We start from the raw sequence: 72,089 nt of genomic DNA, 5'->3' as shown, positions 1-72,089 counted from the left end.
TAGGGGAGAGATCACCGACGGTTGTTAAAAGCTCTCCCCATGTAACGGTTGTGATTGGAGGCTGGTAGTGCATGGGGCCCATCCATGCTTGGGGATGCATAGCTGATGCCTTGGACTACCCGAAAGCGTATTTTCTGAGTCTGGTGAGGCCCATCTCGCGATCGGGTCCAGATGGTTTGTTGGGGAAGATGATCCGAGCATCAATGGCAGAATGCTGCCCCACGTGTTTTGCCATGATCTGGTCCATTTGAGCGGACCAGATGGGTCCCTAGATCAATGTAAGGCCCACTTTTTGGGCTGCCAATGTCCACCTTGGGTTCATCTCATGAGAGATCCCATTTCTCTTCTTTTTTTCATGAGATGAGATAGCTCACTCTCTCATTTCATACCGCCCTGCTGGAAGGGCTGGGATGACTCCACGTGGCCCCATCGAATGGTCTCAGGCGTGCTAGCCTCTTGTATCCAAAAATGGGAAATCCCATTTTCTTTCCTTAAAGTTTGCTCGGCAATTTCTGGTAATGAGGAGACTTCTTCTTAGTTGTCTCATAGGTGCCTGAAATCCCATGGATAAAGGGGTGTTGGCATGCATCCCAAGTTATCAGATAGTTCTTGATCATGGATCCTAGCCACACATGAAAAGAATGGACGGTCTAAGCCCAATTCTCTTATTCCTATGCATGGGCACAAATCCCTATACCGTTTTGGTTAGGTGGGCCCCACGAGCAAAGTGGTTAGATTGAATTGCTTGGAAAGTGGCTAGGGTGGCGCACTTTAAGATTTGAAACCTACCAGTTTTAAAATTTTCAAATGGCGGGAGGATGTTACTTCTTTTTGTGAAATGAATCAATCAAAGGTTGTTTGACCAACTAGTTACGTCCAGTGCACATCATGCACAATAGCCCAAGGTGGACACGTACCTTGTGTGGGGTCTATTGTGATGTTTGTGATAAATCTACACCGATCATTCGTTTAGGGGTCCCTATATAGGGCCCCTGGCCTAGGTTGGGACACATGTGAGGCCCAGGTGGGCCGTACTACCCATTTTTGGCCTTATCTGGCTAGTGTATACTAGACCAACGGCTGGATTGGCCTGATAGTTGGTCTCAATGGTTAAATAGGGGCCTAAAGTACATGGATCGTTCGGTTGGCCATAATTTATTCCTCCAGGGTTGTTAGTGGGTATATTGCCCCAACATAACTTGGTTAACTTATCTATAAATCGCCTAAACTTGATGTGTTTTGTTGAGTTTTACCTCTCTGATTGGTGTCGGGTTCAACTTGGCTCCTACAGCTCCTGGTGAATGGCTTTACTATTGACTGGAAGTCCTAACCTACATGTGTAAAGTTTAAGTCGCCTAGTTAATCGATCTTAGTTTCCATAAACGTGGTTCTCAGAGGTAACACCTGTGTACCAGTGGTATAGGGTGTTACACCGACACTGTATGATATTGTATGCTTTAGGTACGCACGCGCACTCGCACGGTTTTGTTCTCGGGGTTTCCCCCAAAAGGCCTCATACAAGGAAGAGCTCCACTTATAGCCAGGACTTCAAACGACTGCCCAAGCTATGTGGGACAAGTTCCATCCACAGTCACTAGGTACAGTAGCTCGCCCAGCGTGGTAGCTCGCCCAAGCACTCAGCCCCACCCACATCGCGCCCACCCACATTGTAACGGTGATGGGGCGTCACATTTACAACATCTAATGGTAGGAACATCCACTGCAAATGCAATTATTATAACTTTTCCTTCATTTATTTTGTCCCCTGGTAGTCAAACTCTAGTGTTAAAAGGTTTTACAACTTGTGGGTTTTTTTATTTATTTTTCTCTCGTGGAGATTCTTTTGAACATTATAAGACAAATTAAATGTAGGGAAAAGGTGTATTGATTACATCTTTGATCTTCCTATCATCATTTTTTTTACTTATACAGAACAGAACCTACGTTGTTTGGCATAATCTTGATGCAGCATTAGCAATGCATTTCCTCGTCTTGTTTTGTGCAGTCTCAATATCATAGACCATGAAGTTCAAAACACACTGTGGGCATAAATTTTAAAAAAGGTTGTTCATATACAAAGCTCACAATAGTTGTATGGTAAAGGATCTCTCTGCACATGATATGGTAATGTGTATAATGAGGAAAGAGAACTACTTGATTGGGATGCTTAACAAAGGTGTGCTTTCTTTGCCAATCCCTCAGTGTAACGTCTTGGATTTTTGCTATTTTGAATTTTTTTTAAATCCTTGAAATTTTTTTATATAACTAGCCTATGTTGTCACTTAGTGACCCTTGATGCTCGAGGTGAGCCTACGTGAGTGGTACCAGTAAAGAACTACCCAAATCTAATTAATCAATCGTGGGAAACCAACAAATCCGTCCAATCACTTAAACATCGAGTCTATCCTTGTGAATTCTTCATTCAAGGCCCAAATCTAGCTGACCTATCACGGACTAATCGAGACAACCATAACTAAATAAATACCTACCTAAAGCTAAGACAATAGGGGTCGGATCTTAATTAACAAAATAAATCAACATAGTTACTCCTCTAGCCTAAGAACGAATGGTTTAGAGTGATTAAGACCGAATCATTTTTTTCTCTAATTGCAAATAGGCCACACTATAAACTTGGCTAATCCACACCCTAATCACAGAGCATAGAAAATTTCATCATCCAATTTATTCCAGAAATGCCCCGATTATCCAAACAAGCTCTAGACCGCTTGTTAGTGGCCCACTAAACCTAAGACTATAGAAAGACATTCTTCATAGTGGGCTCGACATCTATCCCACAACATCAAATCAAGATCGCGTCTCGAATTACTCAACTTGGACCCGCAAGCCAAGTGCATGAGATGTGTGAATGCCTTAAGTGAAAACCTGAAATTTAAGTGAAACTAGCCCATTACTCTTTCGTGAGGTTGTAACTTTTGAACCGTCAGTTCATGGCCAAATTCAGGGTACCAACTAAAGATATTTCTCAATATATATCCGTACAGCCACGGCCCCGATTGATCATCGGTGACCAACGATCTAAGTTAGGGCCTTCCCGGTTGATCGGTATGCTCGATCATCATATAATTATGTCCAAACAGAGATCGCATTGTTGGACACCTATTCCATGGCTTAGATTAACTCATATTCCCTCCGTTGGGTCCCCTTAGTGGAAAACAACCTCCCTTAAGGTTAATATAATGAATAAAGGGTCATTAGGGCCATTTACACCGCTTCCGGAACTATATAAAGCCTTCATTTGGGCACCCCCTCCTCCCATACGAATTTCAACAAGAGAAAATGGAGAAAGAGAGAAAGAGAAAGAGAAAGAAGAAGAGAAGAAGAGTAAGAGTAGGAGTGGGGAGATTTTGGTGCTTCCCCTCATCGGTTTTCTCCAATCAAAGCGCTAGCCTCGATCGTTTTCCTTCACCGAATCCACCCTACTCGCAATTGGAGGTAAGAAACAAATCCTACTTCCCAATCTAGGTTTTTCTAGGATGAATTGCATAAATCTCACATAGTTCATTGTGTTTGTATAGGAATTTGTGATTTTTCCCAAATCTATAACCCTAGGAGCTCAAAATCAGAGATTCCTTCTTAAAGGTGCAAACCATTATCTCTAGGTTATCATTTATCAACCCTTGAGGGTCTCATTTAATGATTTTATTATTTATAGATAGGTTGGTGTATACTAACATGTTCACATTTCAATTTGATTGCAACATGTGTGATTACTTATTTATAGATGCTCACATATTTAATAAAATGCCTAAGTAATTGAATGTGTTATTCTATTAACGCTCACATGTTTGATGGAATGCCTAGGTGAATGTGTGATTTTATTAATGCTCACATGGTCAATAAAATGCCTAAGTGATGGTGACATGTTATTGATGCTCATATGTTTGATAAAATGCTTAGGTGGTTGTGTTGCTAAATTTAGATTTCATATAAAAGCTTGTTGTGATTACTTGATGAATTATTAGTCCTTAGCGATATTTAGAATTGTTTAGGATATTAGGTCAGTCAGTAAATCACCCAAACAAAGGGGCGACCCGAGTTAGGTCAGCCACCCTAGGCTTGTTCGATCGACCCGGACTGAATACGGACGACCGACAGTAGTTGGACAACACGGGATGCTTGCACCCAATGCCAGTTGCGCCGGGGTTCTCCCAAGTCAATCAAATTAGTCCACTAACTGACTGATCCTGTATATTCATAATGTATGACATGACTGAATTGAATCTAAGATACCTCGTTCTCAGTGGATGAGTCCATTCATAACTGTTAGTGTGATACGATCTTACTAAGACTCATGAGTCGGGCATCGTGGTATGGGACACTGGCCTATACTGGGGTAACGAGCCCCACCCACCCCCTGTAGTGACCAGTGAGCACTAATAGAGGTGAGATATTGTTGTTCAAATGACCCCCGTCAAATTACCCGACTAATAGTTTGTGCCAGAGTACCATTCGAATGACCCAGGCATGAATGAAATTGGGTGACGATCCCTTTCCTTTTATGGTGACTAGGTTTTATGTGACAAGCCCGGACCTCGGAACTGAGTGATTATACTCAGTGTTTGGGTGATAACTCATGCCGAGTCGATCCTCATACATTTAGGTATCATGTCGTACCTTTGGAATTATTAATTTGTGAGATAAACGGGTGACACCTAAATTTAGATCAAGGGACACTGGTGAGGAGCCGATACGTGCTGCGACGAGCCTCGTGATACAGATAAGGACTAGTGATATGACGTCAGTATCCTATCTTCACCAATATGCTGGATGAATGAAACTTAATAATTACTCGGCTAACATATCTTGTGAGGAAGTGTTGGATTGTGAGGTGCATGCATCATTTCATAATCTCATTCTTACATTTAATAAGAGTATTTAGGAAATGCTTAATGTCCTGTTTATTATTAATTACGCTGATTAAGTCAATAACATGTGTAACTTAAAATTAATGGAATCACTGAGTTAGCTATTCACTCCCATCTAGGACGGTGTTTTAAAACATCAACCAGGTAATATTATTGATGCAGGTACTAGTGAGCCCTTAAACGGGTAGGCATAAATCGGCTTGTGCCACCATCATTTTATTTTGGAGGATGGGGCAAAAATAGAAAACTTTACAATTTAATTATCTTGGGTATGTATATTGTGGCTTATACAATCTCCATTTTGGACAATCACCACTATTGAAATTATATTTGCTCTTAGCCCTATATTTATTGACTATTGTTATCTCTACCTCGCTTTGGATCCATTAATTTGAATTGTACTACTTTGATTGCTCGTATGTGAATGAATGTGAATCCAAACTAAGTCACATGTGCATTTTCATTTAGTTAACACCCAGGAACTTGATATCAGAGTTTATGTACTTGGGTGCCGATTTTCAGGGCGTTACACTCAGTGGCTCCCTAGAGCTAGTCCTATCGTCAACTTCAAGGCAAATGGAAGGAAACACCGTCTGTATTTAACAAAGACTCTTAAACGGACCTTAAATTGGTGTATACTACATAGCATGTTCAAGTACTTGAGAGTGATGAGGGGAGATGCACTCTTCTTGTAGAAATCCCTACCCTAGTCAGTGCTAATCCGACTATTAGAAACCTTAAACATGCCACCGATCTTCTATTTCCTGCAACGGTACCACGAGAAAGCCAAGAGCCCAGATGCAGTTCCTCCAACCACAACTGCAATTACTCCAATAACAACAACAATTGCCGGAGTCTTGGATGTATTTTAACAATGGGCTTTGTTGCAATGCATCTGGATATTAGCAGACTCTGGAATATCTCCCGTCGATCCAGGTTCGGGTCTGTTAGGATTTGCAACATAAGACGACTCACGGGCTCTTAAAGTAGAAAACCCAACTCCACACTATTCTGAGTTGTTTCCAAATTGAAATCCATCATTTAGTCGCTTCAAAGCAGAAGGAACATTGGCTGACAGAGTATTGTTTCTAACATCCAAAACCTCCAGTTGAGGAACATAAACAAGCTTCCTTGGAATCGAACCGAAGAAATGATTAAAGCTCAATCCACCCTCATCAACATGCTCAAATCTCCCAAGCTCACAGGGATCGCTCCCGCCAATTAATTAGATTATAGCACAAGAACGCTCAACCTTTTCAAGAACCCTAGTTGGGTAGGAATAGTCCCATTCAGTTGCTTATAGCAAAGCTGCAATACTTAGAGATTATCCATGTTGTCAATTTCTACAGGTATGCTTCCAGAGAGATTATTGACATTGAAATAGAGGTCAGAGAGCTCCGTAAGATGTAAGATTTCTCTAGGTATTTCTCTGTAGAGAGAGTTGTAATGGAGGTAGAGTCCCCTGAGGGATTTCAAGCCGAATATGGCTAGAGAAATGGAGTCATAAAGGCCCTTTCCCTGCAGAGAAATGTTAGCTACCTTGCCATGTTTGTTGCAGGAAACTCCTTCGAAGGTGTCGTTGCATGGATCCCGTCCTCGGCCCAAGATGAAAGGAACTGGTTCTCGAGGTCTAAAGCGGCTTTCACTTTCAACAGTGATTTTAGTTCAGCATTTCCACAAATAGTTTACAGATAGGCGAGTGTCATGAGGAGGAAGGAGAGGAGAGAGAGGAGACTCATTTTTCTTCCGAAAATGTCCTCCAAGCATAGCTTTGTTTCTCTCTGCTTCTTATTGCTTAGTATTGGGGCTTTTCCACCTCTTTTAGGGGCCATCGCATTTGATGCCTATGAGAGAGAAGATCAAAACCCTAGTTTTTAATTCTTTGATTTTTATTTAAGAGCGGCAGCCAAAAGGTAAGCCTGCTAACATTAAAAGTACTCTTGTGATATAAGCTTCACTATCATCCACTGGATGCAAAGTAACAAACAGAGAATATAAGGGCTATGAGTATTCTAGTTTCAAAAGCTTGCAAGCCTCCATAGAAGAACATTACTGCATGGACTTTTTAGACATTATTATATTTGACATTTCTTCTTACAAAAAAACCACAGAATATATAACAACAAGAAACCATTTTTCATAGGTTACAAACAAAAAAAGACAAAAAGAAATATATATATATATATATATATATCAACAAAAGGATTAGAATCTTATCATCCTTTCAAACAAAAAAAAAAGAAAAGAATCTTGTCAAGCAATTTTTAGCATATCGAAGAAATTAAAGTCAAACTGCAATTATTACCTTTTGCAGCCTGTATAAGGTGTCATTGCTTATGCTCTTGGATTGTACACCAATAGAATCATTTAAGCTAGGATGTACCTCAGTAATGATCATGAACTGTGATCACAAAGTCAAGAACTGTGTAGCCATTCATTCTGCTAAAACAAAACGACAAAAAGAGGGGAGAAATTACAAGTAATCAACACAAAGTAGAGGCAATAAAAATCATTAAAATTTAGAAACTAGTAAATTTAAATACTTCAAATCGAGAGATTACACAATTGGTTTACCTTTTCTTTATGAAGTTCGTAGAGTTGAGGCTGAAACTCATCTAGCTTCTTTAAGGACAGATCATCCTCATCAACAATAGGTGTCCCCTGTGGCTCATTTATTTTTAAATTCCCAGCTATTTCAACCAACTCCCTTATTCTCTCCTCCTTTGCAAGCGAGGAGGAGAGGGATAGAGAGAGGGGGTGGGGATTTACAATATTAGGGCTTGGAGTGTCGGGGTGTCATGTGAAAGTTTGATATTAGGTGGGTGAGAAATAAGGAGAGAGAGAGAGAGATCGGGATCGGGAGCCGAAGAGGGAGGGGGAGAGAGAGAGAGAGAGAGGGTTTGCGATGAAACCCAAAATAAAATAAAATCAGGGTAAGTGTGATTTTTACGACGAAGTTTTGCGATGGCATTTTTCACTATGCGACGGATTTGGTCCATCGCAAAACTAATGACAAACTAAATCCATCACAAATTCAAAATTATGCCACATTTTTCGACCGTCGCAAAATTTTTCCTAACCCCTCCCTTGTTGCAACTTTTTCCACTAAAGAATTGTCCTAACCAAGGTCTTTTCTGAATCTGTCATTGACTAAGAATTTTCTATCCTTTTTCTTCCATTTTGTAAGTGTTATGTTTTCTAGCTCCTATAATTGTCAAATTTTGTAGTGTCAAAACCTCTTGGAATCTATGTCTTGTGTAGCTCATCTACATATTCAAGATCGTGCATCTCATGTACAAGAACAAAGGTCTTTACCTCAAGAACTTCAAATGCAAGATCAAGAGATATACATGCTCAAGTACAACACCATGTGATAGTTTACTCTTTCAAGCTTCAATAGTTCAAGGTTTCAAAGCTTCATCTATATCAAGACAAAGTTCTTTACTTTAAACCTCAAAGCTCAAGGTGAAATACAAGTCAAGTACTTCATGTTCAAGCTTCATAATGTCTCAAGTTCAAGCTTCATCATATGTCAAGATATCAAGCTTCGTGAACTTCAAAGAACAACTATCAACTGAAGCAAAAGAAGATTCAATGTTCATATATCGCTTATAAGGTATGAATGACCTTAGATTGACCATAGGATAGGTCATTTTGAATACATAATTTAATTGGGTCACTTTATAAGTACATAGTTTATTTTTTGACTAGTCTTAGAGTATGTTCAACTAGTCCTAGTACTGGCTCGACAAGTCCAAGAAATTCCTCGACCAATCCTAAGTTTGTTACTAATTTTTGAGATTTTTTTGTTATTGCCTCAACCAATCCTGGAGACTGCTCGACCAGTCGAGTGAACAGTACTCGACCAATCCAGTAGGCTTGACTCAAAGTCCAGTAACTAAAATGAGTTCCACATGACCAGTCGTGGACAGGACTCGACTGATCGTGGAGGCCACTTGACCGGTCGAGCAGGCCCTTCGACCAGTCTTGGAATGGCTTGATCTTATCGCGCCCAAATTTTCAAAAGTTTGTTAGTCCTTCGACCAGTCGAGCTGTCCTCTAAGCCAAACGAAGGAACGATTTCTGCACTTATAAATAGAGCATGATTTTCAGAGTTTGTATCTAATTCAAGCAAAATCAAGACACCACTCTGATAAATAAGTTAGTGATATTCTTAAGCTTTTTAGTACTCATTTTATATTCTCTTTAATTAGCTTTTTTGCATTTGATTTTGTATTCTACATTCCAATCTTATTTGAAATAGGGATTGAGGTTTTCCCATTTCTTGGAATCAAAATCAAATCAAGTTAGCCTAAAGTGATTTAATCTAAAAACCATTTAGAACTTAGAACCTTTTCATTAGTGAGTGTGAACATTGAACATCTACGTTGAACTTCTACTCCGAATTAGTTCTACTAGGCTGTAACAAAAGAGAATATCTAGATAAGTATTTTACAGTTTTATAAATTAATTATTCTTTTGGTTTCTTTGAGATTGTGTCAGAAAAATTCCTTTCTTTTGGTTTGTCTGAGGTGATCCAGAAAACTCAGAGTGTGGGGTTTTTGAATTGTGTAAGCCCACTTGAAAGGCACAATTTTGAGGGTTTTAGGTGAACCTTGAAAAACCTATTTCATAGTGAACGCTAATATCCACTGTGTGAGGATATTAGGAGTGGAGTAGTTGTGTGGCTGTTGTTCTAAATAGTTGGTGTACACACAAGTGAACCACTATAATTTCTGGTCTTGTGGTGATTATTTGATTGTAGCATTGTGTGGACGTTGTAATTTCCATTTATGCATTTGTGGAGAATGTTGTAATCCTTTTTAAGCAAGCGTGGGAATGTTGTAATAACTTAGTTTCTTTCTTTGCTATTTTTTTCTTTATTCCTCTGTATCGGTTTGAGATTTTGATACACAGACCGTTCTATGAATCAGGTTTTCCTACCATAAACCATTAGTTTTTGGTGTGAGGTTGTCCTTAGAACAACATCTGTATCAACCTCTCAATACTTGTACATTTAAGGTTGTTATTCATTTCTGCATTGTGGCATTGTTTAAGTGCTATCTTTATTTATATTTGTTTAATTCCGCATTTAATTTTTAAATTTGGCATAGTCCTATTCAACCCCACCCCCCTAGGACTCTTAGCTCGGCCTTTTCACATTTTAGTGTAGTGGAAGGACCCCGAGACCGCTTGATTTATGAATTAAAAACAAACCTAACTATAAATTTAAATTCACTTTCTTTTGGCCATTCAAACTAAAAAACCAATTGAAAATCAACCATCCGACATTCCAAACCACCCGTTATGTGGCCCACCATAGGCATGATTTATACAGCCCTAAACCCAACTTTGGGCTAATCACACATTTGAATATGACCTGAACATGCTAATGCATGTACATATGCATGCGGCACCGTAAGCCACATAAACGAAACTGCGTTCAATGGAGGTTTTGGTCTCCATTTTCATTATGCGACAATGAACCAAAGCTCAACCGATCTTAACCATTCGTTTGGGTCAGTAGCCATCCATATTTAACATGAGCTAGGAAGTTTGTCTCGGATTTTTGGCATATGAAGCAAGTGATCAAACCATCAATCAAAACAACTATGTCATCAGATATCTCCACATCAGAATCATTCAAAATTTTAGTGAAAGGATGCTAAAATCAATCCAGACCATTCGAACACCATCCAGATGATCTATGGATCCCAATCAAAGAACAGCAACATGTCCTTTTCTTCTCTGCTTTCAACAATTGTGTGTGGTGGGCGGAAGTAATCTCAAACCAGAAATCTCAATACCCCAATTAAAGACAATCCAAACCATGCAAACATCATTCGATTGATCTTAGATCATAGTCAAATCATAAGAAAATGAATTCGATGCTACTTTCTAGCCAATTTTTCCGAAATCATGCAGCAGTGGCAAAAACCTCTCTAACGTGAAACCCACCAATCAAATCATCTCAAACCTTTGAAAGATCATGTCCACAAACTCCCTATCATGGATCTGAACCATCTAGTAGGTTCGAAATGAAGAAATAGGTGTCAGGTGAGAAATTACCATTGATGGCCACTATCTTCCTCATTCAAAAATAGTCAACTGCTAGTTCTTGAGAGGGAACTATCACAGGATCCAAACCATCCATTGGATAGGCCATGCGACTGTTATACAAATATCAAGATCCATCAAGATTCTCAATGTGACAAATCAAGAATTAGAATATGAAAATGCATGAGAATCATGCTATTTTTAGAAACCATCTCAACTTAATGTTGAGTTGCTGCAGAGAGTTTCTGGAACATTGTAAAAGGGCTTAAAGCTCTATAAACTCCCATTTTCCTATGAGTAAACTACACAATCAAAAGGAAGAAATCGTGAGAGAAAGAAAGAGAAAAATGAGAGAGAGTGGTGATTCGGTTGGCTTGCTGGGTTTCTAACTCAAGCAAGCCCTGTCGAGTCCACTAAGTGTGCTGGAGAATAAAGAGAAGAAGAGAAAGGGAAGAGAGAGAAAGGAGGAAGGAAGAGAGAAGAAAGGAGAGAAAAGAAAAGGAGTATATTCAGAAAGTCAACTCACTAAGTTGACCTTCCGAGTCAACTCGCTAGTCAGAGCTTAATCTAAGTTGGGATTGGTCGAGTAGTGTCTGGAACCCCTAGTAGGGGTTAGAGCTTTCTATGGGAGACTTTATGCACGTAGGAACACCACCGAGTTCATCTCGAGTTGCAATTTAGTCACAACTGAATCACATCAAATCAAGCCTAGTCTAGCCCAAGTTGAGCCAAATTTGGGTCAATATCGGCGAGTGAGTGATCTTTCATTAGTTTAATTTTCATCTTTGAACTTCATCCTTTTCAATTCAAGTATGTTACATCTCAATTCAAGTTCAAATTCAAGTCCCTTGTGTTATTTCTTTTTTGGTTTGCAATTCTCGATCCTAGGTAAGGGATTTTCCCTTCCCTTTACTTATAATAAAATTTTAATACTTCAAACCAAGCCCTTTTGCCTTGGGTCTAGCCCTCTTCGCTTGAATTTGACTTCTTGTTGCTTGGGAATAGCCGTTTTCTTCTTTTTAACTTGGAGGTTTTCCCCTCGACTTTGTATTCTTCAAATCTTAAGGCTTTATGTATTCTTTTTGTGTTTGTAGCTCACTGATAATGGCCCTTTTGCATATATTTTTTTTGCATCTTCATCCATGATATTGTATTTTCTTGAAATTACCCTCTGCACCTTCACCTTGTGTAATTCCTTGAATTGTATACATTTATTTCATGTGTACCTTACAATACATTGTGATTCATGTGTATGCATGCATTATGATTGTGAATGCATAAACTTGTATGTTTGAGGATGCTTGATGATTGTATTGCTTGCCTCATTATGGAACACATTGAATTTAAATTGATGATTTGGTGGGACTATCAAGAGGGGGTTCCATTGGCCTTTATGGTAAGGATGATGATTTGGTGGGATTATTTAAAGGCGATTCACTTGGTTTTTATGGCAAAGATGATGATTTGATGGGATTATCGAGAGGAGATTCCCTTGGCCTTTATGGCAATGATAATTGTTTGGTGGGATTATCGAGAGGAGGTTTTCTAGGAGATCATGCACAATATGACTTACATTGCATGCATTAAATAACTCATGCATTGTGTCATTATACTTAACATACAAATCTTGTATCGCAACATTGCATCTTTCTATGTCTTACATGTCTCTAACATGTTTATTTCAAATTCATGGCATCCTTATACCATATCTTGAATCGTATCTCTATTGTGTATTATTCATCTTTACCGTAATCATGTTATCAATTAAATTATGTTTTTCTTTCCATTCTTGAGTTTGTATCAAACTCATAGTGGATATGATCTTACTGGACTTCCAACTCACTAAATTAAAAACACATGTTTTTATGATGAGAGAGGAGCTAGAGATGAAGGATGCCTAGATGGCTATTTTCATTAGTTGTAGATTCTAGTTATCTTTCTATTTGAGAAGTTGTAATGAATTTAAAGCAAAGAGTGAAGTGAGGAATTTAGTAAAGATATATTTGGAATTTTAAGTTTCATAAAGTTAAAACTAAAGTTCAAGTCATTTTATCTTAATTTGCATTATTTAATTATGGTTTGGTATGGATAAAGGATAATTTGAAGGGTAATGTGGATGTATGAGTGTACAAAACCTATCTTACACTCTGGAACTTGGGTTTAGGGTTAACATATTCGGATTCCAAATTTCGAGGCATGACACACACAAATAATGTGTGCGTGTGTGGATGTATGTGCGTGTGTGTGTGTGTGTGTGTGTGTGTGTAGGGAAATTGTTCTATACGGTCGAGCTCATGGGAACTCCCCATGAGGTCGAGTTGTGTGGGCCCCACCATGATGTATGTTGAACATCTACCCCATCAGTTAGATGCACCATTCCATATTAGGCCTAGGGCTTAAAAATCAAGTCAATCCGTGACTTGTGTGGGCCAAACCACATACAAAAGTTGAGAGGGGTTACCCTCCCTTAAAACATTCATAATTATTGTTTGGGCCCACCAAGATGTGGTTCACAAATCCAGCCCATCCGTTATGTGTGTCCCACTTGGATGAGGGGTTAGACCAAGTTTCAAATGCATCCAAATTTCAGGTGGGCCCCACCAAGTGTTTTTATATGTTTTAGGCATGTCTTCACATGAGTTTAGATGGTATGGCCCACCTGAGTTCCATATATGGCTGATTTTTGGGATATCCCATAATTTAAAGGGAACCCATCAAATGCATGATGTTGATGTTCGACATACATCATGGTGGGGCCCACACAGCTCAACCTCATGGGGAGTTCTCATGAGCTCAACCGCATATAACCTTTTCCTGTGTATGTGTATGTGTGTGTGTGTGTGTGTATTTACATGTATAGATATTTCAATAAAGGTTGCCATTATCCCATCATTTCCTGTTGTTGGGTCCACTTGAGATATGGATCTTCTTATTTTTGGGTTCATGCCATAAAATGAGTTAGGAAAATGGATAGAGGACGCAGATATAAAACACATACATCACATTGGGCCCCATAGCACCCAACACATAAACACACCATCACTAGGGGTGGTTTTGGTGACACCACCTAATTCGTGTCCCTTGGACATGGTCATCCAGCTGGTCTCAAAGCTTTGAGGGCCCCACCATCATGTATGTACTTTATCCACATCGCCCATCCATTTTGCCAACTTATTTTAGGGGATGAGCCCAAAAATGAGGCAAATCCAACTCTCAGGTAGACCACACCACAGGAATGTTTGATTAAACGTCCACCATTCAAAACCTCCTAGGGGCCAATGCAATGTTTATTTGCCATCTAACTTGTGATAAAGTCACACAGACCTAGATGAAGGTAAAACACAAATATAATCTTAATCTAAAACTTTCTGGGGCTCCCAAAAAAGTTTTCAATGGTAAGCATTTAGTTCCCATTATATTCTATGGTGTGGTCCACCTGAGAGTTGGATGTGCCTCATTTTTATGCTCATGCCCTAAAATGAGCTGGAAAAATGGATGGATGGCATGGATAAAGAACATACATAATGGTGGGGCCCATAGAGCTTTGGCACGAGCTAGCTAGCTAGTCACCAGCCAAATCGCTTTAGTGTCCCTTGGGCAGGGTCTTGCCACCAAGGATATCGTTGGAGGTTGCGGTCAATCAGCTTCCTAAAATGGGGCGATGCACCTAATGGACGACATTGATCTCATCCATGCAAAATTGGTCATCCACATCAGACAAATATAGGGAGGTGGATTGCAGTAGTTGTCGCCCCCTGAAGCTAGGCCAAGCCCACCCTAATTTTTTTTTAGAAATTTTACCATCCATTTTTCCAGCTCACGTTAGGACATGAGCTAAAAAATAAGGCAGGTCGAAGACTCAAGTGGGCCCCACGACAAGAAAAAGTGGGGAGGGAAATTTTATTTGCCATCTAAATCGTTTGTAAGATCATTACCTCTGGGATGATCTGAAAAAACAAAAATATTAGCCTCATCTGTGTCCCCATGAATGTTTCAAGGCATGAGATTCAATCCCCACTGCTTCCTGTCATGTGACCCACTTGATTTTTGGATCAGTCTCATTTTTTGCCTAATTTCCCAACATGAACTGGTAAAATTGATAGACAGGGTGGATGTCTCACAAACATCATGGTGGGCTTCACTTCTAACACATGAATATGTGGTTGGGAGTCACAAGCAATCTGCGGGCAGTTTTTTTCTTAATTTTCCTAGCCTGGGATGTGGAATTTCTCTTTTCCTATCTTTTTTTCCTTTGTAATTTTATGGGCTTAAGTCCGCTTGGTCGATAATAAAAGTCATTACTTAAAAATTCTTGGTTACTACAACCATACAGTACTGGAAGTCCGAAAGTGAAGACTTCTTTTAACCTTTCACTAGCTAAGGTCTTAATCATCCACAAGAGTATCTAAAAATATCAAAACTAAAGGGATTGGTCACTATAGTTCTAACGATAGAGAAGCTCAAAGTTGCAGTTTTTCGGGTTGGTTATTTAGTGGAATTGGAGAATAGGCTTTCAGATTCCAAGAGAGACATGGTCAAGGAATTTTTCGAGCACATTGTAGCTGACCCAAATCAAGAAGTTGATGAGGTACATTTCAATCTTGTCTCTGTCTGCTGCATATATTTGAATGGTGTAGGAGATGCATGTAACCTAAGGGTTTAATAGCCTAACTTGACAAATTCCAATAGTTTTAGGGCTTTGAGCATATTGGTTAGGTTCTTAATAATTCGTATTAAAGCTAACACACACGTCTTGTGTTCAATTCATGGAAAGGGTGACCTATAGAAAGGGCAACTTGGACCAGAATAAAAATTGTTATGATGTGAAGAGGGTTATTGGGAAAAAAGGCCAGAGTGAGTGTTGTCATAGAGTGTGTCGTGGTGGAAGCCAACTGCGGAGCGTCGTGGAATGTTACAATCCCAAGGGCTTAATAGGCAAACTTTAAATGTTTCATCAGTTTCGAGGCTTTTAGCATATTGGTTAAGTTCTTAATAATGTAGTGATGTGACATATGTGTATGCACTTTTTATTAGGGTATGTGTAGAGTATTGTACATGCATATGTGTGTGCATGCATGTATATGCACGTATATGTATGTATATATCGGTATATATACATGTACATAGGTATATGTCTATGTATTTGTATATATGTCTAAGTGTGTGTGTGTGTGTGTTTGTATAGGTATGTGTATATGTATATGCATGTGTGTGTGCGCATGCGCGCATGTGTGTATAGACACACATATATACACATATACATATATATACATATGTGTGTGTCTATATATGTATTTATGAATATGTGTATATATACATGTACATGTGTATATATCTATATGCACATGGGTGGTTGTATATAGAGTTCATGTCTTTTGCACAACAGTCCATAGGAAACCTTATCCCGGCTAAAGTGGGCCCCATTATGATGTTTTAGTGAAATCCACCCCTATCACTAGGTGAGTCACATCATTTTAACCGTAGTGCCTAAAATCATCCCTATTCGTGTTTTAAGTGAGTCATTCAAAGGGAAATAGTTTGAGAGAGACATTTACCCTTAAAATAGTTAGAGGCGATACATCCATTCTTGATCTATTTTAGGGACCATCATGATGATTATATGAAATCCACTTTAACTATTAAACTTTAGGCCTAGGACCCAAATTCAGCCCTATCCATAATTTAGGTTGGCCATAACGAGGAGAACAATTTGGAGGGTAAGTGTTGCCATGTATAATATTTCAAATCTTGTGGTCCACCAAAAGATGATTTTTAGTCCTACATCGAAAATTAAGTCACACACCTATTGGTCGGAGTGGATGCATGAAATACATGATAGTAGAGCCCAGTAAGTAGTTCGGCGCTGGAAAAGCTTTGTGGGCCAATCATGATGTATGTATTTTATCCACATTGTCCATCCATTTTCTCACATTATGTTAAGGTATGAGCCTAAAAAGTAGGCATATCCAAAGCTTAAGTGGACCACACCACAAGAAAATAGTAGGGATAAGACACCCAACATTGAAACCTTCCTATGGCCTACTATGATGTTTATTTGTCATCTATCCTATTCATAAGGTCATATAGACCTGGATGAAGGAGAAACACAAATATATACTTGATCTAAAACATTTGTGGCCCCTAAGAAGTTTCTAATGGTGGGAATTCAATCACCTTTGTTTCTTGTGGAATGATGGCGGGCATTTGTGGCCCTTAAGAAACTACTAGTATATTGATGTTTGGATGTAAACTACAAGTCACTTATACATTAGTTAGTTTTTTTTAATTATTTAGGTAATTCATAAGCCAGTTAAAAGTAAGTAGTTGTATATTCTCACTAAGTAGAACTTAAGAGTGAGGAATAGTTCCAAAATATGATAGGCACACAAGAAAACTTAACACAAAGTACATCATTTTGTTAAACATATTTAGATGAATATTTGAGTCGATTCTTATATTAAGCCAACTATCAAGTGGAACATAAAAGTAGGCTACACGAATTCAAAGTACTTGTAATATGGAGCAATAGCTTAATATAAGCGATAAGGAAACTAAAAGTATCAATAATCAACTAAATATGTGTTTGAAATACTACAATCCACTAGCAAAATAAGGGCATATAAAATGGATGGTTAGACATTTTTTTATATTGTACATGATCATTGGGATAATCACATGTATACAAATAGGGACATCCAAAGTGAACAGAAAGACATGATCACTGGGATAATTGCAATAACACAAATATGGGCATCCAAAATGAAAGATAAGACTCCATTTTTATTTTTTATTATTAACTGATCACGGCGATATTTGGACCATATGTAATTTACGGTCAACCACTCTATTCCAACTGCTCACTATGATCATACGTAAGTCCTCTTGGCCCTGCATATAAATGAAGATCATACTAATGTATGAAGAATTAGTACTCTCAAGTGCCAACAATAAATTTAAGAAAAGAAAAGATAAAAATAATCTAAATCTAAATTAACAGACCACGTGAACAATAACCAAGTATAAGACAAAAAATGGTGCAAAACCAAATCTTAGGTGAACGACAACACATGAAACAATGATGATTAAACACCCACCATTAGAAACTTCATAAGGCCCACCCCAACGTTTACTTACCATCCCACCCCTTGAGAAGGCCATAGGGAATTGGATGAAAAACACAAATATCATCTTCAATTGAAAATTTTGTGGCCTACAAGAACTTTTTATTGGTGGGCATTTAGTCACTACTATTTCTTATGATATGATTCGGATATAGGTAACCAAATGAGCCTCAAATCACTAAGAAATTTTCTAATGCTAATACAACATATAATAGTTGACACTCAGACACTAAGATTACATGAGTGGAAGATAAGAAACTCAAATAAACCGTCCATCTTATGGGCCTCAGTTTCAATTGCTTCTAATAGAAAATTTTCATTAGTTTTGTTTGTAATTAATAAATTAGTGGACCTTTGATGAATGATTGAAATAAAAATGCTCAATAATCTTAATTCAAAAAATACATGACAATTCTTAAAAGCTTGTACAATGATTTATCTAATCATACTTCTAACATTTGGAAAGTTTAGTTTGAATTAAAGTATACCATTTATAGAATTTTAGAGCACTCATGTATCAACCATCACACATCCTGTCAAAGTATCAAACGGCTCCTCCAAGAATACAAGCGTATCTATCCATTTATAAAATTAAAGATCCCATTCTTCCAAATAGGCATGTTAGTGGCCCAGGTTGGCCCGTCTTGGCCAAGCTTGGGCTGGAGTATCAGGCCCGAGGTCTATCTTGGGCTTAATAATCAAGCTGGTTACAAAAAAAGGGTCAGGCCTAGACATAGATATCTAAAAGTCTGTAAGCCTAGTCCAACCTGTTAACCTCTTACGTCCGACTTATTCTTCCTTTTCTCCCTCCCTCCCTTCCAATAGTAGTGGCGACGATCAAATTGCTCCAATGCCTAGCAAGGCTTGCGAAATCCTCAGGGTAAATCCTTGAGGGACACACATTTATCCTTTAAATATAACCCTAGATAAATAATTCAACCCAATTTCTAATCCTAATCAAAACCTGATTCCTTATCCTTTACAATGTTGGTTGTTGAAAGCCTGCGAAATGCTCAAACTTTTCATGGCTAATCATGGTGCTTATATAGAAGTTAATCTGTCAATCATTATAGACATCCTATTTTAACCATAAATAATAAAATTCAGCTCTATGCAAAATGCAAATGGACCATATCACAGCTAAAACCTCTATATTTAAACAGTGTACTCGAATTAAGTTTTGGATTTATGTTGATCCTGTAGGTTATGACCTGATGAATAGGTTAGATGTCATATAAAATGACTGATGGCCTTATAAAAGTTTCTATGATTGCATCTTCATCTCCACTATTTATTGTTTTGTGGCCCATCTTAGCTTTTGATTAGTGTGATTATTGTCTAGAAGCCCTAGAAAGTAATTTATCAGCAGATGAATAGAGCAGTGGTAGGACCTCATAACTTGAACGTTGCTTGGGCTTCCTGTCATTCCTATGGCAAGAAGCTACGTGGGGCAAAAAATGAAGCAAATACAAAATTCAAATTGGCCATACAATACAGGAAAAGGCGGATAGAAAAATGCTTAAGATGAAACCTCTATGGCATATGCCTAAGTTGAAACCTTCTTAGGTCCACCATAATGTTTATATGCCCTGCATACCATTCAAAAGGTTATTTCTACTGTGATGTATTGAAATATTAGTATTAACTAAAATTTTTATGGGTCATGAATGTTTCAACAGGGGACATTCAGTTCTCATTATTTCTTATCATGCATCCCACCATAGCTTTGAACTATCTCATTTTTGGGCCCATATTGTAATATAATATGGCAAAACGGATGGACATAAATATCACGGGGGGCCCAACTAGATTCCTTTCGCAGGCCGCAGATTGGCTAATGACATCGCTAGTAGCTAGTTGCTACTTGTCCGTGCTATGTGTGCCCTGATGTTGATTAAATGCCGAAGATTAAAAACTCATTGGGGTATAAAAGTTTTGGATCAAGCTGATATTGTTTTTTACCTTTCATCGGGTCCGTGTGACTTCATCAGCACGTTGGATGTCAAATAAACATTATAATAGGCCCTACGAGGTTTTTAATGGTGTACATTCAGTTACTACTGTTTTCCTGTGGTGTGGTCCACCTGGGATTTAGATTTGCCTCATTTTTGGTATTAATTACTAAAATGATCGGGAAAAAATGGATGGATGGCTTGGATAAAACACATGCATCATGATGGGGTCCATAGAGCACTGATCTGCAGCCACCACCTGGCTATCCTCTCTCCTCTTCAGAACCCTCTCAAATAAAGAAGAGAAATTTCCTACTGTAGGACCCATTTTTGACCCATCCCTTTTGCTAATCCCACTTATTTTTAGCTCTCAAGAATAAGCCCCAGCTCTACGACAGCTTTTCACATGTCGAAAATGCCCCAGCTTTTTCTGAAATGGGATTTTTGAAAGCTAGGGCTCCCTATGGCTACGAATTATAATTGTAGCTATAACCGTAGCCATTGAAAAAGTGTACTGACTGCTGCGATAGCAATCTACGTACTTCTTCTTTTTTTTAAAAAAAAATTTTACATGGAGAACTTTATTCTACCTACAATTTTTCTCTAATACATATTTATATAAATATGTATATATAAGCATATAAATTTTTTTCTCTCTCTTTTTTTTTTCATTTCTTTCTTTATTCATTTAACGAGAATATCTTATAAACCAAAATTAGTTAATTGACGTACCCTATATGATTTTGGGGTAGGAGAAGCTACTTTACCTAACCAACCTAGTTATTTTCCAAGATTCCATCATGTCGATGGTCAAAAATCCATTTCATTAACTTCGCGGTCAATTTCAATCAGTTCGTGGTCAATTTCATTCATTTCATTTACTTCGCGATCAATTCCATGCATTTCATGGTCAATCCCGGCAATTCCCCTTCACTTCATGGTCAATTCCATGCATGTCACAGTCAATTCCCTTCACTTCACGGTTAATTCCATGCATTTCATGGTCAATTCCCTTCATTTTACGGTCAATTCCGGCGATTCCCCTTCACTTCACAATCAATTCAATTCATTTCATGGTCAATTCCCTTCACTTCATGATCAATTCCGTGCATTTCACGGTCAATTCCGGCGATTCCCCTTCACTTCACGGTCAATTCCCTTCATTTCACGGTCATTTCCATGCATTTCACTTCATTCACTCCCTTACACTCAAATACACATCCGAACTCATCTCTGTCATCCCTATTCCCTTAAATATACGTCCAAACTCATCTCTTCCATCCCTATTCCTTCTTTTCACCGATTTTCTTCATTAAATCTTCATCCTATTACCACATTACATCTTCCATGTTCCATTCTACTCAAGGGTACCTGCATTCATTTTTTGAAAGGATGTGAATGCATTGATAAACGTGAAATGTTGTAGGCTTTTCTCCAAAGAATGTGTTTCACATCAACGCTAGGATTGACCGTGAAATGCATGGAATTGACTGTGAAGTGAAGGGAATTGACGTGAAGTGAAGGGGAATCGCCAAAAATGACCGTGAAATGCATGGAATTGACCGTGAAGTGAAGGGGAATCGTCGAAAATAACCGTGAAATGCATGGAATTGACTGTGAAATGCATGGAATTGACCGTGAAGTGAAGGGGAATCGTCGAAAATGACTGTGAAATGCATGAAATTGACTGTGAAGTGAAGGGAATTGATCGTGAAATGCATTGAATTGATCGTGAAATGCATGGAATTGACCGTGAAATGAATTGGATTGACCGTGAAGTGAAGGGAATTGATCGTTAAATGCATGGAATTGACTGTGAAGTGAAGGGAATTGACCGTGAAATACATGGAAATGACCGTGAAGTGAAGGGGAATTGCCGAGATTGACCGTGAAATGCATGGAATTGACCGTGAAGTGAAGGGAATTGACCGTGAAGTAAAGAGAATTGATTGTGAAATGCATGGAATTGACTTAAAGTGAAGGGGAATCACCGGAATTGACCATGAAATGCATATAATTGATAGTGAAATGCACGGAATTGACCGTGAAGTGAAGAGAATTGGCCATGAAATGAATTGAATTGACCATGAAGTGAAGGGGAATCATAGGAATTGACCGTGAAATGCATGGAAATGATCGTGAAGTGAAGGGAATTGACCGTGAAATGCATGGAAATGACCATGAAGTGAAGGGAATTGACTGTGAAATGCATGGAAATGACCGTGAAGTGAACCGGTATCGCCGGAATTGATCGTGAAATGCATAGAAGAGTCGACCTCTTTTGGTTGAAAGCTGTTTGGGCTCCACTTCTTTATACTGGGACCCATTGAAAGCAATTGGCATGAAGTTCAATGCAGAGGATGTATATGAGATAATTTCGAAGAGTCTAATGTTAAATTCTTGGAATCGCCATATATTAAGAATCTATAGTTTCCTCAACAAGTTTGGGTGGAAATCAAAATCACAGGATAAATCTATAACTCAGGTATGGTCCAAAGAGCTTTGAGGAGGAACGAGATCAACCCCATTTGGACCCGGTCAATTTCACTGTCAATTACATGCATTCCATGGTCAATCCCGGCGATTCCCCTTCACTTCACGGTCAATTCCATGCATTTCACGGTCAATCCCGGCGATTCCCCTTCACTTCACGGTCAATTTCATGCATTTCATGGTCAATTCCCTTTACTTCACGGTCAATTCAATGAATTTCACGGTCAATTCGCTTCACTTCACGGCCATTTCCAAGCATTTCATGATCAATTTGCTTCACTTCACGGTCAATTCCATGCATTTCATGGTCATTTCCATGCATTTCACGGTCAATTCACTTCACTTCACGATCAATTCCATGCTTTTCACGGTCAATTCCCTTCACTTCACGGTCAATTCCATGCATTACACGGTCAATTCCCTTCACTTCACGGTCAATTCCATGCATTTCACGGTTAATTCCTTGCATTTCACGGTCAATCCCAGCGTTGATGTGAAACACATTTTTCAGAGAAAATCCTACAACATTTCACATTTATCAATACATTCACGTCCTCTCAAAAATGAATGCAAGTACCCTTGAGTAGAATGGAACATGGAAGATGTAATGTGATAGTAGGATGGAGATTTAATGAAGAAAATCGGTGAAAAGAAGGAATAAGGATGGAAGAGATGAGTTCAGACGTGTATTTGAAGAAATAGGGATGACAGAGATGAGTTTGGACATGTATTTGAGTGTAAGGGAGTGAATGGAGTAAAATGCATGGAATTGATCGTGCAATGAAGGGAATTGACCATGAAATGAATTGAATTGACCATGAAGTGAAGGGGAATCGCCGGAATTGACCATGAAATGAAGGGAATTGACCGTGAAATGCACGGAATTGACCGTGAAGTGAAGGGAATTGACCATGAAATGAATTGAATTGACTGTGAAGTGAAGGGAAATCGCCGGAATTGACCATGAAATGCATGGAATTGACCATGAAATGAAGGGAATTGACTATGAAATGCACATAATTGATCGTGAAGTGAGGGAATTGACCTTGAAGTGAAGGGGAATCGCCGGAATTGACCGTGAAATGCATGGAATTGACCATGAAATGAAGAGAATTGACCGAGAAATGCACGGAATTGACCATGAAGTGAAGGGAATTGACCGTGAAATGAATTGAATTGACCGCGAAGTGAAGGGGAATCGTCGGAATTGACCGTGAAATGCATGTAATTGACCGTGAAATGAAGGGAATTGACTGTGAAATGCACGGAATTGACCGTGAAGTGAAGGGAATTGACCATGAAATGAATTGAATTGAATTGACTGTGAAGTGAAAAGGAATCGCCGGAATTGTCCGTGAAATGCATGGAATTGACCGTGAAATAAAGGGAATTGACCGCAAAATGCACGAAATTGACCGTGAAGTGAAGGGAATTGACTATGAAATGCATGGAATTGACCGTGAAGTGAAGGGGAATCGTCGGGATTGACCGTGAAATGCATGGAATTGATCGCGAAGTAAATGAAATGAATGAAATTGATCGCGAACTGATTGAAATTGACCGCGAAGTGAATGAAATGGATTTTTGACCATCGACGTGATGAAATCTTAGAAAATAACCAGGTTAGTTAGCTAAAGTAGCTTCTCCTACCCCAAAATCATATAACATACGCCAAGTAACTAATTTTAGTTTAGAAGATATTCTCGTTAAATGAATAAAGAAAGAAATGAAAAAAAGAGAGAAAAAAAATTTATATACTTATATATGTATATTTATATAAATATGTATTAGAGAAAAATGGAGGTAGAATAAAGTTCTCCGTGTAAAAAAAAAGTTGTATAGACTGCTGCCACAGCAGTTCGTACACTTTTTTTCAATGTCTGCGGTTATAGCTACGGTTATAATTCGTAGCGATAGGGGGCCGCTAGATCGGCATGGCCCCACCGGACAGGCCAGATCTTTGTGGATATGGATTATGTTATCTATGGCTATGGTTATAATCCCTAGCCATACGGTTGAACATGGCATAAGAGATTACCATGCTTCTTGGAAAATAAATGTTATAGGGCCTATAAAATTTTAACGGTGAAAATCAATTTTCCCACTGCTCTTTGCGGTGTGTTCCAGTTGATATTTAGATATGATTTTTTTTCTTTTTGATAATGCTCCCAAATGATCTCGAAATATGGATGAACGTTGTGGATATAATAAATACGTAACTGTGGGGCCATGTAACTTTGATCTCATTTGGACCGTTCGCACAACTCGGAGTTGGAGGAGCGTGAGCGCTCTTCTTCGAGCACCGGCCGATCCACTTCCGGAAGGAAAGCAGGGGCATTTTCGACCTGAGAAATGGGGCCGTACAGCTGGGTCTTATTCTTGGGAGTTAAAAAGCAAGTGGGCCTGGGCCATATATGGGTTGTACAGTTGGAAATTTCTCAATGAAGAAAGGAAGGGAAAGGAGTAAAACAGGATGCGGGCTTCGTATTTCAGAAACCCTATCTTCTTCCTGAAAGAAAACCTTCTCCTTCTCTTGAAATCGCTGGATTCTCATTCTCCAAACCCACGTACGTCTCTCTCTGCACCGTCCATCTGGTGGGCCGTACCCTAGATCCGTGACAGTTCAAGAGAGGACAAAGGTGCGTTTCCCCCTCTTGCCCGCTTTTTGAAAAATTAGAACGTTGGCCTGTAAGTCACTTACAGGGAAGTGACTTTTCACCCCCAGCACCATGAAGTTCCCTGGCAGTTATGCCTGTAAGTGACTTACAGGTTGCAAGTGGCTTATAGGTGAATTTCTTCCCCCAAACACCACCAGGAAGTGACTTACTCCAACTTACGGAACTTACAGGCATCCAAAAGACCCCTGTAATTAATTTTGCGGTTTTGATTATCATGGAAGAGAGAGATTGAGTTCAAACTATGAGGAAATTGAAGTGTACATAAACATGATTTTATCAATTGAAATTCTAGATGTATTTATTAAAAATGAAAAATGGTTATAGAGGCATACATGATTAATGGCTCGTAGAAATATTATGAGAAGCAAGAATGCATGAATCACACCTTCTGGTTCATTGCTTGAATTCTCAAACAGTTTGGACGCCACTGGTCTAACTTACAAAAGAATGATGTATTCTCGAGTTTCTTTCGTAGTTAGAATACCTCACTTTTACCCTTAAAAAAATAAGAAAAAAGAAGAAGAAAAGAATAGCTCACTTTCAGCTGCCAAGGCATGAGAGTCGCATTCAACAAAGCCTTTCTCTGGCGGTGTTCCTGCCGAAATTTGACCATACAATATTGCCTTCAACACAGCCTGAATATTTGAGCAGATGGATAGAAAATAGGAAATAACTGCAAAGAGTGATGCAACTAGATCTTCAACGTATCGGATTTAAGTTCAAACCACAAAAGAGGAAAGATCAACAGAAAAGAATACAAGGCAACAAAACAGAAAAAAGAAGCAGGGGGGCCTATCCGTCAAGATACTTTACAAGAGAGGCCCACTCTGAAACGAGGGCCAAGACTTGAGTGAAGACCGAGTCAGTGGAAGAAATAGAATCTCTAAAGCAGTGCCTGTTCCTCTCATTCCAAATGACCCACCAAACAACAGGAAGGGATATAAACCAACGAATCTTGTCCTTGATGATCAAACCTTCCCTATTCCAAGCCCATAGTAAATCCTTCACGTCCTTAGGCATAGGCCAAGAAAGAGAAGAAAGATGAAATGACGTGCAATCAAAGATTGACTGTGAAGGGGTAGGAAATGAAGAGGTGATCAATAATTTCCTCCGCTTGCTGACATAGATAAAACTTGTTTGGAATTATGAGAGACTGCTTCTGAAGATTGTCTATTGTCATGACTCTTTTCCTTCCCACCAGCCAAGTGAAAGCCACCACCTTTGTAGAGATTGCATAGGATCAAAAGTGATATGCAAATCCCCCATTCACTTCGGTAGGAGGGGGGCAAAGCAGGTTGTAAAAGGAGTTAACTGAAAAATCAGCAGAACTATGAGTGGCCCAAACCATGTCTTCCCCTCTAGGAGGGTAAACAAAACGGAGTTCATCTTGGAGCTCAAGAAATTCTTCCAATTCCTGGTCTGAGAGATCTCTTTTACAAGGAGTCCAATAGACAATAGATTCCCTGAATGAGAAGTATTCCGCCATTGAAATATCAATTGAAGGAGCAAGATGGGCTAGGTTTGGAAAAACTTAAGATAGAGGGCAATCACCGCCCCACAAGTCCTCCCAAAACCTAACTCTAGCTCCATCACCAATGAAGAAAGAAATACCTTTCGTGAAAGCCTTCTTATTCTCCATGATTGACTTCCAAACATTAGAAGACCTATAAAGCGTAGACTCCTTATTTTCCCATCCCCCTTTTTCCAACCCGTACTTAGAAGCGATAATTTCCCTCCATAGGTTCCCTTACTCCTTTCCAAAATGCCATATCCATCCTAAGAAGAGCTTTTTCATAGAGCCGAGATCTCTCAAACCATCCCCTCCTTCAATAATTGGCTTGCACACCTCTTCCCACTTTAACAAATGAAACTTATTGCCATCTACCGCCCCTTTTCAGAAGTGTTTTAAAAAAAATAAAAAAATAAAAAATTTTAAATTGTCCAATCTTTTCCGAACCACTATAAGACACTTGAAAAGTGACATGAAGTAAAGCGGCATATTGGAGAAGGCAGATTTGAAGAGAGTTAATCTACCTCCCAAAGAATGATGCTGACCTTTCCACTTCGAAAACTTCCTTTCCATTCTTTCTATCACCTTGTCCAAAAGGTGGATCGCAGGTTTCCCAATATAAAGAGGGAGACCCAAATAGTAGGATGGAAACAATTCGACCTTACAACTGAAAATGGAGGCAAAATGGGATACCTCTTCCCGAGATAAATGAATGCCCAAAATCTCACTTTTTCCCATGTTGATTTTCAGCCTAGATACCACTTCAAAACAAACGATAATCTTATGTAAGTTATCCATCATACATGGAAAGGTGTCACAAAAAATGATGGTGTCGTCGGCGAACCAGAGGTGCGAGATGGGGTTAATGTTTTTGGAGACATGGAACCCACTAATAAGATTAGCCTCTTGGCCTTTCGCTAGCATCCGACTAAAGGCTTCTGCCACAATCAAGAATATGAAAGGGGAAAGCGGGTCTCCTTGGCGAAGACCCCTAGAAGTTTTGAAATATTCTATGGGGGAGCTATTGACTAACATCGAACAAGTCATAGAAGTTAAGCATGTCTGGATCCATTTTCTCCAATTATCACCACAACCCAGTCTTTTCAATAAATAGTCGACGAAGTCCCATTGAATGTGGTCGTACGCCTTCTCTATGTCTAACTTACAAATGATTTGTGTCTTTTTTTCTTTAAATCTTGAATCAATGAACTTGTGAGCTATTAGAACAGTATCCATAATTTGGTGACCGTCCCTAAATGCCCCTTGGGAGTGAGAGACGATTTCCTCTATCACCTTACAGAATCACATAGCAAGAATTTTGGCTATGATTTTGTATGAACTACCAATGAGGCCGATAGGACAGAAATTTAATGTTTTTAGCTCCCTCAACTTTTGGAACAATGGCTATGAAAGTCGCTCCATAAACTGGGTTGAGGATCCCATTAACAAAGAACTCGTTGACGAAGCATATCCCATCGCTCTTCACCATGTTCCAAAAGACTTGGAAAAATGCCATGGGAAAGCCATTTGGGCCCTGCGCCTTATCGCTGCCCAAAATATCAACAGCTTCCTTGACTTCAGTTTTAGATATCTAACTCTCCAACTCACCTACTTTGATAGACGATAGAGAAGCAAACGGAAGGAAATCCAATTGAGGTCGAGTCCAAGAGTCTCTGGAAAGGAGCTTCTCATAGAAGGAAACTATAGCATTATAGACCTATGCTTTCTCCTCTACCTTTTACCTTCCACCGAGATAGCCAAGATTCTGTTATTTCTGGCCATTGTCGACGCTACATCGTGGAAGAAAGCCGTGTTTCTATCTCCTTCTTCTAACCATAGGGCCTGGGACTTTTGACGTCATTTGATCTCGTCCTCCTTAAGACATTTTGGGTATTCTTGAAGTAGTACCTCCCATCTGATTCTATCTCTCGTCCTCCTTAAGACGTTTTGGGTATTCTTGAAGTAGTACCTCCCATCTGATTCTATCTTCTGCTGATAGAGAGTTGGCTTCTTCCTTGAGGTCGATGGAATTGATCTCTTCCTGGATGCTCACGATTTTAGCTTCTCTCTTCTTGGATGCTCACGATTTCGGCTTCTCTGGTCCCGTAGACTTCTTTGCACCAAGTGTTAAGTTTGCTTTTGAGCTTTTTTAGTTTCAGATGCAACCTATTGCCAGAAACGGAAGAGACCTGGAACTCGTTCCACCAATTCGCCGTGAAACCGGAAAAGCCATTCACCAGCCGACATAACTCAAATATGAAAGGTTTGGGACCCCAATTGTCATTTACAAATTGAAGAATAGGCCTATGATCTGAAGTAGTCTTGGGAAGACCTTTTAGCTAGATGATAGGATATCTGCTTAACCATGCAGGTGAATACAAAAACCTGTCAAGACGAGACATTATGGGATTACTCTGACCATTGGTGCAGGTATAAGTAGCCCCTTGCATAGGAATATCGACCAATTCGAACCTTCGAACCAATCAGCGAATGCCCTCATACTAGTGGTGATATGGGATGCCGAAGATTTCTTGTGAGTAAAGCGGGTCACATTGAAACTCCCCTCATGAATCAAGGAAAGTACCATTTATCTGGAATCGACCAAAGCTTGTCTCAAAATCCGTTTTTGATAGTTGCTTTTCAAGGTCCGTACGCTATCGTAAGAAGCCATTTGAAAGTAGAAGATAGCTTTGATAACACCACAAAAATTGAGAATTCGCCGCACTAGCTGTCTTCTTTTTTCCATAAGCTAGAATTCCATGCAACCACTACACCTCTTGTTGACCCTATTGCATTGAGAGCCACGAAGTCTTTGGGGCTAGAGTCCCATAACTCATCTAGAATGGCATTACTGAATGAGGAAAGCATAGTTTCCTGAATTGTTAAGGTCTGGGGTTTCAACTTCCTGCAAGCTACTTTGACTTGGAGACGCTTCTCTTTAGATCCCAAGCCCCGAGCATTCCAATTGAGGATCTTCATCGAGAAACCGATCTTGCCTTTCTGCCCTTAGAGGTTGCTTGACACGAAGTTGATAGATGTCTCTAGCCGTATTGATACTCTCTAGAATTTGGGAGAACGACGAGGTCTTCTGGATACCTCTTTGCTCCTCTACTCGACAAACTGAATGAAGGCTAGTGTCCACATCCTTAGCCTGGAGGGACAGACCGAGTTTCCTTCCCACCCGATTGATCACACCTTTGGTCCAATCAATCTCATCTTCCAATAGATCCTATTGCATCTGCTCTCTGTCTTCTGTTTTGGTCGGATTAACGAATTTTTCCTTACCTTCAAAATGATGATCGATCCTTCCAATCGTCACTTGTAGGGGTGTGATATCCCACGTCTCCACAAAGACCTCCCCCATCCTAGATGGTGATCTTTCAGCTTGAATCTCCACCTCGATCAAAGCTGCTTCATCTGCCTCGATCTCCAACACAGAAGGAGAAACTCCCTCCTCATTGGAAGCCCCCTGTGTGAGTCGAGATGAAGGACGAACTAGGGCAAGAGAATTGTCTCCAAGCTGATGCAAAACATTCTGATTTCTCCAATAAAATCTTCTAGGCTAGGGAATTTCAATTTGGAAAATTGCAAGTCTTCTGATAGAAGAGCTGCCGTCGAACTGTCCCTATAGTAAGGAACGATAGCCCTGGAATGGCTTGAAGTTAAGTCTTTAGGTTGAGGTTGAGATGACATGTGCTGAAGGTAAGTATTGTCTAACCCACGTGTCAGAGTTAGCACGGGAGGGCCGTGGCCATCTTCTCTTGCTTCACACGCCCTACACGAGTGAGTATACTTCTCTTCACATGTAACAACAATGCCATCTATCGGTTTGTCGACACGAGGATAGGAGACGTGGCCTACCTGTTCACCGACTAAAGCCCGACTTTTGACCAAAGCCCAACTTTTGAAATGATGCGACGCAGCTGTGACAGAATCATTGCTTTGGATGGGGGTTTGGATTCGACCTTGTTCAACATGTGTCTCGACATTGTAGCTATGGATGGGGGATTGCATCCGACCTTGTTCAACACATGACTCGATGTCGTTGCTTCGGATGGGGGTTTGGACCCTATCCTGGTGTGAGTTGTCTATATGTTCCATCTTGCCGTGATCGCTTGGACCTTTCGTTGGAGTCTGATCCTTACCCCGGACCTGGCGCTTGGTTTTGGAAAAATAATCTCTGGCACGCGAGGGGAAGTAGATGACTCGTGTGATGGATTCTCTAGTACCACGACAACTTTTAAGGGCAAGTTTTTCTCCAAACCAACTCCTGTGGAGTAAGGATGGGAGAGGGTTGGACTAGAGTCCGCCACCTGTCCGCCAGCCCTCGCTTGACCAATGGCTTCATTACAACTCAGACCTACATCTTTTAGTGGTCTGTGGTTGACAGAGAGAGGTACTCCGTCTTGAGGCTTGGCTTTGGCGTGAGACACTGGTTCTCTGTGCTTCCATCATTCTCCCCATCAAGGAGGAAAGCCCCAAGCTCCTTCTTTGTCCACTTTGATGTACAGGCCTACATTTCCCACTTGCATCTTAATTCGATTGGGGCCAAGGGAGGATTTTTTTCACCTCGATACAAACTCTAGCCGCACTAATATCTTCGCTTGATTTAGAAATTTTGCCTATGGCAAGAACTGTACATATACAACCTCTGATGGTGCAAAAAAACTTTGCATTCCACAGTTCCGCGGGGATACCCCAAAGCAAGAACCACCTGTCTTCATGCGCAAAGATGGATCTATTTTCCCACCTAGCCATTGTGAGAATAGGTTCATCATTGAAGAGGGCTCCTGCCAATACGATTTCGTCCACTTTCGATTCAATCTTCAGGATGATCTAGAGATTGTTGGCATTAATCACCTTGATTTTATAGTCCCACTCCTTCAACTTGCAACAAGTCTTCAACCATAGCCTTACGTGGGAGAGAAACAAGAGGATTGCTCAAAGAGGATATCATTCAACTATCTTATCCCATAGATGAATATCTGCATGCCCCTTGTAATTTTCATCACTAAGGGTGATCCTTCGCCTGACCTCTTCATGTATCTCCTTAATATTTTGCGCAATGGCTTCGGCATTCTGTCTTAATCTTGATCGAGTCGCAATAGGAAGTGGGACTAAATTAACAGGTTATTGAGGTCACATACATATCATAATTTCGAAAGGAGAGTCCCATATTGTTTACAGAACTATTAGAAGCAAATTCAACTTGTGGTAACATGATGTCCCATGAGATGATTTGATCACCAACTAGACATCGAAGTAGGTTCCCAAGATTGCGGTTGACAACTTCGGTTTGCCCATATGTTTGTGCATGATAAGCACTTAAGAACTTTAATTTAGTTCCCATCTTAGACCACAAGGTTCACCAGAAGTAGCTCATAAACTTAATATCACGATCAGATACAATTGTTTTGGGAATACCATGTAGATGAACCACCTCTTTAAGGAAAACATTGGCGATGTGCAGGGCGTCTGATGTCTTCTTATAAGGAATGAAATGGGCCATTTTCGAAAACCTATCAACCACAACATAAATAGTGTTATAGCCACGTTGAGTCTTAAAATCAACCTAACATGCCTTAGTAGAACATGCCCATGACTCCACACAACCTCATAGAAAGAGGATGATCACCGAATGGGATGTGTGAAGTCCTCATTGAACTCTTTCTTGTGCGCAGCATGCTTCTCTTTACTATTCACCCTAGCAGGCAGGAGCTCCTTCATTTGCTCTCCCACTATCATTAGAATGTTAGGACAATGCTCTATTTTCCGATCTCTCTACCAACTGCTTCTTAAGGCACGAAACCTAACCATTCTCTGACACTTGCCCACAATAGTTGCACTTCGATCAATATTAGTTTTCGTGAAGTGGCTTCTCATGTGGACAACCAATGTCAGGCGGTCAGGCATTTTTGACTACCTCTGCAACCACACAAAACAAGAAGCATGTTAGAAATAGCAAGTAATATTGTTTCGGTTACAATTCTCCCAATGGATAACTTTCGCATCTCAACCTATCATGTGCATACAAGATCCCCATTGAATAAGTTGGCCCCACCATAAGGATCATCTGGCGCAAGAATCAGCTAATCCACTCATGAGGTGGACCACACTTGTATTTTGTTATTTATCAGCGGTTCTACATTATAGTCTATTGTGTAGCCCACCTGATGAGTGGGTGGGTTTGATTTTCACACAAGGTGATCCTCATGGTGGGGCCAACCTATTGGACCGGATGGATCTCAGATGACCATGATAGGTGGTAGTTATCTGCTGGTGGATGGTAACTTATCATCCAAAACGGTTGGATGTTAGTCATCATCATCATCATCATCATCATCCAGTCCTTATTCCAATAAATTTGCGTCAGCTACATGAATCCCGTTATGCCATTCCACTCTATCAAGGGCCAGACCTTCAGTTAGACCATAGGTCATCAAGTATTTTCTTACAGTGGTTGCCCACAAGTGGGCCCCATTGGCCCATATCCAACATGTTACACATGATTCTTTTCTCTTGGTGTGCCATCCCTTTTGCTAATTGTTTCATTCATTTCATGTGCTTACTTGATTTTTCTGTACTATTTTTTTAGTAGGAATATGCTGTTTATTTTGTTATTTCGCTTGTTTCTTTGAAATCAATGTCAATCTCATATCAATACTAAGAGAACATATTCAACATACGTTTTATATGCAGCAGTAACCGGCACCCTTTATGATGCCAGAAGTTCCAAAGGATTCAAGATCTCATCCCAAGCAAAATGAATTAGGACCCAACTATTTTGGTTACTACAAACATGCAATACTGGAACTGTTCTCTCAAAATGAGGACTTCCTTTCACCTTTCTCCAGCCAAGGTCCTAAATCATCCACGAGAGTATCTGAAAAGGTCAAAACTAAAGAGATCAGTGACTATAGTTCCAACAATAGAGAAGCTAAAAGTTGTAGTGGTTCTGGTTCGTTATTCAGTGGTGGAATAGGAGAAGGGCTTTCAGATTCCAAGAGAGACATGGTGAAAGCATTTCTCAAACAGAGTGTAACTGACTTAAATCAGGAAGTTGATGAGGTACATTTCAATTAGCTCCCTGCCCCCCTCTCTCTACTGCATATATTTGAATGCTGTAGGAGATTTAGTGATGTAGTGTCTAGCGTGTGAGCATGCATTTGGTATTGGGGCATGTGTGGAGTATTTTAGTCGTATGGGGTGTGTTATATTGGTGCTCCCTCAGGACACCATACCTTTTAATAGTGCCTAGGATTTTATAACCAATTGTTAGGGTGTGAGAGACTCCATTACTCTCTACATAAACCTCTTCTTCCCAAACTCTCGTCTTCTTCATGTGAACAATTACATGGTATCCGAGAGGGTGGTTATATCTGCAAAGAGTAATCCTCCCCATCCCTTTTTCATCTTCTTTTCTTCTTCTCCTCTTCCCTTCCTGCTGCTGTCATTGTCCTCCATCATCAACTGGTGCACCATCCAGTGCGACAATCCACCCAGGCTAGTGCACCATCAGGCAGCAAAGGTTGGCTCACCAGCTGGCAGCAGGGCCTATGCATCAGCCAATTCATGCACACTACATCACTCCATCTCCTACAAATTTAAAGACAGACAGTTATTGACATTGATGCTTTAAAGCTAAGGTATTCGAAATTCATGTGTGTGTTCTTGATCGTGGCTGGAACTTACCCATGAAGTTGCATAGTTGAGGACATTTCTGAGAACATCTTCCAACATGGTTGCTCATTATGATGTGGTCTTACTCGTCAATGATATTTATGCATTTGTCACCATTATTAGATGATCAGCCCCATGTTGGATGCAGATTTTAGATCGTGTTCTAGCGATTAACCAGATTCAGTCGGATTTAAGGGAGAAAGAGCCATCGGCATGCTGTTCAAGTGCATTGGATCAAGACATGAGCGACAATGTCTGTAAGAAGCAGAAGAGATCCTCTTCTCCCCTTTCTAACTTCGCCCATAGGCATATCGGAGCTGACGGCTTCCAATCTAATGTACAGGTATACAATTCATCCATCATCTATTTCTCTTAATGTTGAATAATTGATTAAAAAAACTCGTGGAATTAATTTTGGGGTTTTGATTATCATGGAGGATACAGATTGAAACACCTCAAACTATGAGGAAATTGAAGTGTACATAAATGTGTTTATATATATTGAAATTCTAGATGCATTTATTAGAAATGGAAAATGGGTATAGAGGCATGCAAGGTGAATAACTCGTAGAAATATTATGTGAAGCAAGAAGGCATGAGCCACACCTTCTCATTGCTTGAATTCACAAATAGTTTGGACACCACAGGTCTATTTATCTGACAAAAGAATGATGTATTCTGGAGTTTCTCTTGTAGTCAGATTACCTCAGTTTTAGCTAACAAGGCATCAGAGTCACATTCAACAAATCCTTCTCTGGCTGTCTTCTTGCCAAAAATTGACCATGCAAGATCACCTTCAACACAGCCTGAATATTTGAGTAGATGGATAGAAAACAGGAAATGACTACAAAGATGCATTCTATATCTGAAATCCTTGTAGCATCTGCCTCCCTACATTTAAATTGCTTACCTTATGTGTGTTTATTTGAAGCCATAACTATGACGGTGGAGCCAATTTTATGAAGGTTGCACTTGGGTGCACCAATTTTATGATTTCTTCACCAAATTAGACCGTTTGACAATGGAATTTAACAAAATTTCATGATATTTGGTGCAACCAAACACAACCTAAAGAAATAGGAAAGGGCAATGATTAAATATAAAGGTAAAGAAAGAGCAAGGAAACTGATTTAATATTGTTAGTCATATTATTTTACTAAAAGTTCTAAAAGGATTAACTAATTTTTATTGAAAATAGAAAAATGTAACAAATCATTGCAAACATTAATTGATTTTAATGTTGTAGTGAAAAATAACTTATAATGTGAGCTACGTTCCATGTAGCTTATAGTGTATGCAAATTATCATGTAGCATAGGCCTCACACAACTTAAGTTATTTTCATGAGCTACGTAGCGTTAAGGCTATGCTATGCTACATAGCGTAAGCTACACACTACATAGTGTAACTATTTAAAACATTGGTTGTCATAAATGAAGCGCTTCACTGCTGCCGTCCCAAGTTTATTCCTCCCTCCTGTTCATATTTGTTTCAACTTCTTCTGCTCTGAAGATTCTTGCCTATATAGCATCGAATTACCTATAGGAGGCACTGCTTGCTTCCCCCTTGAGTATCATGCCGGGATGCTATTATAAATGTTTCATGTACTTACTCGTCTACTTCTACTTTAAATCCACTACCTCGAGCTGGCGGAGGCTGTCACATGCTAAAGTCATGATGTGGACCACTAGAGACCTCCTTTGGCCATTGTCCCTCCTACTTCCATCCAGTGTTTGAATTGTTGACGAGAAATCGATAATATTGGCGATATTATCGGTGTCGCTGAACCAGCGATACCGAAACCCCAAGTTTTCGTTTCTCTTCCAAATGTCAACGAAATATCGGCGATATTTTCGATTTTATTGAAAAAATAGCTATCGTTCTCCGTATTATTGAAAAAAAAATTGAAATAAATGTAAAAAATATATATAAAAAAGATCTCTTACCTTCTTTTTCGCCCGATCTACCCGTGGAAGTGGATTTCGGCTAGATTTAGTGGGCCAATCGCTGTTGATAGCTCTGAATTTTCCGAGATAAGAAAACCCTTTTAAAAAACCCTTTTGTTTTCTTCAAAGAAAGAGATTTGAAAGAGAACTTGATTTCATCAAGATTTACGGAGATTTCAGTTCGGATTTGAAAAAGAAAAAGATAAATTTCTGGAAAGATTTTTTTATAGAAGATGAGATTGATTGCGATTTTCCAGAGGAGAGAATTTTGTAAAAACAAAATCTCTCTCGCGTCCGGGAGGGGATTTGCTACTGACGGGTTGAGTATACTCACAGGTTAAGTCGCGAGACTAGCTACTGAAGTGACATCGTCAAGTTCCGTGGGCCCCACCATGATGTATGTTTTGCATCCGCACCTTCCATCCATTTGGAGAGATCATTTTAGGGCAATATCCAAAGAACGAGTTAAATCCAAAGCTCCAGTGGACCCCAGCACAGAAAACAGTGGGACAGTGACACCCACCGTTAAAAACTTCTAAAGGCCACAAAAGTTTTAGATCAAGCTGATATTTGTGTTTTCCCTTATTTAATGTCTTTTTAAACTTTTGAATAGGTTGGATTTCAAATAAACATTATGATGGGCCTTAGGATAGTTTCAACGGTGGTAATCACTCTCCCCGTTGTTTTCTTTGGTGGGGTCCACAACAGATTTTTATTTGATCCATTCTTTGGTTCATACCCTAAAACGATATCTAAAAATGGATGGACGGTGTGGATATAACATATACATCATAGTGGGGCCACAGAACTTGGTGACGTCACTTTAGTAGCTGACTGGCTACCCAACTTACTAGTATCTATCTAATCCGCGTCCTCTCACACCAGCTGTATAGCTGCTGTATACGTAAGCAAGTTCTGTGGGTCTGAGCACAAGGTATTTGTTATATCAAAACCGTCCATCAATTTGGCGAGCTCTCTTAACGCTTGAGACGAAAAATAAGACAGATCTAACTATCAAGTGGACCACACTACAAAAAGCAGTGGGAGATTGAACGTCTACCATTGAAACCCTTTTTGGGGTCACAGAAGTTTTAGATCAATATGAAATTTGTTTTTCCTCTTCATTCAGGTCTTTGTGACCTTATGAACAAATTGGATGGAAAATAAACGTTATGGTGGGTCCTATGAATTTTTTAACGGTGAAAATCATTATCTTTGCCGCTATTTGTGGTGTGGTCCAGATGATCTTTGGACATGATTCATTTTTTGGATAATGCTCTAAAATGATCTCTAAAAATAGATGAACGGTGTAGATATAATAAATACATCACTGTGGGGCCCATGTAACTTTGATCTCCTCTGAACCGTTCGTACAACTTGGAGCTCACGCAGCGTCAGTGCACATCTTCTCACGACACGAACCTGCAGTAGCTATATAGCTGGTGTGTGGTACACCAGCCAATCCGCTTCCAGTTTTAAGGTAATGGAATCCGCTTCCAATTTAATGGTGGGATTTAATCGCTGTTGTTTCCTTTGATGTGGTCCACTTGAGATTTGGAACTACCTCATTTTTTGACCATGTACTAAAATGATATGCTGAAATGGATTAATGGAGTTGATTTCTCGCATATATCATGTTGGGCCCATGGAACACTCTCCAGTAGCCACCTCGTTATTCACAGCATCATAAAACACATGGGATACGGTCGGTACCACAAAATCCTTACACCACCTGGAGGACTTGATTTGGCTAGTGATGTTGCCACTGTCAAGATAGCTAGTGGTTGGTGCTATGTGGGCCTAATCATGATGTATTTATTTGATCCATGCTGTCCATCTATTTTTTCAGATAATTTTAGATCTTGATCCAAAACATCAGGCATATATAACTCTCAGGTGGACCACACCATAAGAAATAGTAACAATTGAATGTCCACCATTAAAAACCTCCCAGGGTTCAACGTAATGTTTATTTGACATCCAACCTATTAATTAGGTTATACAAACTAGTTTGATACAAAATTTGTGGCCCTTGAGAAGTTTTTAATAGTGTGCATTCAATCAACACTGTCCTGTGATGTGGTTCACTTGAGATTTGGATCTATCTATTTTTTGAGCTTATACCATAAAATGATCTGAAAAATTGAATGGATGCGTCAATATATCAAACAAGTGCCATATCCAAGCCATCAATCACCAAGTATACCAATATATAGATTCTATGTCCCAAGAAAGGTGTACTTTTTTAGTTCATTAACTTTTACATATTCTAATTATTATGTGTTAACTGCATTTGTATTATATGAATTCATTTTGATTACAATTGGAGCGATTTCTTATGGCAGCATATGCTTTTTAGGTCCCATTAAATGAAAACTTATTATTTAATGTATTTTTTTTTTGTAATTTTTTTATTCCTAAATATGCAAATATGTGTATTTAGGCATGCCCTGAAGTTTTACTGAAAAATTCCATCTTTTCCCCATTATTTGTCATTTTTTTTCGCATTTCCGGTTATTGGTGATATTATCGGCGATAACGATAATATATCTTTATCTCTAGTCAGCGAAACTTGTAGCGATACCGACAACTCGAACACTGCTTCCATCTACCATGTCACGAACTGAACCTGCTCTCTCGAACTTTGTTTGTCTTTCTTCACCCCTTTAAGCAGTACGTAGACTTTCTCTCTATCGGTGTCCTCCTTGACTCAATGTGATGTAGAGCGGGTCGCGGACACTTTCATGTCCAAGATGGATCAGAGAAGGCCTGATCAGAGGCAGAAGTCATCAAAACTGTCAGAACCTTAAAACAGGCATATCTCGCAAACTGGAATGAGTTACTCGACATACCATGTATGATTTTGGGGTAGGACGAGCTACTTTAGCCAACCAACCCGGCTATGCCAGGTTGCCCACCTCGAATTTGCGAGATTCCGTCATATCGACGACCGAATTCCATGTTTAATTCCGTTTTTACTATAAATAGTAGGTTTTAGTTTGATTATAACTCTTCATCCATTGGGCCTTAGGAGTTGCGTCCAACATGAAAAGTGTTTAGAAAAATTAGGAGAATAATGTGGTTAAGCCACATACGACACTTACTATAAATAGAAAATTTACTATTTATAGTAAGTTACAAATTTTAGGGAGTTTTAGTTATAGTTTAATTCTTAAACATCTTCCTAGTCTTAGTATCCCTATTTAAAGGGTTGTAGACTAGTTTATTTTAGCAATTAATCAATTTACGAATTTATTAGAATTTATTTCTATTTTCTTGCTTTCTTTCCTCATGGATTCGAGAAGGCTCTGTGAGGAGTCCAGAGAAGCTCCGTGGATTCGAAGCAGTTATCCTTGAAGAAGACGGTGCTCGACCTCATCACGTTCATCCCTGCGTCACAATGTCATCATCCCAATGAGCCCTCTCTCCCTCAGTAAACCCAACCACCCTAGCTCAAGCTTTATCAATCACAACCTTCTTCTTTTTCATTGCCTTTTCCCTTACACTTCTCCTGAATATTTCTCATCTGCTTCCTTACTCCTTTTAGGACATTTGCACGTCCAGTGAATTGTCACTTTTGATGGGCATGGTGCAAGTACCAAGTAACATGAAAGGATCGGGTATCGGGTCCATGAATAGATCGTGTACAGACATCTACATATCTACACATGCACCTGTGTGATCCCTGTTTATGATGATAATTCCATGATAAATTATGCCATTGGGGAGAACCTCCTAGCGAACATCGGGGAGGTCGGCTTTTTTCTTCATTAGTTTGAGGGTTTTGGTGCATTATAGTAAGGGGAATGATCTAGCGCAGTCGAGTATACCACACAATTGACTGTGTGGGCTCAATTCGAGATGTGTCAGATATCCAAAAACCATGCATCAGATACTCATCATGAGAATGGGATGCCGCCAAAACCAACCAGCTCCAAAACTCAGGTGGGCCACCTTTGAATGAACTTCAAAATAGGGAGCGATGTTAAATCATGGATGGTGTGCGCCACACACACCAACCTACGGAGGGTGTCCCCTCCCAACTGTTCCTTGTGCCATGGCTCACCTGAGTTTCCAATCACTTGATTTTTGGGCTCTCAGACAAAAATGGGATGGTGTGACTAGTGGTCGGAGTGGCTGTCATGCAAGCATCACGGTGGGTCCCAATAACTTCTGGTAAAGTCAATTGCACACGATAATTCCCCCTGTAGTAACATGTAAATGTCTGATGACTTTCTTGTAATTTTGGGCTTTGTGGAAACAAGGCTTAAATATCTCTTCAAGTAATTCACCATTACATAAAAAAAAACTCTTATTAGTAATTTTGTTGTGAATGGTGCTTAAATTAGCTCTTGTAATGTTAATGCGTGGAATTCTCCTTGTATCAGCATCATTATTTAACTGACAAATTGGGCCTCTAATGCTTTCTAGGCGAATAAAGATTTTCAGTTGCTTCTAGAAATTAATGGATTACACTCTGAGGAAGCTTTGAGGAAGTGTTCGGCTGATTTATCAGCAAAGGTGAATTTTATTTTCTGTTCTTTTTCTAATAATTGTAAGGTTATTTTGTGTGTTTTGTTGATAAATTCAAAAGTGGAGATGTTCATCTGGAGTTTGATGTGATCCCCGCATACAATTAAACTACAGTGGAAATTTTATAGGACAGCTATAAGACTATCTATGTGTAACAGAACAAGATGTTGGGTAGTTAAGGAACAACATTTTTATAGGATGAATGTAATTGAAATGAATATGTTGAGATGGATGAGTGTCAAGACAATGAAGGACAATGAAGGATAAAATTAGATATGATTATGAATGCATTCAAGGGAACTTGGAATAGAAAGAGAGACTAAGGGAAGATAGAAGACGAAAGGATAAGAAGAAGAGAACGGAGAAGAATGGGGCATAATAGCATGCTAGTCTCAATGACTAACGCATCTTATTAATAATGGAAAAAAGGGAGACCAATAAGCTACTCTTCATGACTACACGAGAACATGTACATGACCTTTATACCATCTACAACACACACCCACACACATATTTATGTATCTTTATACCATCTACAATACATATACATCTATCTCCTCGAGCTGGAGCATTATGTCAACCTTGCCTAGCTTGGAACACATTTGATGAAGGTGATGACGACCAATTCCTTTAGCATGTCAGCAAGTTTATCTTCATCTTTCCCAATCTCACTGATGAAGTGACAAAACATGTGCTCATGATACACTGGATTGGAAGAGAGATGAATTGCCACAAGTTATCATAGTGAAGTTCCATTGGAAGAATAATAGGGATATTCAATTCTACCAAAAAAGACTTCAACCAAAGTAGGTCACAAGCAACATGGGCCATGGCCTGATATTCCACCTTAGCGCTCAAATAGGAAATGACTAGTTGCTTTTTAACTTTTCCATGCAACGAGGTTACCCCTAAGGCCCCAACTAATGTGCAATAATTGGTAGTAGATCTTCTATTTGTATGAGATCCAACCCAGTCAACCTTTGTATATCTGTCCACATCAAGATGACAATGCTTAGAATGTAGAAGGCCTCTACCAGATATCCCTTTCAAAAATTGCAAGATGCTATAGACAACCTTTAGCTGACCTAAATGAGGAGCATGCATGAGCTTTTTAACAATACTAACCACACAAGCAATATCTGTTCTAGTAATTGTTAAATAGACGAGTTTGCCAACTAGTTGTTGATGCATACCCACTTCTTGCAAGTCGTAACTAGTGATTTAAATATTGGTATCAATGCATTTATCGCACCATTGGGATATAGAAACATATTGATATTGCATGGGAAATATATTGGGGAATGTATTGTTGTTTGAGGGAAATATTGAGAAATGATGGATTTTTTCAATAAAACTTTAGGATATGTTGAAAGAGACATGATTACACACTTGGAACTCAAAAAATCACAAAAAACAAGTATGCACAACAAGTTTCCTTTGCATACGGTCCTAAACTATGTGTTGTTTGACAGAAGTGGTGCAATTATATCCAAAATGAGTTCATATAATTCATAAATCATACAATACAAATATACAAACATATTCTCCCAAAACAATTTAGGAGAAAATGGATTTTTGTGGGGTTTTTTTTTTTTTTGGTGAAATTTCGAGAGGGGAATGGATTGCAATGTATTGATGATACATATCACAATGTATCTTATGCATCAACAATATAGGGGGGATTTTATGAAGGTTTTCGGTAAAATATCGCAATGTATTGATATATTGCAATATATCGGTGATACATTGCGATATATCGGTGATACATTGCGATATTTTCTACAATATAGGGGAATTTAATAACTCCTCTTGTATATCGTATCGGCCACATGCGATATTGATAGTATTGACCAATATATCAGCCAATACTATCGATATTTAAATCATTGCTCGCAACAAACCTCCGCTTTCAGATTGAAGATGATGATTTTGCTCAATCAGAGTGTCACTTTGTTAGGTTCCCAATTGACTAACATCATGCAATAAGCCAATGTCATTTATCCTGAGAGATGACTATGCCCTATTTGGACCTAGCCCCTCTATTCCCAAGAAATACCGTAACCAGTGTTTTAAGTATCGACGATGTCGGCAGATATATCCCATGATATATCTTGTATTCCACTTGTGCGATATGAAACGCGTAAGTAGTGCGATATATCCCACATGTTTGATCCAATAAGCATTTTTGACTTTCGATCCTTCTTTTTCTTCTTATGTAAATCATGTTAAATCAGTGTCAAATTGTTACAAATCATGGATTGTGAGCTTTGATTTCGAGATTTGAAGGAGATGGGCCGAGTTGCGGAAAATTGAAAAAAAAAAAAAATCAAAATTTCCTAATTTCTCGCAAATCGATTGCAATCTTTGTGTCCAAGCATAAAATAAAAAATGTATGTAACCTGATCTAGTGATTCTTCTTTTGCTTTTGAATGTATTGATTGCGTTTCCACATGTTTTCTTACATTTATAATTTATACGAATAGACTTTGAACATACTTGTATCAATTTAGTTAGGCAACGCATATATTAGGACTCCATACAAAGAAAACTTATTATGCAAGGTATTCCGTAATGGTAACTGTGGCCATAACGGCCACCACTATTTCTTTTATGATATGGGTTGTAACGGTTGGTACGACCCTTGTAATGATTGTTACGATCTCTCTCTCTCTCTCTCTCTCTCTCTCTCTCTCTCTCAAATTTAAAAAACCCAAAAAACCAATATTTGTCCTATAAAGTTGAAAAGAAAAATCTGAAAAAACCTATATATGCCCTGTAATAGACCATTATGGGGCTGTTATGGCTTTTACAAGGGGCAAAAATGGGCCAATAACAACGATTATAGGTTACTTTTTTCCATAACAGTTGTTATGGCCGTTATGACCCCACAACATATAATGGTTGCCACTGTTACCTTTACATAACGGCCTTTATGGCACACCATGGTATTATATGCACTCGTTTTATGTAATGTTTTGATTTCGAAGTGTATATTGATGTCTTTTTTAACAATCACTGAAGTTTCATTGAAAAATTAGACCAAATTTCCAATGTTTCCCTATGTTTTCAACAACAACGATACATTATGCGATATGATCGATATATCCCATGCGATAACGGATACGTATTTGTATCCCAATGGTGTGATACGTAACGTGATACCGATATTTTGAACATTGATCGCAACAAATGAAGATCTAAACTCTTGACTAAGATAATATTACAAGCTACAAATGTCCTCTGTATCATTCATAGTAATGACATTGCCATCAACATGAACAATTTCAATTGTGATACCAACATCTAACTGCCTAAAAAATAGAGTATGATAATTTCAATTGTGATACCAACATCTCACTGCCGTAAAAACCGAGTATGAGACAACTGCGACTGTTGCCAAATTCAACATAGCACTACCGAAGTGCTTAAACCACACATGAGGAAATTGTTTCAAATCTTTTTTTGAGCCTACACATGATGTCGAGCCAACAGATGATTGGGGATCATGAGGTGGAGCCATATACACATCTTCCAATAAATCACCGTGAAGAAATGTATTCTTAGCATCAAGTTAATTACGATGCCAAGAATTGTTAGCAGCATGAGACAAAGCATACAAACATAATTTACTTTAGCAACTAGGGCAAAGATTTCATGGAAGTGGACCCCCTTGGTTTTGATGAAACCCTTGGCCACAAACCGGGCTTTATATCCTGCTATTTCACCATCTAGTTTGTACTTCAATGTGATTACTCACAGCCGACAACATATTTCCCTGGTGGCAACTTCACAACTTCTGATGTCTGATTCTTTTCAAGTGCTTGAATCTCCTTAAGCATAACTTCTCTCTGCTTCAGGTGGGATAAAACTTGACTGACTCTAGAAGGTACTGAAACAGAGGAAATAGTAGACAGAAAAGCAATATGAAGGAGAGATGGATCTATATGAGTAAAACTTAGAGATCGGATGAGAAGTACAAGCACGTCTTTCTTTCCATAGGGCAGTATTAAGATCATTATCTGGAGTAGCAGAAGGAACATTAGTTATCATACTTGAGTCTGGAACCTTGGATGCAAGAGAATTAGGAGATGTCCTTTCCTTGTCATTTAATTGATCATATGTTTTAGTAATTATTGTTTGTCTTTGTAGTAAAAGGGTAGGAGTTGCAGCAAAAGATTGAGATAGAGACAGATTCATCAACATATGTATAAAAAATGTTGGTGTTAATTAAGAAAAGTAGAAAACATGAGAGGAGAACGCGAATGCAAGATAGAAGGAGAGAAAGAGAGAGCTTAAGGAGTGCTCATGGCTCCCTCATACTCTTAATATATTTAGAGCTTTCATAAAATGTATGAAATTACACATATACCCTCTTTTTTTGAGAGATAATTACACATATACCCTCTCAACTTAAGTATTCCCATAACTACACTAATGGTAAATGTTACCCTCACTAAACATAAGAGACATGTGAACCACTACATGGACTACTCCTAATCATCTTATCCTCATCCACCAACAAGTTGGGCCACACAATCATTGTTTTCCATCACAGTCCATCAACACTCCCTTAAGTTGGAGAATATATATCATGTATGCCTAGCTTGGTAAAGGGACTATCCAAATGAGTTCTTCTAAGAGCTTTAGTGAAGATATTTGCTAATTGATCCCGGGACTTAAAAGATGGCTTACAAATCTCATTGCCAGTAACATTTCTCTAACAAGGTGGCAGTCATGGTATGCTCCAACAACTTTTCTCTAAAAAAGTAACAATCAACCTCGATATGCTTTGTTCATCCATACATACATCCATCCATGCATGCATACGTACAAATGCACCCATTGATCCATGCATAAATGCATACAAACATACATCCATCCTCATGCATGCATGATTCATCCATGCATGTATACATACATACATACATACATGCACGATCCATCCATCCATCCATTCATGCATATATCAGTACATACATGCATACATACATATACACATCCATACATGTCTATGCATCAATCCAACCATTCATCTTTACATCCATCCATGCGTACATGATACACTAATACATCCATCTATCCATGTGCACATGCATACAAGCATCTATCCATCCATGCATCCATTCATACATGCACGTTCCATCCATCCATCCATACATCCGTACATACATGCATGATCTATCCATGTATCCTTCCATACATATATACATAGATACATTGCATAAATACATGCATGATCTATCCGTCTAGCCTTCCATGCATATATACATAGACACATCATACATGCCCCATCAACTACCCATTCAATCATCCATCCATGCACACATAACATACATACATGCATACATACATGCACGTTGACATCCATAAAAACTGCACCCATCCACACAAATACATCATACGATCATGCATTCATGAAATGAAAAATTATTTGTTTTTAGAAATAATTTCTCATAATTTTTAAGTCCTTGAAAAGGTAATATTTTTATCGAAAAATTGAGGACATTATTTATCAACATCCATTCATAAATAAAAACCAGTAAAATAAAATAGATAATTATTTTTTCAAAGAAAAGAGATTTCTAGTTAATTTTTGTAAATTTATATAACTAAAAACGATTTGAAAAATTGAAAAGTTTACATGAATCAATAGATCGGACAACTCTCATCAACATACTAGTATTTGGGTTCTTAGTTACTAATTTTAGGGTCCTTATCTAACCTTCCATATTATCTTTCCTTATTTTGCTGTCCTAAATCTGTCCTAGCTAGGATCAACAAACATTGGAGGGACTTCCTTTAGAACGGCAACTTGGGTAGCAGAAGTTTCATCTCCTAAGCTGTTCTACAGTCTGTAGGCCTTATATGGAATGAGCAGGAATTAGAGTCCTATCTGATGTGAATCAGGCTCTCCTTGGAAAATGGTTGTATTTTTCTGGGGTAGTCTTTATTTAGTGCTTTATGTGGGGTCTTGGCCTTTTGGCCTTGGGCTGTTCTCGTATAGCTTTGTATATCTTTTCTTTTTTCTGTTTTCCATTTATTTGGCTTTTGGCCTCTTGGCCGTCTTGTATCTCTTTGAGTTGTATAGTTGTGTTTGTAGGTATTTCTGGGTTTTTTTGTTTCTTGTTTTGGGTTGCTGTTGCTTCTTTTTTTTATAAATATATTTCATTCTTCAAAAAAAAAAAAAGGATGAAAATAGGATTTCTCCAAAATTTCTTAATTTCTACTTCCAAATGTTGACAATTTCAACTCAAATCCATGTCAATGTATGAGAATCATATATAAATATGGATTTGGGTGGAAATCCATGCTCAAATCTAAAGAAAAGAAATGGTCATTTTGCAAAAAGTCTGACCTTCAAAGGTCCAGCCAACTTTTGCTCTCATTGTGTCATTTCTCCTCCAAATCTAAGCTTTAAACAAAATAAAAAAAGAAGAAAAAGAAAAAAAATCCAATAGCGGTGGTTGACATCCATTTCACAACATATGTACCTAAAATATCTCCTAAAAAAAAGCTCTTCCGTTGTTTTGATTTTTTAATTTTGCAGCAATTTCGTAGTTCTTCAAAGACCTCCCCTGTGTCGACGATAACATCAACTATAGTACCAACACAAGGGACATATACAATGGCAATATAGACAATATAATGGCTATATCAATATATGAGCGTTACGCACAATAATATTGCCAATACAGGGGAAAATGCATTTTTTAGCAGTTTTGGTATCGCCACCCTGGCAGTATTGATATTATGGTGATATCATCGACCATATCACCAATATTTTGTGCATTGTGTATAGCAATGTATACAACTGCACATACCTACCATCTAGTTTTATATGCTGTGTTTAAATTCAATTTGCCACCTCATCGTTGTGGGTCCCACCGTGCTTTAAAAAAAACACATCTTCGCATGCAACAAACCCCTGATTTATTATTATTATTATTATTATTATTATTATTATTATTATTATTATTTAATAGAACTCATGAATTCTTTTGTGTTATGAGATAAGGTATGGCCAAAATATTGTGAGACGGGTGCTCTGCTCGGGGTCATTCTCGAAAGATCAAAACGGGTGCTCTGCCCTAGGTAATTCCCTAAAAGATACATGGGTATTCTGCCCGGGGTCACTCTCGAAAGATCAGCACGGGTGCTTTGCCCTGGGCAGTTCCCTAAAAGATACATACACAGGTGTGCTGCCCTGCATCGACTCCTAAAAGAAATCATGTGGTGCTCTGCCTAGGGTCGTTCCCTAAAAGATACACACACGGGTGCTCTGCCCAGGGTCACTTTCGAAAGGTCGGCATGGGAGCTCTGCCTTGGGTAATTCCCTAAAAGATACACATGAGTGCGCCGCCCTGGATTGACTCCTAAAAGAAATCACGTGGTGCTCTGTCCAGGGTCGTACCCTAAAAGATACACACACGGGTGCTTTACCCGGGGTCACTCCTAAAAGATCGGCATGGGTGCTCTGCCCTTGGTAATTTCCTAAAAGATACACTCACGGGTGCGCTGCCCTGGATTGATTCCTAAAAGAATTCACATGGTGCTCTGCCCAGGGTCCTCCCTAAAAGATATCATGTGGTGCTCTGCCCAGGGTCATTCTCTAAAAGATCATCATGGTAGTTATATTTTTCAAGTTAATCGCAGAGGAGTGCATTTTTAATTCAATTATTATGGGATCATTTTATTTAATTTTGAAATATTTTTGTGAATATTTGGTCTCCTTAAATGTTGATTTTCTTAATTATTATTATAAAGTTGTGTTATGGTATTAATGTACAAATTTCGGTTGGGATGAAAAGATCCTATTGAGTTGTCGTACTCAGGGTGTTTAAATATTTCACGTATTAGGTTTGAATACTTCGATGAGGCATGCTATTATTAATGGGCCAAAGTCATACTTAGTTTTAGAGATTGTTTTTATTTTAGTTTTAGTTTATACTTAATGATTTTTGTATTTCATTTTTCTCAATTTTATTTTAGTGAAAGAATGATGCATTAAAATCGAACGACTTTATTTAGTTATTTTGGCATTGTGATATGGGATTTTTATTTGTGCTTAGTTGATGTAAATGATGTTACGAGGAATCTTGGTATATTGGGAATGAAAATAGTTATATAGACTTAAATTAAAGTGAATCTTGTACCTCACGGGCTTGGGATTCGGGTTCGGATTACTCTATTCGAATACCCGAATTTTGGTGCGTGACAGAATGATATTGGCGCTTAGGTTTGTTATTCTATCTGAGGATCTACAATAATGATTAAATTAGTGACCCTAACTTAACACCCTTGCTTTTGTGATGATTTAAATTAAAATTATGAACTTAGATTTCTTTTCATCTATGCTGACATCATATTTGATCTTACTTAAGCTATACATTGAACTAACAACCAAATTCTGGACTCTAAAGAATTTTTAAGAAAATTTACCCTACTATAGTAAGTTGGACAGCAATAGTAATAAGAAAACACCTGATTTACAAAAATTGTAATTAATTAAGTACAACTCCGTTTGAGGCGATTCAAAAGATAACGTAGATTTGTAAGTTTAGTTTTATAAAAAAATAATTAGAAATTATAATTCCATACTCTTGTTGTACCGATTTGGGGTTGTTTTTAAACTGTCCAAAAATCGTTCAGTTCTGAACAGCTCTCACATTCCGTATTTTAGTATTTTCTATAGACATCGTACAAGGCTGAAATTTTGCAGCGTGATACTAAACTTATAGACGTATCTTTAGAAAATTTTTGTGACATATCCGATACCTATAATTCCTTGAATTAATAACGAGAACAACAACTTCAGAGCCTGAATTCTCTGCACCTGAACCTTGATACATATCTTTAACTCAATATATCTTGAAACTCTGTGTACAACTCATCTAGACCATCTGATCTTCTCTGTAATCTGATAAAAACTTCAACGTATAAGTATTCCTTCCAATCGATCATAAATTATACCTATAAATGATACGAGTCACAACGCTCTATCAGGAACCCTTGGACTGATGCCCTTGTGAGCGGAGTTCTTGTGAGTACAATAGTTAAGGTTCTAGACAATCTTAGTAACTTGGTAGCTTGTCAGAAAAACTTTGAATTAGACAAAATGTTTGACCAAATTAACATCCACGTTATCCTTGCCCTACTCTGAAAGCCTGCTACAACAGAGGATTTGAAGACCAAATCATGCATAACTCCACATACTTTGAAATGCTCACTGCTCTAACTAAATCACAACCCTCCTTCATGGTATCTGTTTTCTCTCTCTCTGCTCTAGTATATAACATAATTTTTCTTCTTCTATACATCTTGCAAGCAGTCCCTAGACTTACGATTTGAGCCGTTACTTTGATGGGTCCAACCATGCATAAACATGTCCCTCACATGACCTGCCATACCGTAGATAGGATTGGGCTAGGGTTCAGTTTTGGAATAAACATCTCAGGCCAGGTTTAGGCTTAGTGGTTTTAGCCTATCATAAGTCTTGGATGGATTTGGGTCTAAGTTCTACTTTGCAGATCGGGCTTGGACAAACATCAGCTTGGCCCTAACTCGACTCATTTACAACCCTACTTGCAAGTGTTCAGGCTCATTTACAACCTTACCTACAAGTGTTCATCATGCATGTAACATTGCTTTAAAAGAACTAAAAAAACATGACTAATTTTTCATAACTTCTGAATTGCATGATTGTAATAAATTTAACTAAAACTTTATAAGTGATTAAAGTTTAAAAGGTGTTTACAAAATTTTCAAACTTGAGGTAGTTATTGCAAATTAGAAATTAAATGATTATCATGAAATAATGAGTTTAGTAATGATTATTTTTCAATATTTTTTATGTAGTTTAAATTTGTGCATTTGTATTTGTTTTAAAATTATTGTTAAATTTTTTATTTAAAATAAAATTTGTTGAATTATTATTTTATTTCTTTTCTTTATATATATATATATATATATATATATATATATATATATATATAAATTTTAATTATCTTTCATTAACTTTTACTCCTATTCCTTACTTGTTCATCATAATTTGAAATAACTAAGATATTGGAGGAAATTACAAAAATTACCATAGGTAAATTTTCGGGACGAAATTTTGTTAAGTGGGGTAGAATGTTACATCCCGTTAAAAAAAAAAAAAACAGTAGGTATTCCAAACCCCATTGATCCCTTTGGTGTGGTCCACCGTAATTTGAGATTGTCTTCATTTTTGGACCCATGCCCTAGCATGACTAGGCAAAACTAATGGATAATATGGATTTGCCACCTTGGCTTTACCCTATAGGTGAGGGTTCGATTCCCCTCCTTGGCTTTACCCGATACACGTGGTTGTGGGTGATTGCGTGCTTCCAAAGAGAGGCGGGGACATCCTCTGTTTTAAAAAAATAAAAATGTATTTGCCACCTTATCATTGTGGGTCCCACTGTGCTTTAAAAAACATATACATCTCCGCATGCAACAAACCTCCGATTTTCTCTCCTTTATCCCTTAATCTCCGTAAAACAAATGTGCACTATCCCGAACCAATCAAATCAAACCCTTCTTTGTAATGGACCCCCACTGTCGATCTAAACAGATCATTGGATTCGCATCTTTGCAAAACCTTGGTTGCTAAAAGCTCTTCTTCAAACTCCATCATTGGATTCGCATCTTTGTTAAAAACCTTAGTTGCAAAAACCTCCTAGTATATGCCTTCTTGAGTTACCATCAAATGGTTATTATTATTATTATTATTATTTATATAACTCATGAAGACATATACTAGGAGGGAAGAACAAACATAATATATTTAAGATTTTTATGCACAATTAGTCATCAATCTAATGTGTACATTATTTAATAATACATCAACACAAAAGGATTCAAGGTAAATCTAATAAGGCTATACAATGCTCCATTAATATTCCACGTGTACAGTTGGTTAAACAACAATTAATTATTAAAGAATTAACATATAAACAAAAGATATAATGTTTACATATACAATCGAAGTAATTCAACATGTACGGTGATTTAACCATGCATGCATATCAACTAAAAGTACAGGTATTTTTATGGTTGCCAACTTGCAAGCCGAACATCATTCCATGCCTATAATATTTATGTATAAATCTCGGTGTGGGGTGTGGGTTAGATCACCTACTTGATGCATGACTTGAGTTAAGAGATGACTATAACACAACTTGACAGTTGATGATCTTGCTGAGGAAGATGGTACATTCTCTAATGACGACTTGTTGATCGATGGTTTTTCAATGATTCTCTTATTCAGGATGATGGAATTTGATATAGGAAGCTTGTGAGCTGAAGGATGAAGGCTTTTAATGTAGATTTGTTGGTGGTTTCGGAGGTTCATGGCTTTGTGGTTGAGGCGGCGTACTTGCACAACGCACATTGCTGATTCATATTGACGGTCTGGATAAGAGACAACGGTTGGGATGGAGCATCAAGTTAAGGTTAATTTTCGAAAGAAAAGAGGAAGGAGGAAATTTCAGAGAAGTCATGCCGGGGTTGCGGACATGAAGGTCTCCTACATGGGTTAGATGTGGGGTTCCGGTGGGGTCCATTGTGATTTAAGATGAAAATCCAAGCCGTTCATCATTTTCCTCAAGTCAGCATTAATTATGGGGCCAAAAATGGGACGAATCAAGTGATCAGGTGGGTCATGTTGATAGAGTCTGAGCAGAAGCTTTTAGCAACTAAGGTTTTGCAAAGATGCGAATCCAATGATCGGTTTAGATCGACGGTGGGGTCCAGTACAAATAAGGGTTTCATTTGATTAGTTCGAGATGATGCACATTTGTTTTACGGAGATTAAGGGATGAATGAGAGAAAATTGAGGGTTTGTTGCATGTGAAGATATATTTGTTTTTTTTTAAATCACGGTGGGACGCACAACGATGAGGTGACAAATCCATACTTTCCATTAGTTTTGCCTAATGTTAGGACATGGGTCTAAAAATGAAGACGATCTAAAATTATGTTGGACCACACCAAAGGGATCAGCGGGGTTTGGAATACCTACTGTTTTTTTTTTTTTTTTTTTTAATGAGTTATTACATTCTACCCCACTTAACAAAATTTTATCCTCGAAATTTACCTATAATGTTTTTTTTATAATTTCCTCTAATATCTTATTTATTTTAAATTATGATGAACAAGGAAAACGAGTAAAAGTTAATGAAAAATAATTAAAATTTATATATAAAAAACGAAAAAATAAGGAAAAGAAATAAAATAATAATTCAACAAATTTTATTTTAAATAAAAAAATTTAATAATATATTTTAAAACAAATACAATTGCACAAATTTAAACTAAATAAAAAATATTGAAAAATAATCATTACTAAACTCATATACTTTATAATAATCATTTAATTTTTAATTTGCGATAGCTACCTCAAGTTTGAAATTTTTGGAAACACCTTTTAAACTTTAATAACTTGTAAAGTTTTAGTTGAATTTGTTACAATCATGTAATTCAGAAGCTATGAAAAATGAGTCACGTTTTTTCTTTTTTTATAGTTATTTTAAAGCAATGCTACATACATGATGAACACTTGTAGGTAGGGTTGTAAATAAGCTTAAACACTTGCAATTAGGGTTGTAAATGAGTCGAGCTAGGGCCAAGCTGATGTTTGTCCAAGCCTGATCTTCTAAGTAGAACTTGGACCCAAACCCATCCAAGACCTATGATAGGCTAAAACCACTAAGCCTAAACTTGACCTGAGATGTTTATTCCAGAACTAAACCCTAGCCCAACCCTATCTACGGTAGGGCAGGTCATGTGAGGGACATGTTTATGCATGGTTGGACCCATCAAAGTAACGGCTCAAATCACAAGTCTAGGTGCTGCTTGCAAGATATATAGAAGAAGAAAAACTATGTTATGTACTAGAGCAGAGAGAGAGAGAGAGAGAGAGAGAGAGAGAGAGAGAGTTGTGATTTAGTTAGAGCAATGAGCATTTCAAAGTATGTGGGGTTATGCATGATTTGGTCTTCAACTCCTCAGTTGTAACAAGCTTCTCAAAGTAGGGCAAGGATGACGTGGATGTTGGTTTAGTCAAACATTGTGTCTAATTCAAAGTTTTTCTGACAAGTTACCAAGGTGCTAAGATTGTCTAGGACCTTAACTATTCTACTCGAAAGAAATCCGTCCCAAGGGCATCGGTCCAAGGGTTCCTGATGGAGCATTGTGACTCGTATCGTTTATAAGTATCATTTATGATCGGTTGGAAGGAATACTAATACGTTGAAGTTTTTATTAGACTACAAAGAAGATCGGATGGTCTAGATGAGTTGTACACAGAGTTTCAAGATAAATTGAGTTAAAGATATGTATCAAGGTTCAATTGCAGAGAATTCAGGTTTTGAAGTTGTTGTTCTCACTATTAATTCATTATAGGTATCAGATATGTCATAAATTTTTTCTAAAGATACGTTTATAAGCTTAATATTAAGCTGCAGAATTTCAGCCCCATCCGATGTCTATAGAAAATACTAAAATTTGGAAAGTGAGAGTTATTTAGAACTGAACGATTTTTGGACAGTTCAAGAACAACCCCAAATCAGTACAACAAAAGTACGGAATTATAATTTCTAATTATTATTATTTTTTAATATAAAACTAAACTTACCAATATACGCTCTGGCTTTTGAATCACCTCAAACGTTGTACTTAATTAGTTATGATTTTTGCAAGTTAGGTGTTTGCTCATTACTATTGTTGTCCAACTTACTATAGTAGGCAGGCTAAATTTTCTTAAAAATTCTTTAGGGTCCAAATTTGGAATGTTAGTTTAGTGTATAGCTTAAGTAAGATCAAATATGATATAAGCATGGATGAAATGAATCTAAGTTCATAATTCTAATTTAAATCATCACAAAAGCAAGGGTCCTAAGTTAGGGTCGCTAATTTAATCGTTATCATAGGTCCTTAGATAAAATAAAAAAACCTTGGCTCCGTTACCATTCTGTCACGCCCCAAAATTTGGGTATCCGAATAGAGTAATCCGGACCCGAATCTCAAGGCTGTGAGGTATAAGATTTACTTTAATTCAAGTCTATATAACTATTTTCATTCCCAATATACCAAGATTCCTTATAACATCATTTACATCAATTAAGCATAAATAAAAATCCTATATCACAATGCCAAAATAACTAAATAAAGTCATTTGATTTTAATTCATCATTCTTTCACTAAAATAAAATTGGGAAAAAGGAAATACATAATCCATTAAGTCTAAACTAAAAAAAAAAAAAACAAAAAACAATATCTAAAACTGAGTATGGCTTTGGCTCATCAATAATAGCATGCCTCCTCAAAGTATTCATACCCAGTACTTAAAATATTTTAAACACCCCGAGTACGACAACTCAATAGGATTATTTTCATCCCAACCGAAATTTGTACATTAATACCATAACAAAACTTTATAATAATAATTAAGAAAATTAACATTTAAGGAGACGATGAATATTCATAAAAATATTTTAAAATTAAATAAATTGATTCCATAATGATTAAATTAAAAATGCACGCCTCTGCGATTAGCTTGAAAATATAACTACCATGATAGGGAATGACATTGGGCAGAGCACCACGTGATTTTCTTTTAGGAGTCAATACAGGGTAGTGCACTTGTGTGTGTATTTTTTAGAGAATTATCCAGGGCAGAGCATCCATGTCGATCTTTCAGGAGTGACCTTGAGCAGTGCACCCGCGTGTATATCTTTTAGGGAATTTCCCAGGGCAGAGCACCCGTGCCGATTTTTCGGGAATGACCTCAGGCAGAGCACCCGTATCACGATATTTTAGGCATACCTTATTTCATAACACAAAAGAATTTATGAGTTATATATATAAAAAAATAATAACCATTTGATGGTAACTCAAGAAGGCATATACTAGGAGGGAAGAACAAACATAATATATTTAAGATTTTTATGCACAATTAGTCATCAATCTAATGTGTACATTATTTAATAATACATCAACACAAAAGGATTCAAGGTAAATCTAATAAGGCTATACAATGCTTCATTAATATTCTACGTGTATAGTTGGTTAAACAACAATTAATTATTAAAGAATTAACACATACACAAAAGATATAATGTTTACATATACAATCGAAGTAATTCAACATGTACAGTGGTTTAACCATTCATGCATATCAATCAAAAGTACAAGTATTTTTATGGTTGCCAACTTGCAAGCTGAACATCATTCCATGCCTATGATATTTATGTATAAATCTCGGTATGGGGTGTGGGTTAGATCACCTACCTGATGCGTGACTTGAGTCAAGGGACGACTATAACAGAACTTAATGGTTGATGATGTTGCCGTGGAAGATGGTACATTCTCTAATGATGACTTGTTGATCGATGGTTTTTCGACAATTCTCTTATTCAGGATGATGAAATTTGATGTAGGAAGCTTGGGAGGTGAAGGATGAAGGCTTTTAATGGAGATTAGTTTGGTGGTTTCGGAGGTTTGTGGCTTCGTGGTTGAGGCGGCGTGCTTGCACAACGCACGTCGCTGATTCATATTGATGGTCTGGATAAGAGACAACGACTGGGATGGAGCATCAGGTTGAGGTTAGTTTCCGAAAGAAAAGAGGAAGGAGGAAATTTCGGAGAAGTCATGCTGGGGCTGCTGACACAAAGGTCTCATACATGGGTTAAATGCGGGGTTCCGGTGGGGTCCACTGTGATTTAAGATGAAAATTCAAGCTGTTCATCATTTTCCTCAAGTCAGCATTGATTATGGGGCCAAAAATGGAATGAATCAGTGATCAGGTGGGTCGTGCTGATGGAGTCTGAGCAAGAGCTTTTAGCAACTTAGGTTTTGCAAAGATGCGAATCCAATGATCGGTTTAGATTGACAATGGGTTCAACTACAAAGAAGGGTTTGATTTGATTGGTTCGGGATGGTGCACATTTGTTTTACGGAGATTAAGGGATGAAGGAGAGAATTGGGGGTTTGTTGCATGCTGAGATATATATGTTTTTTTTTTTTTTTAAAGCACGGTGGGACCCACAATGATGAGGTGGCAAATCCATACTGTCCATTGGTTTTGCCTAGTCATGCTAGGGCATGGGTCCAAAAATGAAAGACGATCTAAAATTACGGTGGGCTATACCAAAGGGATCAGCGGGGTTTGGAATACCCACTGTTTTTAAAAAAACGGGATGTTACAATCTAGTTTTATATACTGTGTTTAAATCCAATTTCTCTGATCTTATACAAGCCACAGATGTAGTACTTCGAGTTGCCAAATAACACGTGGGTTCATAGTTGCACGTGTTAGTGACATGCGAACAAGGCATTGCCATGATTAATGCTAATTGAACAACATTTTAAATCTGTAAGCAATACTAGCATATGTTGGATAGTACATGGCTTCATGTTAGCATATGTTAGCTACATATAAACAAGGCATTACAGTGATTTATATTAAGAGCCTCTTTGGCTTTGCTAAAAACGTGTGTGTTTTTTTTTCGTGTGATGTCGATTTAGAAAATCACCATTTTAGGCTTCAAGTGTATTTGGTTAGCCACTTAATTAATCTTCTTTTAGAAAAACACTTTTTCAAATTTGTGCTTTTTCTGCAACACCTAGACCCCCGTTTTCTACGGTCGTTGCTTGTGAAAAGCACTCAAAAAATCGAATCTCTCTTTTGTTTGAGGTTCTGTTAATTGCAGATGAGTGTAGAGCTGTAATGGTACATAGGTTCAAGATCAAATCCATCCACCAGTTGGTCTGACCATGTTTTCCCTCAAATTATTCCTGTCCACTAGAAGGTGGGCCCCAATATTGGAAACAGGTGGATGGGTTAGAAAACTTCAGCCAAGTTTTTTAGAGCCAGACATTTGTTTTGCAAAATATGGCCCACCTGACTAGTGGATCAACCTAATTCTTGGCCTAGCGCATCAATACAATGGTGCCTTGCAATGGATGGATTGGATCTCAGACCTATGTGCCATGATGTCAAACATGTGCCATTTACATGAATTGTGTTGCAGATGCTTGTGGGCTTAGCGAATCTCATCCCTACAGAAGCTGGACAGGCACGACTTTCCTATAACCCCCTCATGCAACTCTGTGCGGCCCACCCCATTGACCATGCGACATCCACTCCGCCCATCTGTTTCAGTATATCATGTTAGGGTATAACTCCGAAAATGAGGTAGATCGAAGACTTAAGTGGGCCATGCCACAGGAAACTTTGGGGATTCAATGCTCACCATTGAATCCTTCATGGGGAAATTGTTTTCTTATTCATGTTTACCAAACATGCACTTGTTTACATAAGCAAAAGTCCAAAGAATTATTTCCTGAGAATCAATTCTGCAGTTGCTAGAAGCAACTCCAAACAGGCCCTAAATTGCATTCGATTTTTGTGAACAATATTAGCTATATATTGGATATAAAATGGATTCATTGGATTGTGTTACCAGCTTTGTAAGAATTTAGAGGATATTGTCATTATTTACAGGAATTAATGTCACATCTTACACATTCCATTTTCAGCTAGATTACATGGAGCAGCATCTTGAAGAATTTCTCGATATGGTTATGTCCAAGTGCAGGTATATTACACACCATTCTTTTGAAATTAAAACTGCTTTACTTGTACAACCTTTTTCGAGTTGGACATGGCACGTATGAAATGTGGATTCTTTAGTGCTTTATCAACACTGTTTTGGATAATCAACGATAATCCCCAACTATTAAACACGTAATCAGTACAATTTAGTCATCTTCTCATTTCGTTTTTTGAGATAACAAAGGACTTGAATGCTATAGCAGTGGATTTGGTTCAAGTGTTGGTGTCCATTTATACAAGCTTCAAATGTCTTAGGTTCTCTGTTAGTACAATCCTTTAGTAATTATTACTATTTTCTTGATAACAACACTTGTAGAACGCATAGCCACTTCTGCTTCCTAGCCATTTATACTTGCTACCATTTCTGAAGTAGATGCTTCCCTGTTCCCACAAGGAATCTGTTGTTGTGTTGCTTCAAAACAAGGGAAAATGATTTGGCGGGCAACCATTTCCCTTGTTTGGTAGGTAAGTTGGCTCAAACCAAAGACCTCAATTCTGAAGCACAGCCTGGCAATGGGCTGAACCTGGGTGACTTTTGACCAGCACCATCCAAAATTTTTTCTGGGCCTAGGTTGGCCCATTGCCAGCCTTAACCACAGGTTTCCTACCATATACAAGTATTTTGGTTACATAGGTCTCAGGTGCTGCCAAATGTTATGGATGTGAAGGGACTTATCCCTAATGAAGGGTTTTGGATGTGGTATTCTTTTATCTAGGGTTTTGAATGGAAAATAGGAGAGTGCATCAAAGCAAAATGTTTTAGCTTTAGATACAGCAGGTGCTTATCATGAAAAGGGAGAAGGGATCCACATTCAATCTTGTCAGTTCTTGGTTTTTTAATAAAGGTACTATGACGAGTTCCTTGCTGTCAATCCAAAGCAATCCGAGAAGGGGGAAAAGGATTCCGGGCATTTGTCAATCAAAGAGGCGCTTGCCTTGTTAGTGGTTTTTTTTTTTTTCCTAAAATCATTTAGGTTGTGTTTGGCTCCTGGCCATTTCAGCAGCTGAGAAAAATAGTATGCAAATTTGGAATTTCTTCTCTTAGTAGAAATTTGGAAAACCAATAGATGGGGCTAATTTTTATTTTATTTAATTTTTTCAAATTAAAAATAACTCTTTTCTATCTACGAAGGTCTTCTTTTGTGATGTTTGGAAATTCAACTTAGATTACAGCTCCCAAAAGTCAGACATTTTTTTTTTACGCTCAGAGCCAAACACAACCTTCTCTTCTAACTTTCCATAGTTTAGTTTTTAAATTTTCCTAGTCTAGTTATTATATTTTCAAAGAGGTCTTAAGTATAACTGGTTGGACCATAAGTTACGGTCCAACGAGTGGATGACTTCCAAACTTTCATGTGTGTGCAACATCCAACCCGTCCAACAGGGTTGGGCCCATCATGAGGATCACCTTGTGTAAAAATCTGCCATATCTGCTCATTGAGTGGAATGCGCCTATGTTTTGCTATATATCAATGGCTACACTGGCCCACCTGTTTTGCAGATAGAGCTGATTTTTGCACTCGGCTCTTGGTGGGGCCAGCCTGTTGGAACTTTCGAAGCGAACTCGAGTTTTTCCTTCTCAAGCTGTGCATGCCGTCTTCGGTCTAATTTGCTTTCTGATTAACTTCACCTGCTTGATTATAGACAGATGACTCAAGCTGAGAAGCAGCAGCTTCGCAAACGCATTCAGAAGCTTCCAGCGAAGGCCCTGGACCGTATTGTGGAAATCATCCAACATCGGAAGCCATCATCAGGACTTTCTTGTGATGAAATCCATGTTGATTTGGAAAACGAGGTAACCTCTTAAGCTTATCTGTGTGATGATTAATTATAACTTTGGGTTCTGTAGATCAATCATTATTCTAGTTGAAGTGTGGTGTGTTTTTGTAGGATAACGTAACACTTTGGAGATTGCACTACTATGTCGAAGCAGTTGAAAGAGCAAATGAGCTGACATCGTTGTAGGGGTGCACCCTTTAGATGAGCTCCTAAAACAGTTTGCCGTGTTTCTGTTTCACGAAGATGGGGGTCATTGATCTTTCAATCTTGATATGAAATTGCAGTTGTTGGAAGCTGGTTTTTGAGTCAAAATAGTTCGAGGAATCATGGGAGATGCCACCTTATATATGCTACATCTATGGCGGCCATGAAAGGTCCCAAAGCTTTTGAGAAATGGGTAAAAAGTAGATTAGAACTAATATGCAGGATGGAAGATGATCTCCAATCCCCACCTATTAGATATGCTCCCTTGCATGTGTATAGGCATTGGCAAGCTTCAAATTGCGTATGTTTATGTATAGTGTCCACTTGATATATAAATGTTTTTGAAGTCTCTAGTGCCTCTGAGTTTGTTAGTGAACAATGATATGAAGTGTCTACTTACGTATTAAAATCATAGTAATAAAACTCCGTGACTACTGGAAACTTGGGCAAGTCAACTTAGAGTCAAGTCCCAATGAAACTCACTGAGTCCAACTTGTGTTAGTCGTGGCTCGACTCATTGAGTTGGCTTGCTTACTTGGTTGACTCAAACAACTCAACGTGACTTGAACCCAGTGACTCGCTTGAGTCAATCATCAACATCATCTAAGCCTTATCCCATCTAATTGGGCTTGGGCCACTCGGCTACACGAATCCTTTTCCAACATTCCACTCTATTAATGGCCATAACTTCAGTTACACTGTAGGTCCTTAAGTTTTTTCTTAGTACCTCTACTCACGTCCTTTTGAGCCTTTTCCTTACCCTTTTACAGCATTCAACTTGTACCAATTCACTCCTAACCTGCATAATTCTTGCTCTTCGTTGCAAATGACCAAACCATCTAAGGTCACCTTCACTCATCTTATTAACAATTGGTGTCGTTTCTAAATTCATTTGAATGTATTTATTTCTAATTCTATCATTCCTTGTCTCGCCTAGTGTTGTCATGTGCGGTCATGAATATGTGATCGCATATGCACATATTTATGCATTGATTGGCATATTTATGATTGCATATGTGAGAATATGCGATCGCATATTCACCTAATGGTACAAAATTTGACCTTTGGGATTTTATTTTTTTTTCTTTTTTGTGCAAAATTCAGACATTTTGCCTATAAAAAGGCCTTCAATTCTCCTCTATATGCCAGTTTCATTCAGTCAAACTCTCCTCTACTCTCGTACTTTCAAATTTCTCATTTTCTTTTTCATTCTTCATATTTCACTCTCAAGTTCTAAGTTTCCAAGGCTCAAGCTCCAACCTCTTTCAAGTTTCAATCAAGATTCAAGATAGAAGAAGCAAGAAGACATCGAATTCCAAGTCTCACGTTACATAGTTTTACATTCTCTCATTTCATTTTCTTTATTCTCTCATTTTATTCATTTCATTTTCTACATTCTCTTACTAATTACTGTTAGTTATTAGTACAATTTAGTAATTTACATTCTCTCATTTCATTTCTTACTAATTACTATTAGTTATTAGTGTAATTTAGTAATTTACATTCTCTCATTTCATTTCATTTTCTATTTTTAAGTTTCTAGATACATTCTCTTATTTTATTTTCTACTTCTACATCTATCTATTCTCATTCATTTCATTTTCTACATTCTCTTATTAGTTACATACTTACCTTCTCTCATTTCATTTTCAAGTTTTAACTTTTATGTTTTTAGAACTAGATACATTATCTCATTTCATTTTCTAGTTTTACATCTATCTTATATTCTCATTTATTTCATTTCTAGTTCTACATCTAGATTCTCATTTTTACAGTCTATATGCTACATTCATTCATTCTCATTTCTTTGGTATACAATTCTACATTCATTCATTCTCATTCTCTACAATCTATACATTCATTTGATCATTTCTATTGAAATTTGAATCTCTCTTTCTCTACATTTAAATTAAGTGACGAGAGTCGAGCAAGACATTTTTTATTTGTACATTTTACAAGTTACAAGGCAAGATTCAAATTTCAAGAATTAAGCCCTTAAACATTACTCACTGTGTTGCGATTGGTGGACAAGGATGAGAAGCCTCCAATGGGTTACATATATGATGTGATGGAGAGGATGAAAAATAAGATCATGAACCATTTTAACTATAAAGAGTGTGATTGTAAGCCGATTCTGGATATTATAAATAGAAGATGGGGCAGCTAAATATCATCTCCACTGTATTCGGCTGCTTATATCCTTAATTCAGCTTGTTTATTCGCTTCTATCGATCAAGCAGAATCCCTTACTATACATATGGTTGGATTTATTGATGTGTCAGACAAAATCATTCCAGATGGAGAAGAACATGACAAGATCTCAGCTCTACCAAACTTCTATACAAAGATTGATGGCATATTCTCAAGGGATATCGTCATCAGATATCAGGCAATGAAATTGCCTAGTAATTAGTATGGATATCTCAACTTTCTTACAAATAGTTTTTTATAATCTAATATACAAAGTGTAACTTAAACTATTTTCTCAGTTGACTGGTGGACTTCTTATGGAGTAACCCCAAACGAAAATGATTCAGCTTTAAAAAAGTTAGCCATGATGATTCTTAGACGCGTGTTTTGCTAGCGGTAGTGAGCGCAACTGTAGCACGTTCAAGGCGGTAAGTTTAGAATGAAAATATTAATATGTTACAGGCTTGCAATTTCATATTATAACTTCAACTTGTAAGTGTAAGCTAATTAGCTAAATACTAATGCCAAGTGCATTTTCTTTTATGTAGAGTCACACTAAGAAAAGGAATCGCCTTGAGTGAAAGAAGCTCAACAACTTGGTTTTTGTACAATACAATTAGAAATTGTAAGAATGATTCCAGACTAGGAAACAAAGCCTAGTTTCTTTGACCCTATTTGCTTAGTTAAGACGGAAGACCTATTATTTACTGGTAAGGATTTGATATAAACACAAGTTGAAGATTCCGCATAGGGATCGACACTTGATGAATGTACTTTTACTTCTGCTCAAAGGAGGAGATGATGATGATGCTGAAAATCCACTGTTAGATGTTGATAAATTATTAGTATATATAGATGATGAAGAAACAGAAGAATAAGTGTATGTAGAAAAAGGAGATGACTCGGATGATGACGACTGTTATGGGAAAATGGACCAACCTATAAAAGCAGGTCAGGTCAAAGACCTAACACGTCTTGATGGCTAAAAAGGCGAGAAACCCGACGCGTGTTTAAGGAGAGAGGTCGAAAAGACCAAGGTCATCCTAAAGGTCGGCACGAGCAAGGTCGTCCTAAAGGTGAGCACGACCCAAAATGGATTATCCGGGGAAGACAATGAAGAAGTTAAAGGCTACAAAAATTGGAGATCACAAGGACATCACAAAGACCTTTGATCGGTTTAGTCAGCGAATGATGCCTACCTTCTTAAAGTTTGGTTGTTATGTCCTTCGGTATTGTGACTTCCACCAGCCGACCTTAATCGAAGCTCGGACGACTATGCCTCGGTCTCGAGACGAAGACCGACCTAATATGAAGGAAGACCTATCTAATCGTTCCTCCAAGGATCGTGGAAATTAACTCGCGATCAGTTTGGGATTCTGAAATCCCTGTCGAGGATCTCAGGAGATTTCCTATACGTTAGGAGCTCTAATCCAATTACAATACGTATCGACTAAACATGGAGGATCCCTTTATGATACGGTATCTCTTCTACTATAAATAGGGAGACTCCTAATGATGAAAGGTACACACACATCATCTCTACCCATATACCACTTCTATAAAGACATGGATCCTTGACTTTGGCATTGGAGGGTCCCCTGCTGTGAGGCCCGAATCCTAGACCGTACCGTTCTGTAGGCTTTCGTGGTCATCCCGGTCGAATTCCGGCGACCCGTGATCTATTATCGGCGTTTGCGCGCGATCCTGAGTCATGTCCTGTATATTAGAGTCGGCTCAACCCGATACTTGTACCCTTGCGACCGCACCATTGTTGTGGTTCCGATGCCATGTCTCACGCGCCAATGCGATACCCAAGCCAAGAGATATGGGCTTGTGTTCAGTTCGAGAAAATGCCACGTTTTGCAAAACTGAAGCGAAACATGTCAAATCAATCACATCACTAGTCAAAGTACAACATCCATCCCTAAGTACAACCATCCTCACCAAAGTCAACTCTTTCTCTTACAACCAAGTACACCCATCCATCACTCATCATTCGTCTCTCATCACTTCTCTCTCTCTCTCTCTCTCTCTCCTTCTCTCTCTCCATTTTCAAGCAACCCCATGTGAGTCCAACGTCCAAGCTCTATGAGGGAGAGCTAGATGTGGCCCACCTTCCTACCATTCAATCCCACCCTCCAAGCTTCATCTTGATCATTGAACTGCATTCCATAAAGCTCTAGAATGCATCGATGGAAGGAGAAGTTCATGATCAAAGGTGGGTGATTTTATTATTTGATTTTGTGATTTGAGGGCCCACATGGTGGGACCCATTTTGATGTATGATTGTATCAAGAGGGACCCATAGTGGCGGGGTCCCTCCACTACTCCATCTCTCTCTCTCTCTCTCTCTCTATCCTTTGGTGATGGAATGTGGCCCACCTATGAAGTATGTATCATATCCATGCCGTCCATGCGTGGGACCCACCGTGCTGTGTTTTATCCTTGTTGCCCAGTAGCGTGGGACCACACACGTGGGACCCACCATGTGGAAGCCGATTGGCTGGAGTCTTTACAGCAACTATGTTGTTGCTATATTGACATTACCAAGTTCTGTAGGTTTGACTGAGGTATGTGTTATTCAACACCATCCATCCATTTTGCTTGAAGTGGGACCCCACCTAGATGTATGTTATATCTCCACCATCCACCCTACTTCCTAGCTCATTTTAGTTGTTGAGCCGAAAAATGAAGCTAATCCGAAACTCTGGGATGCCACACCATCTAAAACATTATTTTAATAGTGAAAATTATTAGGGCCTGCTGTGTTGTTTCTATGCGTCAAAACATATCCACTATTGGACTTGCTAGACCTGTCACGAGCCTTGGGACCCATCTAGCGGAGTAAATCCTCCTGATGTGGGCCCCACCTATGAAATTTCTTTTAAAAAAAAAGAAAATTAAGTGACGCTTTTGCTGCCAGCGTCCAGAGGACGCTGCAGCAAGCAGCGTCCTCGCTGCTTCAAACAAACAGGGACCGTGGCCCCCACCACAGGCCCCACTGTGATGTATGTGGAGCATCAAAACCGAGCATGTGATGGGTCCCCTTTAAATAATGGGGCACCCCAAAAATCAGCCGTACATGGATCTCAGGTTGTCCACACCACCTAAAGCAGCAGGGGGTTGAACGTCTACCATTGAAACCCCTTTTGGGTCACAAAAGTTTTGGATCGATATGAAATTTGTTTTTTCCTCTTTATTTAGGCCTTTATGACCTTATGAACAGATGAGATGGAAAATAAACGTTATGATGGGTTCCACGTGGGACCCACTTATCGTGGAAATAGATTGGCTGGGTTACCACGCACCAATTATATAGTTGATCGACGTCAGCAAGTTCTGTGGATCTGATATGAGGTATTTGTTATATCTTAACCGTCCATTCACTAGACGTGGCCCCACCATGGCAGCGTGTGGGGCCCACCTTGATTTAATGTATTGCATCCACACCGTCCAATCCATGGACAGTGGATGCGTGTTGGCTGGAGTACCTCACACAGCTAGATAGCTGAGGTATTAACGCCAGTAAGTATTGTGAGCCCCTCTTTGATGTATGTGTTTTATACACCCTGTCCATTTGTCTGGGACGTGGGGCCCACCCATGCGTGTTACATATGTGGGGTGGGATCCACCTTGATGCATGTATCGCATATCCTCACCGTCTACTTGATCAGGACAGTGGGACCCCACATAATATATGTGTTTTATTCCAAGTCGTCCACCCATTCTTTTTAACGTGGCCCACCATGATCTGGACATTGAGTCCTATCATGATGCATGTGTTCATCCATGCTGTCCACCGTTCAGATATGAACGGTGGGATCTAGGCGATGTATATGTTATATCCAAACCATTAAGATCATGGGGCCTACCTTGACATATATGTGGCCTTTGTTTGAGGCCCAATGTGATGTACTTGTGGCCATTTGATGAGGCCCATTGTGATGGACTTATGGCCCATGTCCGGGGCTCACCTGTTGTGTATTTGAAGCCCATGTGATGAGGCCCATCGCTATGTATTTGGGGCCCATGGGTCGTGGCCCATGGTGATGTATATTAGGCCCGTATGAGCGACCCATTGTGATATATTTCTGGGCCATGCGTTGAGGATCATTGTGATGTATTTTCGACTCGTATGATGAGGCCCATTGTGATGTATTTCTAACCTATTTGGTAAGGCCCATTATGATGTACTGAGGCACATGGGTCGTGGCCCATTGAGATGTATATTCGGCCTATATGTCATGGCCCATTGTGATGTATTTCTGGCTCATTGGTAAGGCCCAATGAGATGTATTTTCGGCCCATTGGTAAGGCCTAATGAGATGTATTTCCAGCCCAATGGTAAGGCCCAATGAGATGTATTTCTGACCCATTGGTAAGGCCCAATGAGATGTATTTCCGGCCCATATGGCGTGACCATTGTGATGCTTTTGTAACCCATTTAATGAGGCCCATAGTGATGTGCATTAGGCCCATGGGTTGTGGCCCATGTGATGTATTTGAGGCCCTAAGATGTGGCCCCTTAGTGATGTATATATGGTCCATGAGCGAGGCCCATAGTGATGTGTATTAGGCCCTTGTGTGAGGCCATGAGCCCACTACATGTTTGGCCCTATGAAGGCCATTCCTTGGGAGTAATGTTGGTTAAATATCCACATTGATGGGCAATGATGGTTAAATATCCACATTGTGACCTTCCCTTAGGCCTTGTTAGGCCTATTCTCATCGAGACCGATTCCAATTATCGGGGCCGATCCCAATTATTGATGCCGATTACCGATACCGGCTATCGATATTGATTATGAGTATGTGATAACTTAGCATCATGATACATGCCTATACGCATCATCTGCATATTTGTTATGAGATGTGGTTGACTATTGCATATGTCATTGGGCAGGTTGTTTATGGGACCCCTTGAGAGACGGAGTTGTCCCACATCAGCGCATGGTATGCACAGGATTGATGCATGATTGGACTGTGTGATTAATGCATCTTACATTTTGTGATATGACCACCTTACGCGTTAGCGACATCAGGGTAGTGGCCTCCACAGGCATGTCATGGATGGTTAGAGGGGACATCGAAAATGTTCGGTTCTAACATCGGGCCGCCATAAATGGCCTTGGGTGAAAATCCCTAAACCCTCTCAGTACTAGAGGACACCCCAACGTCTAGACCGAGTAGATACATGAGCGCCTTACCTGTAGGCCGCGTTTTCCACTGTGTCGTGGTCGGTTGGGAGGGGGTGTGGCCTTACCTGCCTGAGGGAGTAGGCAATGATAGGCTGAGTCTGACCAGCTTGAGGAATGAGTCCGCTATCTACGAGTCGGGCTCGATATTGGCAGGTGTCCACTTACCCAGTTGTGCGCTCGGATAGGAGCGGCAGCTGGCGTGGAGTGTAATAGACCCCGGTGATGATCCCAGAGATGTACGATACTGATATGTGGACTTATTGAGCAGGAGTTGGATACTCATTCATTCATTCATTCACTATCCACTAGGGCTGGTGGTGCGCAACTATTTGTTACGTGTACCTTTGCAATGGCCAGGATTTCGGTTGTGGCGCGTGACTAACCTGAGATAACGAGTTTACCACATTGAGTCTGATTATCCAAATTTGGGTATGGGACTGGTTTGGATAGAAGTCCCTTGTGGTGGACCTCGTAGCTTGCGATGTTACGTACTATCATCTCGACTTCATACTCTAGCTTGGTCATTTCATTCGCATCGCATATTGCATTGCATTCTCAGCACATAGCATTTGGTTTACTGTGCTTATGTATTGCATAACCTAATTAAGGTCGACGGTATTCGTGGACTCAGTATCTGATATTTGGCTCACTATGTCTTCACATTGCAAAGCTAATCTACATTGCTTCCTCAGTATATGATATTGCCTTATTATTTTTTTTGCATTGCATAGCCTGGATAAGGCTGATGGTATTTATGAATTTGCCAGCATGTTTTCGCATTACTTTGATATTGTACGATTTATGGATTGTCAGTATTTCCACTTACTCTGATAATCATATGCTTGGCACGTGCATTGCACACACTTACACCACACTCTAAGCTTTCTATAAGCTTATGCACAATAGATGCGTGCAGGTGATTTAGGTTGCAGCAACATTGGGCTTGGAGCGTGCAGCGGTCTTTTGGAGCTTTGATTTTCACTATATGTATTTTCCTTTTAGCATTGTATTCAAATGTTTATATTAGTGGATATGTGATGATGATGTTGCCTTTATGATTTGGGTAAACTTGTGGTTATGCTTCTTATGAGATAAATGTACATTGAAAAATCCTCCTTGTGGGATCCCAGGATCGGAATCTGGCATATGGGCGCTGGGAGCCGAGAATGGGGTACTACGGAGGCTGTCGGCATCGGATTCGGCAATCGGGAATTTTGTGAGCCCGATTTTCGAGTTTGGGGCATGACACCTGCATTAGCCAGGGTCTTCTTTATTTGTTCTCTATGCGGGAATTCAAGGGTCTGAGAAGGGTTAAGTAGTAAACAACATCAACAGCTTGGCGCCGTCTATGGGAATTGACATCGAAAGCCATTGGCATCACATAGCAAGTTCAACAATGGCCAAGTGGAAGAAGAAGGCTCAAGCCTCCTTCGTTGCGGTTGACCACGCACCAATGGAGTAGCCTGGTAGCCATCGGGATTCCACCTCCCAACTACATGTTGACTTCGCACCTAAGAGACAGGTACAACGATCCCGTGATAGGGGAGGATGGCTGAAGTCCCTTGAATAACAAGTCGAAGCATTAAACAGTAACATGAATTCTATGAGACAATCACTGAAATAGCTACAACCCTGGCATACTCAAGGGACCAGGCAGGAAGTTGATCAACTGGTCCAGGATCCCCTTCAGCCCTCTAATATGCCTGCCGCATCTCATAGGAGTCGACAACTTGTATCGGCAAGCTAGCACCTTCTCATGTCTTTGGTACAACAGCTCTGCCTGCTTCCAACCTTCGTCATGAATTGGACAGGAAGAAGCGCGACAAGGCTCTCGAGGCAACTGCTGAGCCTATGTCTGAAAGCGGTGAACTATGGGAAGCCGAGCTAAAAGACTTATGTGGCTAAATTAGCAATATGTGACAAGCCTACCATGCAAATGCTCTGACCCTTGTTGTGGCAATAATAGAGGAAATTGAGCCTCCATTTACCTTCGATATTATGCAAGCACAATTGCTGGATATGTTCTGTATGCTGCAGATTGCTCAATTTTTCAAAACCATCGACCCATCCGAGCATTTGGAGTCGTTCAGGGTCTGGATGGAGCTCTACAACCTGTCTATTGCGATCATGTGCCGTGCATTTTCATTAACTCTAATAGGAGCAGCTCAGAAGTGGTTCAGGCAGTTGAAACCTCAGTTGATCAGTTGCTTCTCCTAGCTCAGCAAAGTTTTTATTACTAACTTTATCGGAGGGAAGGAAAGACTCAAGCAAGCTTCTCACCTTCTCTATATTGTTCAGAAGGAAGGAGAACTATTAAAGGACTACATCAATCATTTTAATCTCGAAGCGATGCAAGTGTGGGCGCATTCTGAAGAGATTGCTTTGATCGTAATCATGGGAGGCTTGAGAGATCCCAAGTTCCCCTTCTCACTCGACAAAAATCCCCCAACGACGATGGCCGACTTTTTGAACAGATTGCAAAAGTATTTCAACGCCGAGGAAGCTTCCAGCTTACGAAAGGCCGCCCAGGGTAAAGGAACAACAACCAAAGAATGACAACCGAAGGAAGATCTCAGCTCAGTAGGCGGAAGCAAGAAGAGGAAGGACGACCAATCTCAAGGGAGTTAGCGTCCGAACAAACGACATGATAGTAAGTTCAGTACGTATGCTCCCCTCAATAAGACACTCGAGCAGGTCCTTATGGAAATCTAAGATAAGCGCATCCTAAAATAGCCAAGCAAGATGAAGTCCAGTCTTGACAAACGGAATAAGCGAAGGTATTGCTGTTTTCATCGAGACCATGACCATTCGACAAGTGATTGTTTCGACCTCAAGGAGGAAATCGAAGCGCCCATCCATAATAGGCATCTCCAGGAATACGTTAGCAGAAGAGGAGATCGGGTCGAGTTGAAGAATGAACAACCTATTGACAACTAACCAATCAGGGAAATCCGCACCATCTTCGGTGGGCCTGTTGGTGGAGGAGACTCAAATCAAGCTCGTAGAGCTCACACTAAGAGCATCAGCCATCCCGACTCAGAGCATCAGATCCTCACCAGTAGCAGGCCTCCCAAAGAACAAAATGTGATATCTTGCGATCTAACTTTCATTGAAGAGGACGCTTGAGGAATCCATCATCCTCTAGACGATGCACTTGTAGTTACGTTAACCATAGCTAACCGCAAGGTATTTTGGATCCTCGTGGACACGGGAAGCTCAGCTGGCATCCTCTTCGTCGGTGCGTTCGACAAGATGGGAGTAGGGTAGTCTTGACTTCGAGCTGTTAAGACTTCATTGCTCGGATTCTCAGGAGGCAGTGTCATACTAGAAGGATCGATACAGCTCCCGCTCACCGCCGGGGATGGGTCGAACCAATTAACTACAATGATCGATTTCTTAGTGGACTGCCCATCCGTCTACAACGTGATTCTTAGCCGACCTTCTCTTAATGCTCTACGAGTGGTAGTCTCAACTTATCACCTTGTGATGAAGTTTCTGACTGAGCATGGTGCCAGATTGGTCAGAGGAGCCCAACATGAAGTTCGACAATGCTACACGATGGTATTGAGAGCTCAGCATCAAACGATGAACATCACCTCTCTGGACCCTCGAGAAGATTCAAATGAGAGGGGATTTCCCATGGAGGATCTCGTTTTTGTCCCGCTCGACAGTTCTGATCCTACTCGAACAATTCAGATCAGGAAGTCTCTAGCATCTCCACTACGGGATGAGACTGTGAACCTTCTTCAGCGGTACGCTGATGTCTTCGCATGGTCCCATCAAGATATGCCCAACACTGCCCCAAAGGTCATTTGCCACCAGTTAAATGTCGATCCCGACCACCGAATGATTCGACAGAAGCGCAGACCGCTTGGCCCTGAGCGATATGCCATAATCGGGGAAGAAGTGGAAAAACTCTTTAAAGCTGGGTTCATAGAGGAGGTAAACTATACGGACTGGATGGCCAACATAGTTCTGGTTAAAAAGTCCAATGGGATGTGGCGGGTCTGTGTTGACTACACCGACTTAAACAAAGCCTGCCCCAAGTGTAGTTTCCCTCTCTCGAGGATCAATCAGCTTGTCGATAACATGGCAGGGCATGAGTTACTGAGCTTCATGGACGCCTATTCAGGCTACAATCAAATTCAATGCATCCATACAACAAGTAGAAGACAACATTCATCACCGACAAAGGTCTCTACTAGTACAAAGTCATGCCGTTCGG

The 72,089-nt window shown here is 39.1% G+C and overlaps 1 protein-coding gene across 3 annotated transcripts; it reads left to right on the top strand.

Moving 5' to 3' along the window:
* The first annotated feature begins 24,959 nt into the window (after positions 1 to 24,959).
* Positions 24,960 to 60,829, top strand: LOC131246153 (uncharacterized). Of its 3 annotated transcripts, none has more exons than XM_058246057.1 (7): positions 24,960 to 25,148; positions 33,400 to 33,765; positions 34,526 to 34,720; positions 40,754 to 40,843; positions 58,418 to 58,476; positions 60,138 to 60,288; positions 60,384 to 60,829. In XM_058246057.1, exons 2-7 carry the CDS (start codon positions 33,415 to 33,417, stop codon positions 60,456 to 60,458), a joined length of 921 nt encoding a protein of 306 aa, XP_058102040.1. In that variant the 5' UTR covers positions 24,960 to 25,148; positions 33,400 to 33,414; the 3' UTR covers positions 60,459 to 60,829. The 3 variants fall into 3 exon arrangements, with proteins under 3 accessions (XP_058102040.1, XP_058102041.1, XP_058102042.1); XM_058246058.1 differs by having other exon boundaries at positions 33,397 to 33,765; XM_058246059.1 differs by lacking the exon at positions 40,754 to 40,843.
* The last annotated feature ends 11,260 nt before the right edge of the window (positions 60,830 to 72,089 follow it).

Source organism: Magnolia sinica, chromosome 5 (assembly GCF_029962835.1).
Source record: "Magnolia sinica isolate HGM2019 chromosome 5, MsV1, whole genome shotgun sequence".
Lineage (NCBI taxonomy): Eukaryota > Viridiplantae > Streptophyta > Magnoliopsida > Magnoliales > Magnoliaceae > Magnolia > Magnolia sinica.
This window is presented reverse-complemented; position numbering and strand designations above follow the sequence as displayed.

Bases quoted from the DNA above. Each gene is read 5' to 3' on its own strand.
- LOC131246153 (XM_058246057.1), top strand. From the start codon at position 33,415: ATGATGCCAGAAGTTCCAAAGGATTCAAGATCTCATCCCAAGCAAAAT. The intron at 40,844-58,417 runs GTGAATTTTATT...TTCCATTTTCAG, and splicing joins CGGCTGATTTATCAGCAAAG to CTAGATTACATGGAGCAGCA. The intron at 60,289-60,383 runs GTAACCTCTTAA...GTGTTTTTGTAG, and splicing joins ATGTTGATTTGGAAAACGAG to GATAACGTAACACTTTGGAG.